The following is a 72,089-nucleotide window of genomic DNA, read 5'->3' as shown; positions in this document are numbered from 1 at the left end:
AATCTCAGAACATGGTGGGTTTGAATGAAAGAAAGAAAACCATGCAGAGCCATGACATTCTGATCACTCTGATCTATAATTGTCTTCAGCCCTTTTTCACCAGACCCATCAGCAGAGGTTCCTGTACCATTCTGAAGTCAATATCTGTCGGCTAAACAACTCTTAACAATTAAGACCGGATGTCGTCACATCTGTGTTCTTCCAGTTGGTTATAAGCAATTCTTTTGAGACCTCCCTTGTCACTTTGTTGCTGTACTAATTTTTTATCGTGGGAGTGTAAGTGATTTCCAGCATTGTGGCACCATATGGAATACTAAAGATCATCTTGTAGGAAACATTCTCGTGAATTGGTAAGAGTTTCAAACATAAACAATTGTGCCCTAGAGTCTAAGGATGTTGTTTTCAAAACCACTCAGCATTACCCTAACTGCTCCCATTGAAGTCAATGCTAAAATTCCAATTAACTTCAGTGGGAGTAGAGTTAGGCCAATGACGAGTGCTTTGGGAAAACCCCACCCTTGAGTTCCAAGTGGGAAAAGCAAACTTTTATGGCTGTTATGACTGGAATGCTGCATGCAATCTGTGGTGGTTTAGAAGTATTTTGAAAGACCATGACAGAAGTTGGTTTATGTTAACTGGAAGTCTGCTTCAGGCATTGAAAAGGCAGTGAGGAAGAAGGCACAGAGTTGGGAGTGAATGAAGAGAATGGTCGGGAGGAAGGCTTGAATGGAACACAGAGATAGGAAGGTGTTATAGGAGAAGCTGAGGACAGAGATGTAAGGGCAGAAGCATGGAGAATGGATTTCTAAAGCAAACACTGATTCTGGGTTTTACACTTTGAAGTTTTAAAAGTCAGAGCACCAATAAAATTCAGTTTTAAAAGCAAACCTTTACGTGAGTTAAATGAGTTGTGAACTTTGCTCTTAAAAAACAGTCAAATTAACTCTTCTGAATGGGTGGGGGATAGGTCACAGACAGAACAAGTCTGGTACAGATGGAAAGTATCTATCTTGACTTCTTATCTAGTGCACCAATTTTCTATACATGAATTCTACATTCATCCCTGCTCACCAGGGCAAGTCTGGAGTTCTTCCTGTGAGCACAGATGCATTCTGCATTAGTATGTCACATCTCAACTTCAGCTGTCAGCCATGCAGTAACTTATAACAATAGTAATTTTATTAGTGAATGTCTTTGGTCCAGCAGAAATTCATGCATGACAAAAACCCAAGCTGTTTCCAAAAGCAGTAGAGCTTTCAGGTTAAAAAAAATAAGACAATTTTTTTTTAAATATCCTCTCCCTTTAGGAAAGAATAAAATACATTTAGCAATTTTGAAACTTCCTGAACATGAAGCTGTAAGAAATTATAAAAATTATATTGTGCCAGATACATAAAATAATGTTTCCGACCACAATGAGGATTTAAATATAGTAACAATGAAAGGCCAGCAGTAGCAGAATGGTCATTATGAAGTGTTGCTGTGACATTTTTTGCTTGGTTAGTTTAATACTAAACAATATGCCAGCACTGTTACAGAAACGTGGTTTTCCTTTTTCTTTTTACCCCTGGATTAACATGTCTTTGCTAAATTTGCATGAAAGTATCTGATATTCCCCCCTGTTTTTACAGCTGTTGTTTGGGATAGACCATTTTTTAAGAGTGCATATCACAAATGGAGTGACCTCACTGAGTGTGGAAAATCTCCTGTGGATGGAAATGATAGCTCTTAGGGACCTTTCAGGGTTGGACTTTCACATTATCTTCAGTCTAAAATAATAAAACTAGCTCTAATTTGGGAAGTGACTATTTGATTTTTCGTTTCAGAGTAACAGCCGTGTTAGTCTGTATTCGCAAAAAGAAAAGGAGTACTTGTGGCACCTTAGAGACTAACCAATTTATTTGAGCATAAGCTTTCGTGAGCTACAGCTCAAAGTGAGCTGTAGCTCACGAAAGTTTATGCTCAAATAAATTGGTTAGTCTCTAAGGTGCCACAGGTACTCCTTTTCTTATTTGATTATTTTATTTTCCATGGAAAAGAGCGTTTAAACAGCAAAGCTTGGATCTGGATCTGAAATTTAAGAAACTTCAGTGCTGTTTGTATACAGATGTTTGATTGTGGCTTTCTCCACCTTTTTTTAAGAGAGAAAATAAAATGCATTGATTCTTATTTGAATAGATTGATGTTTGTTTTTTGTTCTTTTCTCTCTAGATGTCAGTAAAAAGATGTCAGAGGAGGAAATGAAGAACATAATGAGGCTTGGTTATATCACTTTTCATACTCTCAAAGCAGCTTTTAAAACTTTTTCTTTTGTGCTTTGTAAAAGTGATTTCTTAGAACAAGGCATCCCTAAGCTTTAAGAAACAGTTAATGTCAACAGATAACATTGTTGAACAAGCTGTGTGTTAATCATATGCAGCTTAAAATTTTATAGCTAATACAATATTGCTCTGTAAAGCCTTTTCAGGAAGATACTTTAAACACATGTGTAAATGTAAGCAGTGAGTAGTCCAATGGGTCTGTTCATGTGGTTAAATGCTTTGCTGGGGGAGAGCCCAAGGGCTCAAGCCTACAAGGTGCTGAGCACTCTGACCCTGATCCAGCAAAGGCACATACTCGCATGCTTAACTTGAAATACGTGAGTAGTCCCACTGACACCTTTGCATTTGTGATATCCATAAAATTCATGTGTAAAATTAAGCACATGCTTAAGTACTTCGCTGGATCGAGGCCAGAGGTTTGAGAATCCACTCCTAAAAGATGCCGTGTTTCTATAGGATTTTAAATGATTTTCACTCTTTTTATAAAGATTATAAAATACTTATACTTATTCTGATTAAGTGGTGACGATTTCAATTTTAAGAAGATTCGGTTACATATCTACATACATTGTTGAGGAGCGTCTCCTATGTTGTAGGTTCCAAACTCTGCTGGGAAGCAGAATTTTCATTACAGATAGGAAAGCATTAAAAATTGGGCAAAAAAATTCCCTTGCTGCTAAATTCTGAATTGCGAATAATTTAAGAATCTTTTATATGAGTAAGCTCCACCCTCACCTCTTGGAATTATAGTAGTTTGATGTACATCATTCTACAGTGTTTAGGCTTGAATCAGTGTTTTTGTTATAAAGGCAGGAGTTAAAAAATATGATCATAAGAAGGCTGAGAGCTAATATTTTTGGAAAAAAATAAGATACTGAAAATGTGCATTTTATGATACTAGAACTAAACAGATGGTTTTACCTTTTTACAGATTAGTCCATTTGGTTGCATTATATGGGAGCAGTGGAAAGCCAACAAATAATGAGAGAATCTTAATTTCTGTGCATGCATGATACATTTTAGGTGACTAAATTTCAACCAAACTATCCTTGTGAGAATATTTAGAACGTAGATTGTATGCGCAAGAATAGCAGCGGGATTATATGAGAGGACATAACTGCCATACGTGGTCCAAAACCCACTACTTAGTAACATGCACTGTAATTGTTTCTATCAGGCACATGGCATATGTTTGCAAAAATGATTGCTTGTACCAATCTGCTGTTAACATTAAATTTTGCAAAATAAATGTTGTAAACTAGTAATTAACAACAGTTTTAAAATGACTGGCCATATATTTCTATGAATCTTAACTATGGGCCCAATGGACCAAAGCGCTTAGGCAGATGACCTGTATGTTTACATAAAGCCTAAATATGTGTGTGAGAGTGACAAGGTGGGTGAGATAATATCTTTTATTGGACAAACTTGTGTTGGTGAGAGAGACCAGCTTTTGAGCTTGGAACCTTGTGTCTAGCTGTGACATGCTTAGTACCTTAGTCGGACTTGAAGAAGAGCTCTTTGTAAGCTTAAAAGCTTGTCTCTGTCACCAACAGAAGTTGGTCCAATAAAAGTTACCACCTCACCCACCTTGTCTCTCTAATATCTTGGGACCAACACGACTGCAACAACATTGCAAATAAATGTAGTGTTGAGGGGGAAAATATTTTGGCCCAATTCTGCAGTCATGTGTCAGGGAAGTCAATGAGAGTTCTGAGTAGAGTTGATTGGGATATTTCTGAGAAACTACATTTCAACAACAACCACCAAAAGGGGGGGGAGAAGAGGGGAGGGGAGACTATTCAATTTTCGTTTCAGTTTCTGACCAGCTCTAGTTTTGAATAGGAAAGAAGGATTGGAAAGGAAAGGATTGCAGGACTAAGCCCTTAAATGTTTAAGACTCTTCTATGAAATAAGTTATTTTATGAACACTCCTTTTAGAATTCTTATACTGATATTGTCTCTTTTATTGGCTTTGCACTGGACTAGTTAGCACTGATCACTTGTCATGGCTAGTTAATGTGTATTTTAATATAGATTTCAAGATATTCTTGTGTGGAGGATTCTGCGATTTGATGAGAGTCTAAACTTCATTTTCTGTTTTTGCTAACTTGTATTCAAAATATGAGATGTATACTTCATTAAAGGGTATGGTTCAGTTTGTGTGTTGGATTGTATTTTTAATTTAAGTAGGACAAAGAAATATCCTTACCCATGGAAACTTATGGAATAGCCTTTGTTGGTCATTGCAGTAGTTTCACATGGAAAATAAAATACAGTCAACTAATATATTAGTCTGTGCCAGGTTAATGAAGTGGTCAATTCTTGAACTGAGTGGAGTAAAAAATAAGTTTACTAACATATACAGGAAAAAAAGTAATCATGGTGTAAGGGGGTACAAATCTAAAGGTTCACGAAGGCAAATTCAGTAATACACTTAGAACCAGGCTTAAGTACTTTTCTGTACTGATGCCTGCGTAGTGTGTGTGTCTGTCTATTTATGAATTTGGTCAGGGCTTTGGAATGCTAGAATAAGTGCCTCTGAGGTGAATGGATGGGAAGAGGTCATATGATATCCATGTAATTTATCAGATAGATATCACCACCATATACATAGTAAAATGTATGTATGTGTACATATACAACTGTACTGAAGTGAAAAAAGAAAAGGAGTACTTGTGGCACCTTAGAGACTAACAAATTTATTTGAGCATAAACTTTCGTGAGAATGCATCCGATGAAGTGAGCTGTAGCTCACGAAAGCTTATGCTCAAATAAATTGGTTAGTTTCTAAGGTGCCACAAGTACTCCTTTTTTTATTGCGAATACAGACTAACACGGCTGCTACTCTGAAACCTGTACTGAAGTGGTAGCCGGTTTCTTTTCTCTGACTTTAACAAGGAACTGTTAATCAGACATAGGGGATGAGCTGTATGTTTGCCAAAACATTATTTTGGTGTCTCCATGAATATGTGTAAAATGCTGACAAGAAGTTATCAGAACTATCAGGAGACTTAATTTACTCCATTTTCAGACACCAGAGAACAAGGTGCTAAGCAAAGGTGTGATTGTTCACTGGTGGCCAAATCTATGTATTAGAGTTAACAAGAACCAAACAAGAAAGTAAACAAGGTTCAGATCTCTTCACCTATGCATCTTTCAGCTGTGCATGTTTTTCTTTACGATATGTGCTTTTATTCCCACAAAGGATGGAGCAAAAAATCAGTGTGATCACTAACATTAAAGGAAAACAACACCCACATTGTGCTTAGCCCATCAGGAACAAAACAAAAAAAATATTGTTTACGTTGTTCTGCATTTTCAAAGCACTATAACGAAGGCTTATAATACAACCTCATTTATCCAAAGCTCAATTTTCTGAAACTCTCTGTTATCCAAAGCGAGGTCATGTCTCCCAATGTCTGTTATGTTGAAAATTGCCTTGATTATCCACAACCTCAGTTATTTGAACTTACTCAGTGTCTCCTAGGACATTTGGAAAATAGAGATTGTATTGTAGTTAAAATAATACTCCTATGAGGGTAGGCAACTACTATCCCTATTTTACACATGTAGGAAATGGATAGAGAAGGAAAGGGCCACATTTTCAAAATTGCCCTCTAATTTTGGGTTACTCGGTTTTCAGGTGCTCAGTGTTACATACCTTGTGGTCTGCTTTGCAAAGGTGTTGATCATCTGCAGCCCCTAGTGACTTAAGCTAGAGTTGTAGATGCTCAGCACTTAACACCACCAAGAACAAGATATCTCAGGCTGGCCACTCAAATATTGAGTTACCCAAAATCGGAGGCTGATTTGAAAAATTTGGCCCAAGCTTGCCCCGGCATGCATGATGAGTCAGGGTCAGGAATAGAACTCGCACACATTCTTCTCGCCATAAACTTATAAGTTATTAGTTGTAATTGGCATTTTGGTGCTTAGTACTGGAAGCAAACGTCTTGCTGAAAAGTGATGGGTTTTTTTGGTGTGTGTGGACCCAATATGAGACTGTAAATATATTTCCATCCTGATTCATTAATATCTTAATGACCCCAAAAATAACCAATGTTTTAGTTTTAAATATTTTTCTTTTTATTGTTAAACCAACTGGTAGCAACTGATCAAGTTGCTGAGTTTCGGTAACTGAAACTTGCATCTTTGAAGGTGTAGGCATATTCTGTCTGATTTATTTATAAAGAGACAAACAATATATAGGTCATTATAATAAGTCCAAAATTACCCAGTTTGATTTATTACTAAGCAATAAGACAATCAGTACATTGTTGAGTCATTAGTCTATATAGCACTAACTCACAATGTCAGAAATGAAATTAAAAATATTTCTTAAAAATTAATTAATTCAGCCTGAACTTTATCAAACTTCATCTGCATAGGACATGCAAACCCTACTGGAGATGCTGGAGACATCATCTCTTGCCCTTTTAAAAATGATAATGAAATATATACTCCCCTTTCTACTGCTATAAATAGTATGGGTGGAGTGGGGAGGGGTAGAACCTGGCACACAATAGATGAGGCTGACCCAATATCCCAGACCTGAACAACCCTTAAGATAGGGAAGTTCAGATCTAGAGCCAGAGTCAAAGTTTGCAGGTTGGGCTTGTATCTAGAATACGATTACTGAAGGATTAATATCTCAGTTTGTTTCCACAACCAAAAATTGCCGCAGTTCTTTACAAATGAAGTTACTACTGTATAATTTTTATTTTAGCAAACAGCAAGTATAACTTCTGTTATCTCCCAGGTCATAATGTGTTCGGCCAGTTACAGCATATGGTATGTATAAGGGGCAAAGGGCCTGACTGTACTGCCACGCTAGCCAAACACGTCCATGGGATCAGAATTTGCTGGATGCTACCACAACCTCTGGAATCTTGCAAGAACTCCAGTAGATACAGTAGTTCTCTCTGCCTGCTTCCCTCTCCATTTCATCCATCCAACGCAGGCACAACACAGGGCAGAATCTTAGGGCACAGCTAGAGAGCTTACAGCGGCACAGCTGCACTGCTGTAAGCTCTGTAATGTAGCCGCTCTAAGCCAACGGGAGAGAGCTCTCCCATCGGTTTAACTACTCCCGCCCCCACAAGTGACAGAAGCCATGTTGGCAGGAGAAGCTCTCCCACCGACATAACCCTGTCCACACTGGCGCTTAGGTCGGTATAACTTATGTCACTCGGGGGTGATTTATTCACCCCCCTGAGCAACATAAATTATCCCGACATAACCTGTAGTGTAGCATAACCTTAGCCTACCTGGTTTATGCTGTTCCAACACAGGCATCAATAAATGCCAAGCTACAATTCCATACTTAGTCACTAGGTGGCAATGACTGAGAGTTGTAGGGAAATTAAAACAGGGAAGGAGTGAGTGCAGTAGAAAAGTCTGTAATGGATTCATTACAATAAAGAACTGCTGACGTAGCCCGTTGCCATCTGTCTCTCTTTTGCTAGCCAAGTGGTTGGAAAGCACAGCTTAGACCAAGAGGCAAACTGTAGGATGATTGTCTAGTGTGGTTTTCCTTTCAAAGGCAAGTTGTGATTGTTTTTTAAGACTCTCTTTTAAATTTCCCTTTCAGTGCCACTGTTCAGTGACCAGGAGAACTTGCCAAAAGTTGTGATTCAGGGACAGGAGCATTTATGCAGCAAGGAAGAAGACAAGCAAGAGGAGAGATGAAATAGAAGGAGTGAGAGGATGAGAAGAGAGGTGTCCTAAGCAGGATTGGGGGTGGTAGCATAAAAAGTGATCCAAGATCCAATTCTCCCCATAGAATTCTTCCTGGTCCAACACGCTTCCAGCCCTCAATTTTTCCATGTATTTTACTATATCAGGAAACAATCAAACCACAGTGGGCAGTTTCTCCAATCTCATGTCTAGAATATGGGAAAAGCATTCGGTAGTAGGTTAGCACTGCTTTTTAAAAAACCATAACTCATTACAATAGTTGTACTATCCTGTGCTTGAACTTAATATGTTATTGGAACAGATGGTTGGGTTCTAGTTTAAACCAATAAGCCAATCAAAATAAATGAGTTTGCCAGTGATTCTTTACTATAATTGGGGCCACTACACTTCCCAGGCCTTTCTTGTCCCTTTTCTGTAGCTTTTTGACTGATTCCATGGCACTGTTTATTTTTACAGATGCCCAAGTCGTGCTTGGCCCTTGAAAAAACAGATAGGAGGCATGATCCCCGTCCCCAGAGAACTTGCAGTCTAATTTTAAACATGACATAAGGCATGAGGGTAGTAAACGAACAAAATAGGGAAAGGGATGACACAGTGGGGCTTAAAACATGGGCAATCTGGGATGTGCTGATGCACGCATTCTGCTAAATGTGTGTGTGTAGTTGAGATTTTCAAGGCTGAATTGGCCACGTAACTGTCACTGGCGTTAATGGGAGCTGTATGGCTGAATCCCCTAGTGAGCTTTGGAAATACCTGATTCTATGTGGGTTGTGAATTAACTCACGTTTTGTAGGTTCATGGATTCATAGACGATAAGGCCAGAAAGGACCGTTGTGATCATCTAGTCCGTCCTCCTGAATAGGGCTGAATCAGTTCCTGTTTGAACGCAAACATATATATTAGAAAAATATCCCATCTTGATTTAAAGATTTCCAGTGGTGGGAAATCCACCACAACCCTTGGTAAATTGGTCCAATGGTTAATTTCTCTGTCTCAAAAATTCGCACCTTATTTCTAGCCTGAATTTGTCTCACTTCAGCTTCCTGGCATTGGATCTTGTTATATCTTTGCTAGACTGAAGAGCCATCTATTATAAAATTTCTTTTCCTCAGGTAGGTGGTTATAGACCATGATCAAGTCACTCCTTAACCGCCTCTTTGTTAAGCTAAACAGATTGAGCTGCTTGAGTCCTTCACTGTAAGGCAGGTTTTTCCAATCTTTTATTCACTCCTTGTGGCTCTTCTGTGACTCCTCTCCAGTTTATCAACATCCTTCTTGAACAATGGACACCAGAACTGGACACAGTATTCAAGTAGTGGTTGCACCAGTGCCAAATACAGAGGTAAAATACCTCCCTACTACTACTCAGTATTCCCCTTATTATACATCCAAGGATCACAGTAGCCCTTTTGGCCACAGTATCATAGTGGGTGCTCATGTTCATCTGATTATTCACCCTGACCCCCCCAGTCCTTTTCAGAGTTTCTCCTTCCCAGGGCAGACTCCTCCATCCTGTAAGTACGGTGTCATCTCTGGTCAGGGTTTGGGGGTGCAATCCAAATTGGTGAGGGATTGTGCCACTGCCTGTCCTGGGTGCCTCACAATGTTTTGCTGTTGTAGCTCTCAACATGGGCGTCTCACAACCAGCCTACCAGCATGCAGGTCATGCCTGGAGAATCTGTGTAAAGCTGCAGCCCTAGCCAGCAGCTCTGTCCCCAGCAGCCTGCCTGCCAGAGACCAGTCATGCTTTGGCTTTCACTAGCCTTGGTTACAACCAGCAAGTTGACCACAACACACGCCCAGTCCCAAATTTCCTCCAAACCATATGCCCTGAAGTGTCCACCCCTCTCCTGGACAACTCAAGACATACTAAGGTTTGTTACTCCTGTAAAGAGACAAAACTGCATCACAGCTTAATTGGGCGTAAATACACCCTTCCCTTTAAACACACCACAGAGTTGGTTTATGGTAAAACTGAAATAAATTTATTAACCAAACATACATAGGATTAAATGAGTTCAAGTATAAGGAGTGAAGATAGAAAGTTACAAGTAAAACAAAACAAAATGCACTTCTAAAAGTCTAAAACAATCTTGCAAGATGCAGGCTTTGTTCAAGATGGTTTCTCTTACCAGTAATTCTTCTCCACAGTTATGGCTGACTTTCTCTTAGGACCTTCCACAAAAGTACAAGGTCCTGGCTTCCCTTTTCATCGTAGGTAAAGGATCTTTTCCTAAGCAGGTTTCTCACCAATATTCAACCCCGCTTGGTTGAAGGACCATCTTTCTCATTTTGCAACAGCTCTGGTCTCCTGTGTCTGTCTAGTGATGGATGCCAAAGATGGCTTCTGTCCTTGCTTGTATCTCCCAAATTACAGTGACTTTGCTTCAGGAGGCAGGAAGCCCTCCGGGTGTGCTCAGCTTGCTGTGTCCACCAGGAAGCTGGCCTCATGCGGTTCGTCCCTTCCTGTGGGCTCCCCATACCCCTGTATGTAAATGGAGCTTCCGTTGGTTTGATTCTACCATGTTAATTCACATAAGAGACAGGTAAAAAGCTTCCCACACCCCTCCTGTCTGGGTAGGAACTGGCCCTTCCTTTGGCCATATGCTTTAAAATGTAATATCAATGAGTATTGTGACAGTGTCGGGCCAGATGGCTACAGGAGAGTAATAGAAGGCAGATATATTAGCCCCAGGTTAAGTAGGTCCCTTTCCCATGGGTAAGATAACAGGGAAGGTTCCAGAAAAATCAGGAACCTTCTGGAGACAATTAAGACAGACAGGCTGATTAGAACACCTGCAGCCAATCAAGAAGCTGTTAGAATCAATTAAGGCAGGCTAATCAGGGCACCTGGGTTTAAAAAGGAGTTCACTTCAGTTTGTGGTGCGCATGTGAGGAGGTGGGAGCAAGAGGCACTAGGAGCTGAGAGTGAGAACGCAGACTGTTAGAGGACTGAGAAGTACAAGCATTATCAGACACCAGGAGGAAGGTCCTATGGTGAGAATAAAGAAGGTGTTGGGAAAAGGCCATGGGGAAGTAGCCCAGGGAGTTGTAGCTGTTGCACAGCTGTTCCAGGAGGCACTCTAGACAGCTGCATTCCACAGGGCCCTGGGCTGGAACCTGGAGTAGAGGGCGGGCCCGGGTTCCCCCCAAACCTCCCAACTCCTGGTCAGACACAAGAGGAGTCGACCTGCACTGTGGGTTCAGAAAAACCGCCAAGCTGAGGGCTGCCGTGAAGCACCAAAGCGAGCAAATCCGCCAATAAGCACAAGACTCACCAAGGTAGAGGAGGAACTTTGTCACCAAGGTAGAGGAGGAACTTTGGTGTCAAGAGTGGGATTTGGTGTACACAGCGTGACGGAAGAAAGAGGGTGTTTGGGGAAAAAAAGGGGGGGGAGAGGGTCTATTTTTATTTTTTTTTCACCACAATGGAGGAGGTAGTGTGGGCACTGATACAAGCCACGGCTGCCCAACAGGAGGCTACCTGTGTCCAGGCAGCCGCCCAACAGGAGGCAGTGCGGCTGCAGCTAGAGACTAATCGCCTGCTGATGGACCAGGCTGCTCAAGACCGGGCTATGTTGCGGGAACTGGTAAACCAGGTAAAGGCCCTTACAGAGCTGAACTGCGGCCATGATGGGACGCAGATCATGCGGGCCAGCAATTGGCTGCAGAAAATGACGTGGGAGGATGATGTAGAGGCATACCTCCTGGCCTTTGAGAGGACAGCCCTGAAGGAGGCTTGGCCGTGAGGACAGTGGTCTGGCATCCTCGCTCCATTCCTGTGTGGGGAGGCCCAGAAGGCCTACTATGATTTGCCTGAAGAGGCTGCGGTAGACTACCTCCAGCTGAAAGCAGAGATCCTGGCCAGATCTGGGGTAATGACCGCAGTGCGGGCCCAGAGATATCATGAGTGGAGGGACCAGGAAAACAAAACCCCACGGTCCCAATTATATGACCTCATCCATCTCGCACGAAAGTGGTTACGAACTGAGTCCCAGAGTCCAGAGGAAATACTAGAGGTTCTGGTCATCGACCAGTACATGAGAGGACTATCGCCAGACCTTCGTGCCTGGGTAAGCCAGAATGAACCCTCCACCTACAACGAGGTTGTCGCACTGGTAGAAAGGCGAAGGACGGCAAGGGAGATGTCCCGACCAGTTAAGGAAGAAGCACCCTGGGTTAAACTAGCATCACCAAGCCCTAGAGCTCGGGTGACTGGGCCGCCAGGAGAGCCCAGGTGGAAAAAGAGAGGGGCTGAAGGCCCACCAGAAGCCACAAAGAGTCGGAGCACTGAGGGGGAAGAGGATCGTGATGTTAGACTCCCCAAACCAAAGGACCAGGGAACGCCTAGGGCTCCATACAGATGTTATGCCTGCGGGGAGTGGGGACACATAGCTGCACAGTGTCCCAATGCCGAGAAGCCTATGCAGTGTAACCTGGGGAACTGGGCAGACCCATGCTCCCTAATCCACCTTGTGGGGGTCTCACTAACCCCACATATGTACACTAGACCAGTGAAGCTAAATGGGGTAGAGACCACAGCACTGGTTGATTCGGGGAGTGCTGTCATGCTTGTCTCAGGGAAGCTCATGAAGCATAGTCAGCTGCTGTAGGCTAAGTGTACGGGGATAACATGCATCCATGGAACAGCTGGTTATTACCCCACCATCCCAGTAAAAATCGAGATTCAGGGGAACACTACTGAGGTAGCAGCAGGGGTGGTCCCTAAACTCCCATACCCAGTGCTCATAGGGAGGGACTTCCCAGGGTTTGGAGACTTACTCCCGGTAGGAGAATTGGAAAAAGGGGGAAGCCCTGAAGTTAGTGAGGCATCCATAGTAGACTATCAACCCCCAATCTTCTCTGAAATATCCCCAGATTTGTTCTCCACTCCCAGACAGGGTAGAAAGATGAAAAGGGAAAGAAGGGGCACTAAGGCCTTGGGAACCTGAATACTGGCCCAAAGCTAGAGGGTTGCTCTTGTAGGTAGGCGGACCTGAGCAACTGAAAAGGAGGCCACCCAGGAGGGAGAAGCACCTGAGTCTGACCCACACCCTAACGCCTCTGAACCAGTAGAGGCAACAGAGACTGGCCCCCTAGATCTCAGGCAGATTAGCCCTGGGAGAGGAAATTTTGGACGGGACCAGGCTGAAGACCCAAGGTACGACAACATTAGGAAAGAGATGACTGAAATAGATGAGGTCCCCGTGGAAGGGAAAACCCAGGGACCAGGACCCTACCTCATAATGAAGAAGAATCTCTTATACCGGGTTGCACCAGCACAGGGGCAGAAGGTACAGCAGATCCTAGTATCTCAAAAACACCAGAATGCTGTAATAAGTCTGGCCCATAGTCATCTTTTTGGGGGTAGAGAAGACCCTGGCATGGGTCCTGCGACGATTCTTCTGGCCCAGAGTACATGAAGAAGTGCGGCAGTACTGTGCCTCCTGCCCGGAGTGTCAATTGCACAGTCCCCGTCCCCACTTGAGGGCACCGTTAGTACCCCTTCCCATAATAAAGGTCCCCTTCGAGCGAATAGCCATGGACCTAGTGGGACCACTGGAGAAGACAGCCCGGGGCCACCAATATATACTTGTTGTTCTGAATTATGCTACTCGCTACCCAGAAGCCGTCCCCCTGCGGAACACAGCCTCTAAAACGGTAGCTAAAGAGTTGGTGGGGATCTTTGCCCGAGTGGGGCTACCAAAGGAGATATTAACAGACCAAGGTACCCCATTTATGTCGAAGCTAATGTGGGACCTCTGTACGCTGCTCCATATACTTAGACTGAAGTTCTCAGGGTATCATCCGCAGACCGATGGGCTGGTAGAAAGGTTTAACCGAACCCTCAAGGCAACGATAAGGAAAGTGGTAAGTCGGGACGGGAAGGATTGGGACACCGTACTACCCTACCTTATGTTTGCAATCCGGGAGGTACCTCAGGCCTCAACTGGGTTTTCCCCCTTTGAATTATTATACAGACGTCACCCCCGTGGCATACTAGATATCGCAAAAGAAATCTGGGAAGAGGAACCCAATGAGGGGAGAAATATAATTGACCATGTGTTGCAGATGCGAGAATGGATAGCCCGGGTCACCCCATTGTACGGGAACATTTGGAAAAGGCGCAAGAGGCCCAGCAAACCCATTACAATCGCCAGGCAAAAGTCCGACAGTTCCAACCAGGGGATCGGGTGATGGTGTTGGTACCCACGGCAGAAAACAAGCTTTTGGCCCAATGGCAGTAGCCCTATGAGGTGGTTGAATCCGTGGGGGAAGTAACCTACGAGATGCGGCAACCAGGACGCCAGAAACCAGAACAAATTTATCACATTAATCTCTTAAAGCCTTGGCACCAACGAGAGGCATGTGTAGTGGCCCAAGAGACCCCAATGCAGGAAATAACATGCAGGAGCAGATCAGGATATCCACTGATCTGACACCAAACCAGAAGAAGTAGGTAACTGAGATGATCAACCGATACCAGGACGTGTTTTCAATCAAACCAGGCCAGACCACCGAAGCATATCACCACATTATCACAGAACCTGGGGCAAAGGTAACTTTAAGGCCCTATCGGGTCCCAGCAGCAAAAAGGGAGGAGATTAAGGCAGAGGTAAAAAGGATGTTGGAGCTGGGAGTCATCGAAGAGTCCCACAGTCAGTGGTCAAGCCCAATTGTGTTGGTGCCCAAACCCGATGGCACCACTAGGTTTTGTAATGACTTTCACCGGCTGAATGAGATATCCAAATTCGATGCATGCCCCATACCCCGTATCGATGAGTTAGTTGACCGCCTGGGCAATGTCTGATTTTTGACCACCCTTGATTTAACAAAGGGATACTGGCAGATTCCCCTTGCCAAAGATGCGAAAGAAAAGACGGCATTTCCTACACCAGAGGGTCCGTTTCAATATACTGTTCTTTCTTTTGGACTGCATGGGGCACCTGCCACCTTCCAGCCTCTTATGGACAAGCTCCTACGGCCCCATACCAGTTATGCAGTGGCATATCTGGATGATGTGATTATTCACACCCCCAACTGGGAAACCCACTTAGAAAAGGTGGAAGCGGTTCTGGACATGCTAAGATGGGCTGGCTTCACAGCCAACCCGGCCAAGTGTGCTATAGGGCTAGCCGAGGCTAAATACCTTGGCTACATTGTAGGAAGGGGCATGGTCAAGCCCCAACTAAACAAACTAGAGGCTATCCAAAATTGGCCCAGCCGAATCGGAAAAAGCAAGTCCGGGCATTCCTGGGTGTGGTGGTGTACTACCCATGATTTATTCCCCATTTTGCCACCAGAGTGAGTGCCGTGACAGACCTGATAAAAGCCCGGGGTCCAGACATGGTGAAGTGGACAGATGCCGCAGAGAAAGCATTCATGGATCTACGGACAGCCCTATGCAGTAACCCCATGCTTATAGCCCCAGACTTCAACAAAAAATTTATTTTACAAACAGATGCATTTGAAGTAGGATTGGGAGCTGTCCTATCGCAGATGGTCGGAGATGAAGAACACCCAATCCTCTACCTCAGCAGGAAACTCCTCCCGAGAGAGCAGAAGTATGCTGTGGTTGAAAGAGAGTGCCTAGCTGTGAAATGGGCCATGGAAACACTACGTTATTACCTTCTGGGACAACGGTTTACCCTTGTGACCGACCATGCACCCCTCCAGTGGATGCAGCGAAATAAAGAGAAGAACGCAAGGGTGACCAGATGGTTCCTGTCCCTACAACCTTTCCAATTCACCATTCAACACCGGGCTGGAAGCCACCATGGCAATGCAGATGGCTTGTCACGAGTACACTGCCTGACGTCCCAAGTTGCCCAACCCTGTAGTGTTGAGCGGGGTGGGAGGGGGGATATGTGACAGGGTCGGGCCAGATGGCTACAGGAGGGTAACAGAAGGCAGTTATCTTAGCCCCAGGTTAAGTAGGTCCCTTTCCCATGGGTAAGATAACAGGGAAGGTTCCAGAAAAATCAGGAACTTTCTGGAAACAATTAAGACAGACAGGCTGATTAGAACACCTGCAGCCAATCAAGAAGCTGTTAGAATCAATTAAGGCAGGCTAATCAGGGCATCTGGGTTTAAAAAGGAGCTCACTTCAGTTTGTGGTGCGCGTGCGAGGAGGTGGGAGCAAGAGGCACTAGGAGCTGAGAGTGAGAACGCGGACTGTTAGAGGACTGAGAAGTATAAGCATTATCAGACACCAGGAGGAAGGTCCTGTGGTGAGGATAAAGAAGGTGTTGGGAGGAGGCCATGGGGAAGTAGCCCAGGGAGTTGTAGCTGTCACACAGCTGTTCCAGGAGGCATTCTAGACAGCTGCATTCCACAGGGCCCTGGGCTGGAACCTGGAGTAGAGGGCAGGCCCTGGTTCCCCACAAATCCTCCCAACTCCTGGTCAGACACAAGAGGAGTCGACCTGGACTGTGGGTTCAGTCGACCTGGACTGTCCCCCAAGCTGAGGGCTGCCGTGAAGCTCCAAGGCGAGCAAATCCGCCAATAAGCACAAGACTCACCAAGGTAAAGGAGGAACTTTGTCACAGTATTCATAATTCTTCCTCTGGTGTTCATACATTTCACAGTGATAGTAATCACTAGTGTGTCACTAGCTTTCAGGAAAGACCTCATTCCGTACACTTTGTATACAATATTACTGTATTATAAATCAGCTGATGCAGTTGCTTATCACTTGAGCTTCAGCCCCGTTTTTAGAGACCAGTAAACCTTTGAAATGGGTTCTTCTGTAACATAAAACCCAGACTAAGTTTCTCTTTCGTGCTGGGTATAGACACCATGCTGTCTTCAGGGCTGTCCCTAGGGGGTGCAAGGCCCGGGACATAGGCACAGAGTTTCTAATCCACTGCGCGGTGCTGCCCAGGCCCCGCCTTTTCCCCGTCCAGTTCTGCTCCCTCCCCTGAGCATGCTGCACCCTCGCTCCTCTCCCCTCCCCCCCCCCGCCAACGGTTCCTGATGCCACAAAACATCTGATCCGTGGCACACGGTAAACACTGAGAGGGAGGGGGAGGCGCTGATCGGTGGGACCTGCCATCGGGCAGGAGGTGCTGTGGGGAGGGGAGGGGGAGATTCTGGTAGGGCCTCCCGATTTGCCTCCTCACGCCGCTCGCCCGCCTGCCTCCCACCTCCCCTCCCCTCCCCTCCCTGCTAATGGGGTCCCACAAAGCGCAGGGCCTGGGACAGTAGCCCCAATTCACCGTACCCAAGGGACGGCTCTTGCTGTCTTCTCCTCCACTTGTTAGTGTGAAATTTGCCTCCACTCCCTTGTTAGCTTGATATCTGTTTACTGCTTATATGTAAATAGAGGAAAACACACATTCCTTTGTTTAGGATAGACCTGTTTTACAATTCCCCTGACACACCCAGTTTACACACACTTTAGTTTTAATTCCAGCATATGTTCATAACCTTAATACCCATTATGTACATACATCACTCAAGAATATTAATGATCAGTGAGTTACTTATTTTCAAATGATTCCTCACAAGGCATATTTTGTGCAAAGATTATTACAGTAGTGTATAGGCACATATGGACTGCTTTCTTTGTTACTATATGTATAACTTTCAAGCTGGCCGTATTGTTTGCTTGCACCCAGTTTACCAAGCAATCCAGATCGTTCTGTATCAGTGACCTGTCCTCCTTGTTATTTACCACTCCTCCTAATCTTTGGGTCATATGCAAACTTTATTAGTGATGATTTTATATTTTCTTCCAGATTACTGATAAAAATGTAAAATAGTGTAAGGCCAAGAACCCTTCTAGAAATACCACCACCCCCGAGGGTGATTGCTTGTTTGCAATTACATTTTGATACCTGTCAGCCAGTTTTTAATCCACTCAAAGGGTGCCATGTTGATTTTGTATCAATCTAGTTTCTTAATTGAAATGTTGTGCAGTACTAAGACAGATGTCTTAATACAGAAGTCTATTTTGGCAATACAATTACTTTTATCAACCAAATTTGTAATCTAATTTTAAAAAATCAAGTTAGTTTGACAGGATGTGTCAAACCCATGTTTCCTGTGACATGCTAAGAGCAAACGTAAAAAGGAAGAGCATGGTGGTTTAGTGAAAATGGGTCTTCCATGCATATGGGATAGCAAGGAAGAAGGCATGGAGGTGACAGTAGGAGAAGGAATAAAAGGGGGGGTCAGGGCTAGCATTACTGGGATGGTGAGAGGAGAGAGGGAGTACTGAAGGAGAGAAGGTCAGTGATGTGGGCATCCCAGATATCGTGAAGCCAGAAACAATTATACAGCCATAAAATTATGGATTGCCACAGGCCCTGAATATAATAATAAAGTTCTTTATGCTACTGAAATGCTTTAGAATGAATTAGAACGACAGAAAGTGTTTCTTTTACAAATAAACAGTTCATAATAGCAGAATTCTATCTACAGGAGCCAAGGTACTGAGCACCCAAACTCCACTTGGGCCTGATTCCTATAAGGTTTCAGAGTCAGGTCTTACTCAGCCCTTATACAGGCAAAACTCAGAGAGGGTGAGGCTGGTTAGGCCAGTGGACCTGGCTTGGAGAGAGCTGTGTTCAATTCCTGGCTCTGTTACAGCCTTCCAGTGAGACCTTGGGCTAGTCACTTACTCTCTGTGCCCCAGCTGTAAAACAGCAATAGCAATCTTTCCTTTTTCCAACCCTTTGTCTGTCTTGTCTATTAAAATTGTAAAGGATTTGGGGCAGGACCTTGTTGTGTTTCTACAATTCCTAGCACAATGGGGCCCCAATCTCTGCTTGGGTCTCTCGCTATTACTGTAATACAAAGAATGAGAGGTTTTGCCTGAGTGAGGACTGCAAGATTTGCCCATATAAAATGCCCATTAAATGAGTACATCTCCCATGGATAGTGCTATGGGATGTGAGTGTCTCTAAATCTATTAAATAGATCCATTTTATAGAATATTTACTATTTTCCATTTAAACTGATCATTGTGCACATAAGCCTGCTTTAATACACACGCATTTACTGGTTCGTGTTGGTTCAAATATTTATTTTAGAAGCAGACCTTTTAAAATGTATTCTATTCTTTGGGCCCAATCCTGTTCTCAATTCTATTGATTTCAACAGGGGAGTGATAAGAACCCCTTATGTCTGCATTCGCTGACTGCCAGGATCGTACTGCTGTTGGTCTGTTACAACCTGGGAGCAGTAGGAGCCTACTAAGCAAGGGCACATGGGAGCTGCACAAAAGATTGCTGAATAAAACCCTGTAACAAACAAAAAAAAAACCAAGTGGGAAGACTGTACAGCATGAATTTCAGCCAACGTATACTGTGTGCATTGCATTACAATTAAAAAACACACATACAGCTGAGTTGAAAGCCCACTAATTATTTTATATACTGACCAGAATTGTGCGTGGCCCTTTATAGACAAATAACATTAATGCTCCCTGCCCCAAGAAACTTACAAAGCCGAAGGATGTATGATAAAAGTAAAAGGCATTATTTAATAAGTCTGATATGCAGCATTGCTTACAGTGCCTGTTTTTGCACTGGAACCTGTTTAAACAAATTCCTAACAGAAAAAATATTAAACATACTTGATCGTGTTCATTTAAATTGGAGTGGGGCGAAGATGTCGTGGAAAGCATTTGTCTGTATTTTAATAGGTTCTTTTAAGCCTCCTTTACAAGGATGAGTTAAGTGATCTCGTTGTCATGTCATTATCACATTTTGAAGTTAAACAGCTACATGATCTACGAACTCTCATCACACACTTAATTACTCCTGCGTTTTTCCCCTGTTCTTGAAATACATTATATTTCTTTGGCAGTCCGCCGGGAGCAATGACTGCTTTTGTGACAGCGACATTGCCAGTGGTGTAAAAATCTATGCATCTGTCAGGTTTCCCCATGTGAAACATAATTGCTTAATTTCCATTTGAAAGTACATCCCTGACATTAGAACAACGTAGACGCACCAAGGATAACAATGATTTCCTGACACCTACAATGGGGCATAATGTGGTAATAAATATGTGTGCAAAATGAATGCTCTGTGCACAGAGGGAGCAGGTCTGAATTTACAGCTGCAGATGAAGTGTTCCTCAGGAAAAAAAATAATAAAAAGAACGAAACCAACAGATTAGCATCAGCGTGAGTCTATGTCAGCCAGATGGCTTGCTGTGGAAAAAGAGCTTCCCTGCTTTATTCCAGTAACCCTGCCTAACAGGCTGAATGTCTGAGATGAGAGGGGAAAAAATGAGCTCATTCCGCTGTTTTTTTGTTTCGTTTTGTTTTCTTGCCTATGTACAGCTTAAGCTGAAGCGAAGGAGGCAGCTTGAAACGAATACAGAAGTCATACCTGAACAATGATGTGTTAGACTATATTTATAATTCAGTGGCAGGGGCCAGGAGAGCTCAAAGTCAGGCATTCGAGCATTCAGACAGGATAACATAAAAGCAGTGACAGTAAAGGTGGAGAAAACCCTTGTGATATTCCTGAAAGTGCTAAGCCAACATTGCGCTGCAGGATTTAATGCTGTAGACCAAAGCTTGGGGAGACTGCAGTGTTTAGAAATCTACATTCATAGAGGGGAAGATATTGAGGAAATTTGTGTCAAAAAATATCATTTTCAAAACTGGCTGCCAAAAGTTAGGCTTCTAAATTCATAGCGGCAAAGAAGGTTGGTCTTGTAATTAGAGCCCTGCCTGAGATTCAGGTAGCTTGAGTTCAAAGGCTGACCTCCACAGACATCCTGTATGCATTTGGGCAAGCCACCGAACACCTATCTGCCTCAAATCCTCACCTAGAAATAATAATAATTTCTTTCTCCCACCTTTCTCAAGCTTGTCTGTTTAGACCATATGCTCTTCAGAGCAGGGACGGACTTCTACTGTATGTTTGTATAGCACCTTCAACAATCGGCCTTGGGCTCAGTTGGCGCCATAACGTGCTATTGTCATACAAATAACTTTTTGACAAGTTAATAAAACTTGCCTGATTTCAAAGGTGTTGGGTGCCTGCTCCCATTGATTGCGGAGAGATTTGAGGCTGCTCAGCAGGTCTGAAAATCAGACAGTTTATAATGAGGTGAGTAAATGTAGGCACCCATTTTTTAAAATCATGGTCATAGTGTCCATTTCTCTAAAGAGAGGTGAGAACAGAGTACTGTATTTACAGGAACACCTTGCTAGTCAAGTATTGTTTCAATAAATTTCTGAGAAGGCAGTTACTTAAGCAGACAGCTGCGTTGGCCAATGTGCTTTGCATAACAGGGATGAAGGCCTAGAATTTCTGGATTCCAGTGGAAACGAAGCACACCTTGGGTGCTGTGGTGAGAGCTCCCCTGAAGAAAGGCAGTAGAAGTAATCGGAGTGACTGCTACACACTGTCTGGCTGTTAGATACAATGAGTAGGAGAGAGTCTTTTTGCTCTCAGTTAGAGAGTGGGTCAAGACCTCTACCTAGGATGGAGCTTGGTGCAGTTGGGTTGTTGTTTATTCTGCACCCAATGAGGATTCCTTGGAACATGAAGGGACAGATGAGGACCCCTAGTTCCTTGGATGTTTACCTTAGATTTGGTTTTATGTAGACGCTAATGCTAAATGTGCTTAGAGTATCCACCCCTTCATTCTCTGCCTGTCTTTGGCAGTGAGTGAATGTCTATCATGTTAATGTCTACAAAAAATTACCGTTTTAATGACCTATTTGCTTCAATTAAGTCTGAGCTATTATCTTTCCAAAGGGGAGAGGGGGAGCAGATCAGCAGGACATGTGAGAGGAGCATTTAAGGGGCCAGCTGAAATGCAATGTGTGTGGATTTGGAAAGGCTGTGTGATGAATCTGTGACATTGCAGTATTTCAGTCATCACATTTCTGACTCTGGTTCATGCATCATTTGCTATGAAAGTTTTGAGATTTTAATCAGTGTTTGAAGAGTAAATTGATACAGTCTAATCATTTAGAATCTCTGGCAAACGACCAAAGTGTATTATGTTAAGTGTATGTTATGTATTATACAAGCTGCTTGCTGCAAATTAATTGAGTATTCCCATGCTAGATAATGTTTCTACATTCCTTGGAGCCCATCCCTTTGCGTGTGAGTGTTTTCCCAAGTGCAATGCAGATGTCAGAGAAAAGGTGAATATATAACATATGTAAAAGACTGGCTTTGTTACACACAATATGGTATCAAGCTTTGTAACCCTATTTACTAACTTGTGTGGTTGTTGATTTTTCTACGTAATGTGTAACAGGAAAACTGCTGGGCACAAAATGAAATGTATCTTCAAAAGCAGCACAGGAAAGGAAAGCCTGTGCCACAAGACTATTAAATAAACACCCAGATGTGTTCACATTCCCTCCTATGAATTATATGGCTTGGCAAGTGGATTACCCCATATAAATGACAGATTTAAGTGCTCAGTCAATATAGGTAGGAAATTTGCTATTGTATTGTGTCTTAAAGAGCCAGTTGTTTCCCTATGTAATGTTCATCTTCCCTCTTCTTCCTGAAGTGCACTTGAGGCAACTCTCTGATCAGATGTGTAGAAACATGTTCATTCTCAAGCCCAAGCATAGAGGGAGAAGGTCATTCATTTCCCATGAAGCGCGAACAATTCATGTAATTTGTGTCATTTCCCCCTTTGATTAAAAATATGAGAGGCCTTGACGGACTTGGGGGCGAGGCGGGGGGGTGTCAGTTCATCCCTCTTGACCCCAGATAAGGTGAAGCCCCAGGATGACTCTGGGTAGAAATGGGATTTGAAAGGCCCTTGTTCCCTCACAAAAGGGCCATGACTAGATTCAGTGGATTTAGTATGCTCACTGGCTTAGAGGATTTGATATAATAAGAAAAGGGATTCTTTAGCTTTCATCCCAGCTCTTTTATATCTGGCAGAAGTAATATGTTGCAAGACAACTTCTAATCATTCAACACCTTTCATAAGGATGTTGAGTATAAACAATAGAAAAGCAAATACTCTTGAGCTTCCTGCCAATGTGATTCTTCAAACCCCCTCCTCTAGGGCAGTGGTTCCCAACTTTTCATGGTCAAGCCTTCCTTTACCCTGTTTATGCCCCCCCCTCCCGGAGCCATGCTGGGAGTGGGGCCAGGGCTCAGGTTGGGGGACATGGACAGAGGTGAGGATCTGAGGCTGGGGCCACAGCTGGGGTGGGCTGGGAATGGGAAGAGACCTGTGGCTAGGGGCCGAGGCTGGGGTCAGGGCCAGGAGCGGAAGCCATGGGTGAGCCGCAGTGGGGGACCAAGGATGGGGATGGGGTTGGGGCTGGGTCCAGGGCCACGGCTGGGGGTGGGGCTGGAGCAGAGTTGGGGGAGGAGCAAGGCTGGGTGGCACTCACTCCCCGTTCCCCGTGGAGGCTGGCCCGGGCCCTTTTGGGGACCTCTGCTCTAGGGTTAAGAAGGAAGTTCAGTCTGTGTGCCCATCAAATGTTTGGACTCTCTGGTGGTGGTACTGGGACCTGGAATGGGACTGCCAACTCCTTTCACAGGGGCCATAGTATGGCTTTTAGACCTTAACTGTCACTCACTTCCGATATGGGAGGCACCCACCGGAATCACTTACCTAGTGGTGAATGCTTGTGTTTCATGAACATCTCCCAGAGCCAGAAGTGGGGGAAGGGAGCTTAGAGACAAGGGGGACTTTCATTTTAGATTGACATGCCAGAATAGGGAATTTTGGGAGATGGGAGACCCAGCTCTCCCACTCACTTATTCACTCTGTGGCCTTAGGTGAATCATTTCACCTTTCTACCCCTGTTTCCTCTTATGTTAATTAGAGATAATTATCTGCATTGGGAGATCTCACAATGAAAGATGCTGCATTATGTCACTGGGCGACCTACTCACCACAGGCTGTTCATGGGAACAGCAGCAAAAGCACAAGCAGCCAATGCTCAGCCAAAGGGGTTAGCTATGTTAGCCCACAGTAGCCGTCTCAGGCTCTTACCCTCCATTTGAGCCAGCCACTAGAGGGAAATATGAGCACACACTTAACTAATGAGTTCTACATCAGCAAATGTCTGAGCCGCTCAGGAATCTGAAGACTGCCACTTTGTCATGAACTTACCATGTTGTTATCCAGTGGGGATAGAACCCATGATCCTCAGTCCCAGATATTTGAGCTAAAGGAATAAACGCCCATAGAAGTAGGTAGCAACTTTTTAGTCACTATACGTGCCAGCCACTAGAGGGAGACATGACCACAGATACTTAGCCAGCACCTTACATGCACCAATTATTACTGGGTCTCAGAATCACTGAGCTTCACTTTTAACATAATTGCTATGCTGGAACCCAAGAAGTGTGGGTCAGTATTACCTCTGTGCCTTCAGCATAATGCGAAGGCTTTGATTTGTGTACGTATTCAGGTAGGTTATAAATTTTGTCAAATGATGGGGTAGTTGTTAATATTACAAAATACTATTTGACTAAATTTGCTACTCAGTCTTATTGACAAGCGAAGCAACCAGAGCGCTGTCTTCATCTAAGGTGCAGTTGCTGTGTCCTCGGTAATATCACATTTTTAAATTAAGAGCCAACTGGGGAGGACACAGACAGTATTAGATTACTTTTTAATAAGGAACAAAAGCTCAACTGTTTCCCTTGAAAGCAAAAGCACTGAATTCACCGTTCTTACTACAGTATTGGATTGCTAAACATCAGGAATGAAACTTTATTATCTTTCATTACAGTGCTTGATAACAAATGTTCTGAATTTTATTGTTCCTTGTTTTCCTTTTATTACAACAAAACACAGAACCTAGAATGGGCATTGCCGTCGCTAAAGTGCTGTGTCCTCATCTGATCTGAAAGCTGCTGTTCCGCATCCCCCTTTGTATGCTCTCCATTACACAGCCTGGCTTCAGCCTCTGACAGATAACAAGTGAGAACAAAAAGAGGTGTGAAAAAAAAAATAAGTGAAATCGCCAAGGAGTCCCCTGCTGTGAACAGAGCCAGCTTTTTAGCCATCCCAGGAGGAAACACTGACAAAATTGCTGATACCCTTTCTTAGACTCTGGCTTTGTCCTGTGAGAGCAGATATTCTCACAGGCAAAGCTGATGCATTCAGTTCTGCTTTATCTGACAGAGCGGCTATTTTGTTTCTGAACTTCTATTGTCACTTGATACTTATCGAGTTCTGTACTTCTGTGTAAGAAAAGCACCAACAAGAGCTAAAACCTCTAAGTCAAAGTGTGCTAAAACCTGCTCAACTAACTGGTGGAGAGATGGGGAAAATAAAAGAGAAATGGAACATACCCGGAGTCAGGGAATAAGTGTGAGGTGGCTAGCAGGAGAGCACAGGATAAAAGGGAGCTGAAGGAGGGTAAAATCCCTAAGGCATGCATTGTACCACTCCACACCCATCCTTCCAGCAGTTTAAAAGCAGTGAGTCTGGCCTGGGAAGTTATGTTCTAGGAGCATGGTGGCTGCTAGTCAATCCGTCTGTCATAGGGTTTTGTACTGCAGACTGCCACCATAACCTGGGAGCACCTTCCACGTAACTCTGATAATAACAGTGGAGTCCTTAGTGGAGGCTTTCCTGGCTCAGAAAGAGGATTGGAGGGTTGAAGTGAGGAGAAAACAAAGGTTTCAGAGTAACAGCCGTGTTAGTCTGTATTCGCAAAAAGAAAAGGAGTACTTGTGGCACCTTAGAGACTAACCAATTTATTTGAGCATGAGCTTTCGTGAGCTACAGCTCACTTCATCGGATGCATTCGATGAAGTGAGCTGTAGCTCACGAAAGCTCATGCTCAAATAAATTGGTTAGTCTCTAAGGTGCCACAAGTACTCCTTTTCTTTTTGGAGAAAACAAAGAGATTCACAAAGCTCCATCTGGGAGGAAGAATTCTCTTGCTCCTCAAAGTGAGGATGCTGAAATGCAAATGGCTATGAAGGTAGTGGCTGCAAGGTACATTTGTATGGCATCACTAAAAGCTGTACTGCTGATTAGAGACACCCCCCTATAATGTGACAGTGGAAGGCTCTGTCTGCACAAAGTGCAGTAACGTGACTGCTTTAACAGCTGTACTTCAGCATCATCAGGATATGAATAAAGCTGTGGATAAAACTAGTTATAACAGTGTTTGGCCAGGCATAGTGGATGAGGCCAAATCAGGTTATTGAAGCTGCTTTAACATAGGTTGAGATTGGAATAGAACATGCTTTAACACAATGTAATACTGCTCAAACCCTGTGATGATCTGGGTTAGCTACAAGAATTGTGTTTAAACCTTGCATAAGCTGTAAATCCTGATTCTTTGCCTTGTGTAGGCCTGTCAATGACTCAACTACATTTATGCCTAGATTTTCAAAGGCCTTGTTTACAACAGTGATTTGCCCAGGGTACAACACTAGTGGACAGCCACTGCACAAGTACTAACCCCTAGTGTAGACAAGCAAAGCCACTGTAAGCTACAGTCTGCACCGGTGCAGTTTACTCCAGTTGCAAGCAGGGGAAAGCTGAACCAGTGCAAGTCACTAGGGGTTTTCAGTCACGTAGCCGCCTCAATACAAAAGGCTGAAATCCCCAGTGTGGACATGGTCTATGTCACTAATCACCATGGTGAGCAGATGAGACATGACAGCAGACTGTTTTGGATCATCTTCCCCTCTCCTTATGTGAAATAAAGTAGCAGGAGTATTTTGAAACAAATCCTTGATGTACTCACCATATGCAAGGCTGCTGCTGGTGAGCAGCTGCTGGCTGTCAGCGTATTTCATAACAGCAATAGTCTTGCTGGCTAGATTTCCCAGAGCATCTGCCTCTACAAGAAGGGGGAGGAAAGAGACCACACGTGTGATAATGTGCATGGTCTATATTAGGCATTTATAGGAAGAGGAGCTTTGAAACAAAGGCCTGAAAGTGCGAAGAGGAGAAGGGAAGACTTTCTGGGCTACATTTTTGAAAACTGGAAATTCACCTGCACTCACAAAAAAAGGTATGTATAGTGGTCTGGCTGCATTGGTGTGTGCAGGTACCACAGTGGCATGTGCAAATTAGGCACTCAAGTGGGTATGTTCCTTAACTGCTCTCCATGTTCTGTGCTTTGACCCTGTCACCCCAGAATGCATAGCGTGCGTAGTCTCTGCTGTTTACCATGTGCTGACTAATGGTGGCACACATCTAGGAGGACGCCATAAATCTGTGGTAGTTTTCAAGATCCCAAAGTTCAAAACAATTAGCTCTTGCCAGAACCAATCTGTCTTTTCACCTAGTTACATGTGAAGTGGGATCACATTTATTCCCTTTTTGGTCATTGACATTCACCATCCGTCAATATTTCATAAGCTAAATAAGACAGTGGCCTAAAGCTGCGTCAGGTGACATGTGAGCAAATGAAGGTGCAAAGAGTTTTGCTTCTGGACCAAAGTAGGGTGCCTACTTTCATAGTATCTTCATTGTGTTTTAGAGTAACAGCCGTGTTAGTCTGTATTCGCAAAAAGAAAAGGAGTACTTGTGGCACCTTAGAGACTAACCAATTTATTTGAGCATAAGCTTTCGTGAGCTACAGCTCACTTCATCGGATGCATAGTGTGGAAAGTACAGAAGATCTTTTTATACACACAAAGCATGAAAAAATGGGTGTTTACCACTACAAAAGGTTTTCTCTCCCCCCACCCCACTCTCCTGCTGGTAATAGCTTATCTAAAGTGATCACTCTCCTTACAATGTGTATGATAATCAAGTTGGGCCATTTCCAGCACAAATCCAGGTTTTCTCCACTCCCCTCCCCAAACCCACTCTCCTGTTGGTAATAGCTTATCTAAAGTGATCACTCTCCTTACAATGTGTATGATAATCAAGGTGGGCCATTTCCAGCACAAATCCAGGGTTTAACAAGAACGTCGGGGGGGGGGGGGGGAAATAGGAAAGAACAAGGGGAAATAGGTTACCTTGCATAATGACTTAGCCACTCTCAGTCTCTATTCAAGCCTAAGTTAATTGTATCCAATTTGCAAATGAATTCCAATTCAACAGTCTCTCGCTGGAGTCTGGTTTTGAAGTTTTTTTGTTCTAATATCGCAACTTTCATGTCTGTAATCGCGTGACCAGAGAGATTGAAGTGTTCTCTGACTGGTTTATGAATGTCATAATTCTTGACATCTGATTTGTGTCCATTTATTCTTTTACGTAGAGACTGTCCAGTTTGACCGATGTACATGGCAGAGGGGCATTGCTGGCACATGATGGCATATATCACATTGGTGGATGTGCAGGGGAACGAGCCTCTGATAGTGTGGCTGATGTTATTAGGCCCTGTGATGGTGTCCCCTGAATAGATATGTGGGCACAGTTGGCAACGGGCTTTGTTGCAAGGATAGGTTCCTGGGTTAGTGGCTCTGTTGTGTGGTATGTAGTTGCTGGTGAGTATTTGCTTCAGGTTGGGGGGCTGTCTGTAGGCAAGGACTGGCCTGTCTCCCAAGATTTGTGAGAGTGTTGGGTCATCCTTCAGGATAGGTTGTAGATCCTTAATAATGCGTTGGAGGGGTTTCAGTTGGGGGCTGAAGGTGACGGCTAGTGGCGTTCTGTTATTTTCTTTGTTAGGCCTGTCCTGTAGTAGGTGACTTCTGGGAACTCTTCTGGCTCTATCAGTCTGTTTCTTCACTACCGCAGGTGGGTATTGTACTTGTAAGAATGTTGATAGAGATCTTGTAGGTGTTTGTCTCTGTCTGAGGGGTTGGAGCAAATGCAGTTGTATCGCAGAGCTTGGCTGTAGACAATGGATCGTGTGGTGTGGTCAGGGAGAAAGCTGGAGGCATGTAGGTAGGAATAGCGGTCATTAGGTTTCCGGTATAGGGTGGTGTTTATGTGACCATCGTTTATTAGCACTGTAGTGTCCAGGAAGTGGATCTCTTGTGTGGACTGGACCAGGCTGAGGTTGATGGTGGGATGGAAATTGTTGAAATCATGGTGGAATTCCTCAAGGGCTTCTTTTCCATGGGTCCAGATGATGAAGATGTCATCAATATAGTGCAAGTAGAGTAGGGGCGTTAGGGGACGAGAGCTGAGGAAGCGTTGTTCTAAGTCAGCCATAAAAATGTTGGCATACTGTGGAGCCATGCGGGTACCCATAGCAGTGCTGCTGATTTGAAGGTATACATTGTCCCCAAATGTAAAATAGTTATGGGTAAGGACAAAGTGACAAAGTTCAGCCACCAGGTTAGCCGTGATGTTATCGGGGATAGTGTTCTTGACGGCTTGTAGTCCATCTTTGTGTGGAATGTTGGTGTAGAGGGCTTCTACATCCATAGTGGCCAGGATGGTGTTATCAGGAAGGTCACCGATGGATTGTAGTTTCCTCAGGAAGTCAGTGGTGTCTTGAAGATAGCTGGGAGTGCTGGTAGCGTAGGGCCTGCGGAGGGAGTCTACATAGCCAGACAATCCTGCTGTCAGGGTGCCAATGCCTGAGATGATGGGGCGCCCAGGATTTCCAGGTTTATGGATCTTGGGTAGTAGATAGAATATCCCAGGTCGGGGTTCCAGGGGTGTGTCTGTGCGGATTTGTTCTTGTGCTTTTTCAGGGAGTTTTTTGAGCAAATGCTGTAGCTTCTTTTGGTAACTCTCAGTGGGATCAGAGGGTAATGGCTTGTAGAAAGTGGTGTTGGAGAGCTGCCGAGCAGCCTCTTGTTCATATTCCGACCTATTCATGATGACAACAGCACCTCCTTTGTCAGCCTTTTTGATTATGATGTCAGAGTTGTTTCTGAGGCTGTGGATGGCATTGTGTTCTGCACGGCTGAGGTTGTGGGGCAAGTGATGCTGCTTTTCCACAATTTCAGCCCGGGCACGTCGGCGGAAGCACTCTATGTAGAAGTCCAGTCTGCTGTCTCGGCCTTCAGGAGGAGTCCACCTAGAATCCTTCTTTTTGTAGTGTTGGTAGGGATGTCTCTGTGGATTAGTATGTTGTTCAGAGGTGTGTTGGAAATATTCCTTGAGTCGGAGACGTCGAAAATAGGATTCTAGGTCACCACAGAACTGTATCATGTTCATGGGGGTGGAGGGGCAGAAGGAGAGGCCCCGAGATAGGACAGCTGCTTCTGCTGGGCTAAGAGTATAGTTAGATAGTTAACAATATTGCTGGGTGGGTTGAGGGAACCATTGCTGTGGCCCCTTGTGGCATGTAGTAGTTTAGAAAGTTTAGTGTCCTTTTTCTTTTGTAGAGAAGCAAAGAGTGCTCAGGCATTGGCACCCTGACAGCAGAAACCTGACTGACCGCTATTCCTACCTACATGCCTCCAGCTTTCACCCTGACCACACCACACGATCCATTGTCTACAGCCAAGCTCTGCGATACAACTGCATTTGCTCCAACTCCTCAGACAGAGACAAACACCTACAAGATCTCTATCAAGCATTCTTACAAGTACAATACCCACCTGCGGAAGTGAAGAAACAGATTGATAGAGCCAGAATTGATAGATTGATAGAGCCAGATTGACAGAGACAAACACCTACAAGATCTCTATCAAGCATTCTTACAAGTACAATACCCACCTGCGGAAGTGAAGAAACAGATTGATAGAGCCAGAAGAGCCAGAAGTCACCTACTACAGGACAGGCCTAACAAAGAAAATAACAGAACGCCACTAGCCGTCACCTTCAGCCCCCAACTAAAACCCCTCCAACGCATTATTAAGGATCTACAACCTATCCTGAAGGATGACCCAACACTCTCACAAATCTTGGGAGACAGGCCAGTCCTTGCCTACAGACAGCCCCCCAACCTGAAGCAAATACTCACCAGCAACCACATACCACACAACAGAACCACTAACCCAGGAACCTATCCTTGCAACAAAGCCCGTTGCCAACTGTGCCCACATATCTATTCAGGGGACACCATCACAGGGCCTAATAACATCAGCCACACTGTCAGAGGCTCGTTCTCCTGCACATCCACCAATGTGATATATGCCATCATGTGCCAGCAATGCCCCTCTGCCATGTACATCGGTCAAACTGGACAGTCTCTACGTAAAAGAATAAATGGACACAAATCAGATGTCAAGAATTATGACATTCATAAACCAGTCGGAGAACACTTCAATCTCTCTGGTCACGCGATTACAGACATGAAAGTTGCGATATTAGAACAAAAAAACTTCAAAACCAGACTCCAGCGAGAGACTGTTGAATTGGAATTCATTTGCAAATTGGATACAATTAACTTAGGCTTGAATAGAGACTGGGAGTGGCTAAGTCATTATGCAAGGTAACCTATTTCCCCTTGTTCTTTCCTATTTCCCCCCCCCCCCGACGTTCTTGTTAAACCCTGGATTTGTGCTGGAAATGGCCCACCTTGATTATCATACACATTGTAAGGAGAAAAGGAGTACTTGTGGCACCTTAGAGACTAACCAATTTATTTGAGCATAAGCTTTCGTGAGCTACAGCTCGTTTCCACAGTATGCATCCGATGAAGTGAGCTGTAGCTCATGAAAGCTTATGCTCAAATAAATTGGTTAGTCTCTAAGGTGCCACAAGTACTCCTTTTCTTTTTGCGAATACAGACTAACACGGCTGTTACTCTGAAACCTGTCATTGTAAGGAGAGTGATCACTTTAGATAAGCTATTACCAACAGAAGAGTGGGTTTGGGGTTGGGGGGGGAGAAAACCTGGATTTGTGCCCAAACTTGATGGCCCAACTTGATTATCATACACATTGTAAGGAGAGTGATCACTTTAGATAAGCTATTACCAGCAGGAGAGTGGGGTGGGGGGAGAGAAAACCTTTTGTAGTGGTAAACACCCATTTTTTCATGCTTTGTGTGTATAAAAAGATCTTCTACACTTTCCACAGTATGCAGCCGATGAAGTGAGCTGTAGCTCACGAAAGCTTATGCTCAAATAAATTGGTTAGTCTCTAAGGTGCCACAAGTACTCCTTTTCATTGTGTTTTGTTTTTCATGGTTTCCGCAGCACAGAAACAACTATTCAGCTGACGGGCTTTGTAAAGACAAACAGACAAGCTTATTTTGCAGCTAACTCCACTCCCTGTGATGGCTGAGCTGTGTTAGTCATGGATTCTCTTTGGCTCCCACTTGCAGGAGCCAGGGCAGCAGACAGTAGAATGGGAACAGTGCATGGCTCTGTTGAGAAAAGTCCTCTGCTCAAACAAACACTGCAGTGTGAGCCATGGGACGGCTCCCATTCTACGTCCCAGGCTGGAGTGTTTGCTCAGGAAAAGAGACTTTTCCTAAGAGGCAGTGGTGCCATTTTGGTGATAATTGGGGAGAGGAGATGGCAATTTGAATCTACTGCTTAAGTCATGTTTCAAAACATTAATGGGTCCTTTTTAATTGTCTGTTTGCTCCCTCCCGCTTCCCCAGTCCTCTGCTGTAGCTTCTGTCTCTGTAATCCCTGTTCCCCACTTTGCCTTGTCTCTATGCTGCCCATTTCCCCTTCCCACCCTCCCCTTTCTTTGGTCTCTTATTCCTCTGCAACTATTAACTCTCCCCTCTGCCCCTCACACCACACCCTTCTATATTCACTTAAAAAACCCCAAATGATTAAAAAGAACTTGTAACATTTGCCAGCCATCACCTTAATCCCTCTGCTTATAGGTTACACCTTTATCCCCAAGTCCGTTGTCTGTAGTGTGACCAGATTTCCCGATTTTATAGGGGCAGTCCCAATATTTGGGGCTTTTTCTTATAAAGGTTCCTATTACCCCCCGCCTCCTGTCCCGATTTTTCACACTTGCTGTCTGTCACCCTAGTTGTCTGTCTTGTCTATTTAGGTTGCAGACTCTTCAGGGCAGGGACTGTGTTCCCATTTCTAACTACTCAGTCTTCTAGAGCTAAGGCCTAGATCTAGGTCCATCTCTAACCTCTAGGTATTTGCCATCTGTAACTCCTCTATTTCTATTATTATTCTTTGCTGCTTGTTTCATGATGAAATTAACTCTTGGTTCCCATCACTATTATAGCATCTAAACGTTATTTTTAAGTCACCCTATTACAGGGGTAGGCAAACTTTTTGGCCCGAGGGCCACATCGGGTATGGAAATTGTATCTCAAGAAATTGGGGGTCAGGGTGCAGGAGGGGGTGAGGGCTCTGGCTGGGGGTGTGGGCTCTGGGGTGGGGCCATAAATGAGGAGTTCAGGGTGTGTGAGGGGGCTCTGGGCTGGGGCATGGGGTTAGAGTGAGGGGGAGAGGGAGGAGAGCTCCGGCTGGGGGTGCAGTTCCTGGGGTGGGGCTGGGGGTGAAGGGTTAGGGGTGCAGGAGGTTGCTTCAGGCTGGGACAGAGGGGTTCAGAGGGGAGGAGGGGGATCAGGGCTGGGGAAGGGGGTTGGGGCATGGGAGGGGCTCAGGGGTGCAGCCTCTGGGTGGCACTTACCTCAAGCAGCTCCCAGAAGCAGCGGCATGTTCCCCCTCTGGCTCCTACATGGAGGTGTGGCCAGGCGACTCTGCACACTGCCCCATCCTCAGGCACCGCTCCTGAAGGTCCTATTGGCTGCAGTTCCCGGCCAATGGGAGTTGTGGAGGCAGCGCTTGGGGCAAGGGCAGCATGCAGAGCCACCTGGCTGCCCCTACATGTAGGAGCCAGATGGGGGACATGCTGCTGCTTCCGGGAGCCATGCAGAGTGCGGCAAGCCCCCGACCCCGCTCCTTAGCCAGAGTAGGGCAAGCCCTAGATCCCGCTGCCCAGTGGGAGCTCTAGGGCTGGATTAAAACATCCGGAGGGCCAGATGTGGCCCCCGGACCGTAGTTTGCCCACCCCTGCCCTATTATCTCACTTCCAAGTGGCAAGAATCTTAAATCTGAAGTCCTCATTAGCAGCCACACACACACGAAAAAAAAAAAAGATACTTGGCCATAATGATGTAAATTACTGAATTTTTTGAGGTTCTTTCCTTTGGGCTTCTAATGAAGAAAATTTGGATTATTTGTTTCATAGTTGAATTGAGCAGGTTATAATATAATTTTCAAGAATATAAAGACAACGTCCATTACATTTGGTTACAAATAATTGTATTTTAGTCATATATATATTGTCAGTTTAAAGTTATTCCCTAGAAAATGTAGTTTGTGCTGACCTTAAGCCTGATTGTCAGAGATACTAAGCACCAAAACTGTCATTTACATCAGTGGAACTGCAAGTACCCAGCACCTCTGAAAATCAGGCCCTATGGGACTAAATAACTGTTTGAGATGCTGTATTAAATGTTAGTTTGAGGACATAGATTTCTAACCTAAGGCAAGGATATAAGTATGTGATGTATGTCTACTGTAGGAGGCAAAGGTGTTCTCTATGAAGTATGAGCTTTATGTTGATCAGAGAGAAATGTCATTGTGCATCCTATATCTGGATTAAGACATTTCTCTTAGCTTACCCATCTGATCCGTGTGACTGGAGTGCTGCTTTTCTGCTCTCCCCATGATTTCATTCTCAGTTGCATATAGATTCTGCCTCAGGATATAGGTGGTCATTTTTCCTTTGCCTTTCACCTCAATTTCTCCCCTTTCAACTATTTCAAAGCCTTGATTTTGTAGATATCTGCACAATGGAAGACATGGGACAACCATTAGGACAAAGAAGTCCAGGCAGGGATTTGGAGTGAGAAGGATGAAGGAAAAATTTTGCAGAACAATATTTGTAGGGTTGGATGCATTTTTAGTGCTGTTTTTTAAACAAAACAACACTATCAAAGCACAAGTTCATTGTTCTAATTAGGGTTGGCCTAGAGGCTAAGCTTCTGACCTGCAATCACTTTTGCACGTGCTTAGCTTGACACAGACGATTAGTCTCATTGATGTCACAATGAGCAGATATTTATCATGTGAACAGCCTCTCTTATATCTTGTGCTTTCCTCTGGCCTTTACATAGGAGCATCAAGCTTAGACCCCTGTCCTGCAAATACATACGCACATGCTTAACTTTATACACATGAATATTCACAATCAGAGCCTAACTTAGACGCTCTTCTGTAAAGGCTGTTTACGCTGGGAAAGTAGAGAACAGAAGAGACACTGTTTAAATGTTACACGATTGTTCAAACTTACTCAAGACATTTCTCCGAACAGGAAGGTACTCAAGCCCCAGTCCTGCAATGGGTAGTGCCTGAGCAGCCAGCTGCATCCCACAAAACGCCACTGACTTCAATGGGTAGAACCCCACCTGACTTCCACCCAGGGGCAGCAGCCTGCCCATCCACTGCACATGTCACAGGATTGGGACCTAACCAGTCTGTCTTCAGTTGCATCTTTGGCCATGGTGGGCAAAGTTCCCCATTAACATAACGTGCAGTTAAACACAGAAAAGTGACCCTGTGAAAATAATGTGAGGGTCAATATTTGTGGCTCGAAATCAACTGTGCTCACTTCACAAGTAAATCTTTTCCCTCCATGCAAATCCTGCACACTCAGCCTCTGCTCTTCTGGCTCATGCATCATCACCAGTAATAAAAATTTGGAAGCTGAAATGTAACAAATCTGTTGATGATGCATGAGTCAGATAGGAATCCAGCTCCCACTACCAAAACTGGTTAGCTCTCCAGTACAAAAAGGAATAGAATATACTTGGTTAGTACAGTTAGCAAGTGAGCTCCTGAGGATGTACTGTATATGGAGCAGTTCTGTTTAGTTAAGAGAGTGTCATTTGTATAAAGTTACATTTCAGATTATAACTGTTCTTTACAGTAATTATTGACAGGGTGGGACGTTTTGAGTCTTTCAAATGGAGAATGTTCATCACGAGAGTTTCCAAAGTTCCATATTTAATTAGAAGCCACACATGAATTTGTATCAGGAATGCAGAATGCAGAGTTAAACATCCCCTAGTTGTTTAGCTTATTTGATAGCATCTCTCCTGTGTTACATTAAAACAAGCAAATATCTTCATCCCACAAATTGCTTGTTGTTGGTTTCTGGCAGGAAAATCTTCTTGGATTGAATGCATAAAAATCCTGATGGGTATTTGGGTAATGCAAGTGGATTGGGACTTCAGGTATTTATTTGATTGTGAACCTCTTTGGTTTTCATGCATAGAAGAGAGTAGACTGGATTATGATTATGGTCCATAACATCACATTTATGTTGACTGTCAACCCAATCCTTCAACTCTTACTCAGACAAAGCTGTCATTAAATACCACAAGAATTTTGCTGGGGGTAGCAACAAAAGGTAAGACTCTTTATTTATTATTTTGGGGCAGGAAGTGTTGCCATGTTAAAAAGCTATTCATGTAAATTACTTGTTGCTCTGAGAGGCAGTGTGGCTGAAAAGAAGCTCCTAGTTGGGGACCGCACCTTCTTCACGCTCTCATTGCAGAGCTGTGACTATATGCCACAATCAAACCTTGTATGTGCAAAGTGCTTGTAAACAGGCACTTTGTGTGGGTGTTGCTTGAGCAACGGGCACCGCTGCGTCACAGTTTAGGCACTCAGATTTAAAGTGTATCCCTCAGTGTTGTTCTGAGATTATTAGTAAGTGTGAAAATGAAACTTTATCATGTGTGTTTCCAGATTGAAAAGTACTGTGAGCTAAGTGGAGTGGTGCTCTATGCCTACATTGGCTCTCGTCCAAGAGAGAAACTGTTTGTGTTATTAATGCTATAAGCAGAAGAGAAGGAGGAAAAGAATTCTGGGTTGTTTGGGGTCTCATTATTATTTAACCTTTTGACACTACCTGAACGCTGTTGGGCTGAGATGGATTTTGTTAGGAAGTCCATGACTTTCCATCCGAGAAGCTGTGTTGACAGTGTCTCCAAACAAGCAATACCTGGGCATCTTCTCACCAACCACTCCAGCCAGAACTGGTCCTGTGTGGATCCCAACTCTGATCTGTCAGTTTAAACCCAACATGATATTTTGAAAATCATATTGGCTCTTCATTGCGATCATCAGTAAGATGTCAGCAGCCCATCCCCATCCACCGCCCCATTGGATAGTAATGGACAGTAGCCCATTGCCTAATGGAAGTTGCATCAGTGTCTCAGAACAAACCTTACCTCTACGCATACGACATACGTCATTCAATCTACCCACACTTAGCTTTGTCCTCTGTAGACTGGCTGTTATCTCACTGCTTTGCTGTAAATTATTGTCAAAGAAAATACTAATAAAAACTGGTTATAGACAACGCCCTGCATTCTTCTTTCCACAATACTATTCCCTCCTCTAGATTAGGAATTGGTCCTTTTTGGTAATAGTTCACACTGCATTTTTATAGTTGTGCAGTAATGATTTGTAAAATGGCTTATACTTTCTCAACTAACAGGAAAAAAGCCACAGCCCTGCCCTGTGTTAAGCAGCTCAGACACAGGAGAGGCAAGGTTGGAATAAATCAGAGTCAACTACTTTTGTTCTTGTTCGGGAGCCATTAACTGACTTGCTAATTATGTACAGACACAAATGTCAATAAAGATACAGCAGATCCCAATGGACTTGCTCAATGAACATGTGCCTAAGTGCTTTGCTAGATTCCAGATTAGAGCTCGGCACCATGCAGGATTGAGGCCTAAAGGCCCAAATTCAGCAAAGCACATAAATGTATTATTATTTGTATTACCGTAGCACCTCAGAATGTAACGGACCAGGCCTTCATTGAGCCAGGCACTGTACAAACACAGCATGGGACCTAAACTCTTGCTTAAAGCTACTCATACACTTAGGCTGTGATTCAGCAAAGCACTTAAGTGCAGTACTTTGTATCAAACTGAGTTTACCTGTTTCATACCTGAATAGGCTCTCCAGTGATTGGGTTCATCACCTCTCTGGCAGCAGTTCTCATACCCAATGCAAAATTGGCCACTCTTATCGCATGACTGGCAATAGGCACTGGGACTCCTCCAACTACCATGTATGCATCGCCTATTGTTTCAACCTGACAGACAAGGGAAAGAATGCAGTAGTCAGAAAGGGCCTGATTCAAAGCCCATAGAAGTCAATGGAAAGGCTCCTGTTGAGTTCACTGGAAAGCAAAATGCCCAGTTCTGTAAGGTGCTGAGTGCCTTGCTCTCCCATTGAAGTAACTGGGGGTTGGATTCGTTCATCATGTCACAGGACTGGGGATGAATCTAGGGCCTAGCTGTGTATGAAATCTTTTTTCATTAGTTTTATATTCTTTATAAACTCTCCAGTGACAAACTCTCAGTTCCTGAATCTTCGTGGTGGGGAGAGTAGGGAGGTGGGATGCTCACCCAAATTTTCATTTCAAAAGTTTGACAATAAGTCAAATTGCGTGTTGTGGTGATAGCCATTCTTCTACATTTTAGCCTCTCTTTAGAATTGTGGGAAACAAAAGTGGGAAACAAAAGCAAACAAAAGCAAATGTGGGAAACAAAAGTACAGTAAAGAAACAGCACTGAACACAAGTAACAGAAACACTTACTTTATACACATTGTGAACACTGGTTAATCGATCAAACTTTGAATACATTGAATTCAGCATGTTCACAATTTGGATAGGCTCACAGGCTGAGCAGATATTTGTGAATGTCACTATATCACTGAAGAGAATCGTGCAGGAATTAAATTCCCCTGAGGGAGAAAGCAGATATGAGATGCATATTTCTTTATAAAAGCATCCACTGTTATTGACTACGTCAATAATAAAAGTTGACAATAGATTTCTGTAATCTGCCAACCAAAATCCTATTGACTAGTTTGAGCCAAAGCACACAGAACTCAATGGAAAGACTCCCACTGACTACAATGGGCATCAGATCAGGCCTAAAATTAAGAACCTAAAATGCCCAAATTGCATGGAATTTCCATGGGATGTGGGCACCTGACTTCAGAAGGCTCCACTGAAATCCCAGCCTGAATATTTTAATATTTAAAGCTATACTGTCATAGCTGGCCACATTTCAGCTGTATCTTCTATCTGTTTGCAACATTCTTCTAATCCATTAGCTGTGTTTTAAAAAAATATGGTTCCTATAATGTACTCTTATAAAGCTATGCAAATACCCCAGTGACTATGAACAGCCCTCTCCCATTAAGACTGCTGGACTGGACCCAGAATGTCTTTTACGCCTTGTTTTGAAAAATATCCATTTTTCAGTGAAGAGTTTAAGTAACTCTAAATTCAAGTTCACAGTTTTGTGCAGTCAAGTTCTGAAGTTCAGCTTTAGAGGCACAGACTAAATTGGTGCATGTAAATTAGGCAGATGCCAGAAGTTAAGGGCAGTGTTAGATGGCTATTTGATTTGCATGGGCAAATGTTTTTTGCTCATACAGCGGCAAATGTTTGACCACCTGCTTAAATTTAAGCACCTGCTTAAGTGTTTTGCTACACGGGGCTTATGAAATCAACCTTTCTTGTTTTAGTAGTTACCAGGTTAAAAATCAAAAGAACATATAATCCACAAGTGCACATCTTACCCTCACGTGAAACCAGCCCTGCTCTTGATTGGTGATAGAGTATTCACCCTCTCAGAACTGCACAATTTTGCCTTTGGGGTTAGAGAATGGTAGTGGTGATATCACCTGCATCTTCTTATTCAGTGACTGGGGAAGGGAATGCCCATGGAATACTCAATTATAAAGGCAACTGAAAAGTTTTTAAGGCCAGCCACACTAGTTGAACCTGAAGAGTGTAAGGGATAATGGAAGTCCAGTACCTGCTTCCACCTTTTTGCCCTCCTTGAGCAGATTGGCTACATGTTTCGGCAGCATGGAATACAGCAAGGTTTCTGTTTTCTTCTTTTCAGCCTCTAAGTTCTTTGAGAGGATCCTGAGCTCTTCCTTCTTTCGCTCCAGCTGGTTGGACAGCTCTATCTCTGCCAGACGCTGCTGGTTCAGGAGAATGAGGTCCCTTGTTGTGTCATGTTGTGCAATGTCAGAAATGTGCATCTTTTGTTCCTCCAGCTCCTCTAAACTGCGGAGCTTTGGTGAACACAGGTACATCATGCACTGTATGGACTCCATCCAGATCATTTGTCCTTTGAATAGAAAGGCATGAAGCAGTTCCAACACATTTTGATTTACTTCCCTACATATTCCCTGCCTGAAAACTTTCCCAGCCTATACATGAGTCTACGATAAAATTAACAAACAATTCAGCTATGGTTAATTTTTCAGACACGTGCAGTATTACTTTCCCCAACACACTGAGACACTTTGGGGGAAATCCTGAAATACTTGGGCATTTTTATAAACTAACATAGAGTCCGCATGCACAAGCCAGGGTTAGTATGTGACTGTGGAATATACAATGGTTGGGCGTGAAGCAAAAAGAAACAAAAGGATATTCCTAAAAAATTGCTCTCATTGTGACCTCTAGCTGAGTGGCTCATGAGCTGTGGAACACTGGTGGCCAGCACAGCACTTGCTGGTGATCCATGGAGAGCAGGCTGGTCAAATGATATTGGCTCTTCTTCCCTTTTTTGCCAGGAGTTTTTACAAGCATCCAGGGTCTTCATAGAAATATGAGCCTGGATGCCAGTAAAAACTGCTGGAATCAAAAAGAAGCCACCCTAGCTGTAAATAAGCATTAGGGGCAGGATTTTAAAAAAAACACTTAATCTCTACAGTAAAACTTCAATGGGAGCAGAGTTAGGCTAGTGCTCAGTGCTTACAAAAATCCCAGCCTTGCATATTGCCTTAGAAAGGTCATAGAATCATAGAATATCAGGGTTGGAAGGGACCTCAGGAGGTCATCTAGTCCAACCCCCTGCTCAAAGCAGGACCAATCACCAACTTAATCATCCCAGCCAGGGCTTTGTCAAGCCTGACCTTAAAAACTTCTAAGGAAGGAGATTCCACCACCTCCCTAGGTAACCCATTCCAGTGCTTCACCACCCTCCTAGTGAAAAAGTTTTTCCTAATATCCAACCTAAACCTCTCCCACTGCAACTTGAGACCATTACTCCTTGTTCTGTCATCTGCTACCACTGAGAACAGTCTAGCTCCATCCTCTTTAGAACCCCCTTTCAGGTAGTTGAAAGCAGCTATGAAATCCCCCCTCATTCTTCTCTTCCGCAGATTAAACAATCCCAGTTCCCTCAGCCTCTCCTCATAAGTCATGTGTTCCAGTCCCCTAATAATTTTTGTTGCCCTCCGCTGGACATTTTCCAATTTTTCCACATCCTTCTTGTAGTGTGGGGCCCAAAACTGGACTCAGTACTCCAGATGAGGCCTCACCAATGTCGAATAGAGAGGAATGATCACGTCCATCGATCTGCTGGCAATGCCCCTACTTATACATCCCAAAATGCCATTGGCCTTCTTGGCAACAAGGGCACACTGTTGACTCATATCCAGCTTCTCGTCCACTGTAACCCCTAGGTCCTTTTCTGCAGAACTGCTGCCTAGCCATTCGGTCCCTAGTCTGTAGCGGTGCATGGGATTCTTCCGTCCTAAGTGCAGGACTCTGCACTTGTCCTTGTTGAACCTCATCAGATTTCTTTTGGCCCAATCCTCTAATTTATCTAGGGCCCTCTGTATCCTATCCCTACCCTCCAGCTTATCTACCTCTCCTCCCAGTTTAGTGTCATCTGCAAACTTGCTGAGGGTGCAATCCACGCCATCCTCCAGATCATTTCTGAAGATATTGAACAAAACCGGCCCCAGGACCGACCCTTGGGGCACTCCACTTGACACCGGCTGCCAACTAGACATGGAGCCATTGATCACTACCCGTTGAGCCCGACAATCTAGCCAACTTTCTATCCACCTTATAGTCAGTTCATCCAGCCCATACTTCTTTAACTTGCTGGCAAGAATACTGTGGGAGAACATGTCAAAAGCTTTGCTAAAGTCAAGGAACAACACGTCCACTGCTTTCCCCTCATCCACAGAGCCAGTTATCTCGTCATAGAAGGCAATTAGATTAGTCAGGCATGACTTGCCCTTGGTGAATCCATGCTGACTGTTCCTGATCACTTTCCTCTCCTCTAAGTGCTTCAGAATTGATTCCTTGAGGACCTGCTCCATGATTTTTCCAGGGACTGAGGTGAGGCTGACTGGCCTGTAGTTCCCAGGATCCTCCTTCTTCCCTTTCTTAAAGATGGGCACTACATTAGCCTTTTTCCAGTCGTCCGGGACTTCCCCCGATCGCCATGAGTTTTCAAAGATAATGGCCAATGGCTCTGCAATCACATCCGCCAACTCCTTTAGCACTCTCGGATGCAGCGCATCCGGCCCCATGGACTTGTGCTCGTCCAGCTTTTCTAAATAGTCCCAAATTGACTGGGAGCTTGATTGGGACAGGAAGTGGCCTACAAGAGAAACTCTCCCTAAGGTTTGCTCCACATTATGACCGATTTGATAAACCATGCTCTAGCCATTAGTTGAGGGACACGTAGCCCAGTTTTCCAAAAGTAAAAGTATAGTTAAGAAAATTCAACCTCCAGGCTTTTCAGCTACTCCTCTCTGCCTGGGTATCCCCCACACACTCTGGGCAGCAGTAAAAAGCAGCTGTAAGTTAGTACCTCGGAGCTTCAGCATGGGTTGGTTTCTCCGTGAGTCAGGCAACATTTCTCTGTGTGCTCTGAGGACAAATTGACTGTTGATAAATTTCCTTATGCTGAAAATGGTGAAGGTAACTTGTGGATGGACGACAGTAAAGTATTTATCCACTCTGCCCCCTGGTCGCCGTAGTCCTGGCACAAACTTTTGAACGTTCACACCTGCCTGCTTGATCCTTAGCTAAGGACAGGAAGGAAAATCATAAACCTGGGTTAAAGCTAAAAACTCTTTCAAAAACAAAGGAATGTGGAGGGGAGAAGGTATTTTAAAACCTGCTTAATTTTGGATTGAGTAAATATGTGTCCAGCCCCTCACTAGTCTGAGACCAGGGGCTACCGCTTTGATATCTCAAGAAAGACTGCTCAGGGTAGCATCCGAAGTCACACATTCAGAGTCCAAGCTTCTAGCCTGAGTCTGTCTGAGCCCACTCCCCACCCCTGCCCAATAGAAACTAACTTAGGGAGTTCAAGGAGGGGATAGAGACCTAGGGCTAGGAGGACTCAAGGTGAGGTGACAGGAGCTCAAGAAATGTGCAGTCCTAGCATTTCCACAGCTGCTGAGGGTGGGGCAAAGTCTATGGATCTGGGCACACAGATAAGGTCAGATCTTTTCACAGGTGTCTTTGGGAGCAGATCTGAACTCATCCGTATGCCCAGATCCATAGATTTCAATGGGGTAAAATGATGTAACTTCAGCAGTATTTAGCCCAGTTTAAGTAGTACTTCTTGCACAGCTACGTGGGAGGCAGGCAGCAATGGTGCAGGAGAGCCCAACACAGAGATTCGTGGTGGTTGACAATGGGTGCCCCTAGGGTACCAGACACACCGTCCTGACGTACCATTGGCCAGTGGGAACGCTGACTAAGACGGCAGGTGTTTGTCAATTCTAATTTTAATTATACACATGCAAATATCAAGACAAAATGTGATGTTCCTTCATTTCCAACATAAGGCAAGAGAGAGAACAATTAAGGTCAGATTCTCCGCTGCTGTAAATCAGTCTAATGCCAGCTTCCATGACGTCCATGGCAGCTGAGGATCCAGGCCTTAGATTGTTTTCTCTGCCATAACATCTTTAGCTACAAGCTTCCGACCAGGGAGGCTGTCTTACTTCTTCATCAAACACAATGTGGAAAGGAAAAGCATTGCAGAATGTTCTCTCTTCCACCCAAAGCCTCTCTGGATAAACTGGGTCAAAAGTATGTGACAGGTTCCCTGCAAAAAAACAAACACAAGGAATAAGGGGGAGACTTTCAAAGGCACAAATGGAATCTGGGCACCAAACTTCCATGGAATGTTAACAGGAGTTGGGAGCATACATGCCCTTTCTGCCTTTGGAAAACTCCCCTTCAGTCAGTGCTTAATTTGCTAATTTTTTACATTCATAACTGATGCAGCAAGCCGAGAGGTGCTCAGCCCTGGCATAAATTAAGCACTGCCCTCAGTCCATCATACTCTGCTGTACAGTTGGTCAAAAACGTATCTTTATTTTCTGTGAAAAGCCTTGATGAACATATTTTTTATGTTTCATCAACTTTTATTGTGGATTTTTTTTTTTGGTCAAAAAAACAAAAATATGTATGTTGTCAGACTTTCAACAATCCTGAAAGATTTCAACAAACATGGAAATTTTTTCACAGTTTTTTTGATCAAAAAGACACTTTTCATCAAACAATGTTATCCAAGATCTTTTGACCAGCTCTAATCTATTTTAATATGGAGAGAAGCACAGTCTAATGATGAGGTTTTTAATATCGCCTGAAATAGGCTGAACTTCGTTACTTAATCCCTGTGACAATAAGCAGAAACTTTACCTTGTCCCTTGCAAATGCAGAGATCCTGGCAACAGTCTTACATAGGTGCTCCAGGCACAAACCAAAAAAGGCATCTGCATGAAGAGGAAGTCAGAGACTGCCTGAGAGAAAGCAGGTCCTTGCATCTAGACAAAAAGGCCCAGAGCCTCAAAGGTATTTAGGCTCTCAGTGTCCATTGGTATCAGTGGAAATTAGGAACCAAAATACCTTTGAGAATGTGGACCAAACTGTCTGTTGTGCTTTGTTTTCCTTGACTAAAACATAAGCCCTCGCTCGCTGGAACAGGAGAATTGAGTGTCTAAGTGTGTTGCTTGAGCTTCTTCGCTGCCTCACAGTCACTTATAAATGAACACTGGCCAAATGGATTTTAATTTCCCAAATTAAAGAAAAAAAGTCGCTATCAAACGGAAAAGTCACCTCAGAGGCCAAGTTTCTGCCCACAGCAGTGTTTTATGGGCAATATATTAAGCCCCTGAACTATAGCGTCTGTGAAGAAAATGCTGACAAAGCGCTTGGCCACAGTACCATAACTACCCTTACCGTTGCTATACAAAGCTGCACTGTGTAATGCTGAAGGCTACTTCAGTCATTTTTGGTACGACATTTTTTCATAACAAAACCTTTTGGATAGCACAGAGAAACATTGTCAACAATGCGTTTGGCCAGCTAGCAGCAGCAGTAATTGGAAGGGGTGCTTAGAATCCTGCAGATGACGAAGTGTGACTAATGGCCTGTTTTTCTAGTTGTCAGTGAAAGAGCTCAGACTGGAACCACACAGCTTCTCCCAGACATTTATAACCGCCACACAGCTGGGAATGGAGCGGGAGTAGGGGGGGCGGGAGAACAGGTTAGCACATTAGCCTTTCACCTCTTCAAATCCTGACTTAAAGGCGAACAAGATGGGCAGTTTCATCCTAGTTACCAGCAGTGCACATTTTAAAAATTGCTGCACAATTAGCTGGCTTGACTTATGAGAGTAGCTAGACTGGAGTATCAATGTGTTACAGGCCAGGAGAACGGTGTGCTGACTGAGCGGTATACGGAGAGTGTGCACAGCCCTTACCCCTACTGTGCCTGGCTAAAGCGGCATTACTGCCTCACTGCCATGATCATTAAACTCATTCACAATGCTTTCAGTGCGTATGAATTTGGACATGCTGTAAGGTGCCATATTCACAGTCCTCGAGAATGAGGGCCTCTGTTTATCCACGGAACAGGTACAGCGTGGGCAGCAGTAAAATAATCTACCCAACAGTACCTCAGAGCTGACCTGGGTGGGACCCTGCCAAAGTAGGAAGATAATTAATTCTTCCTGTTTATTCCAGTCCTTGACTTCTCTTCAGAGCCTGCCTACAAGGCTGTGCTGGTGTGGCCACTTCACACCGGGACAGTAGACTGGGATCAAGTCTCTTCACATTGGCCGCAAAAACACCCCTATAAGTGAAAGCCTTTCCATGCTTCTATCAGTCTCCTGTGTGCAGAGGTGCTCAAAAAATTTTTGGGGGTGCTGAGAACCAGTGAACCAAACTGTAAAGCCTGCCTATAATGGAAACCACTTCAAGCCAGGGGGTGTGGTAGCACCCCCAGTAGCCCTAGGTCCAGCCCCTATGACTGAGTGGCCAGTCCCATTGCACTATAGTATTTTTAAAATAATTTAAACAGGAAAAAAACATCATAAAAGTCCCACAATGAGTATAGAGACCCAGGCATCAAGTTACATCAATGGAAATGAAGAAAAGCGTCTGGGGCAAATAAAGTAATTGCAAATTATGGTCTGATCATATTTAAACAAGAAAACCTCTCACCAAGTCCAAACTCTGCTATCCGTACATAAATCAGTGATATCCTCTGGACTGGATATCACTGCCTCCAGTATTTATATCCAACAGGCTGCCATCCTCCTGGGAATGTGTCCGTTTGTCTGCACAGCTGAGCCCCATATCTCATTATGATCACTGTAACGGAGGTTAGTACACTCACCTTTCCCAAATTTCACAACACTTTTCACAATATCCCAGTGGGATTTCTTTTCTGGGCAGCACGAGAGAGCAGAATAGTTCTCCTTCGTTGTCTGAAAAGCTACTTCTAGTGCCTTCTGGAGCGCAGCAGTCAAAGAGAGGAGAATGTTTGTGTGTGAACGATTCATACAGACAGTCCATTTTAACACACTATATTAAGACAACATTAAGGCTGAATTGTTAAGAACTTAAAAGACAGGAAATGCTAAAGCTAAGGTTGCACATATAACCTTCACTTTGCTTCATTGTGCACAGGCCGTCTTTAATTACATGATCACATGCTCTTTCTCAAATACAATATATCACATCGTTTTAAATTATTATTTATTTAATTGAGTATTCAGTCTCAGACGTGAACTCTAACCTGTGACTTATCCGGAGCTTTACAGGCCTGATGCCCCACTGCCTTGCACCTGGTGTAGACCTTACTCCTCCGTGAAATACATCCACTTTGCCCTCATTTTACATAGGAGCAAGATAGGCTCAGACTCACCATCCTCAATCCAGCTCTAAACTGAAAGGGAGAATGTGTGGATTGTTTGCCTTAAAAATATCTCTTGTAAATTAAGAGAAACCGGACAGGCACAGAAAACTGGAAGTAAACCTCCCTCATTTCCATACATGATTTACTGCACCTCTTTATCTTTGTGGGAGTCTCCGCTTTCTGGATTTGTTGTCTTTTTGGTTTTTCTCTTTGGCCTTTTAGCCTTCTGCTGAACAAGAAATATCACATGCTCCTTTTCCCCAGTGCGCTCCTTTTCTTCACTCTGAGTAAGAATTTCCATTGTCACTTCACTGTTGAAGAAGTCCCTGGCAACGGACTCTATGATACCTGAATCAGAAGATTTATATGTTTCAGAGTAACAGCCGTGTTAGTCTGTATTCGTAAAAAGATTTAAGATTTATATGGTGACCTATTCGTGTTAGCAAAACTTCTTCGGCTCCGTATCTCTTTTCTTCTTTGCCTAAGCTGTACCTCTCAGCAATCTCCACAATTGTATTATTTATACTCTAATATATTGGTATGAAAGATGCCATACAACGTAACATTATAACCTGATTCTACATTGACTTTCACTGCTGCAAACCCACTGACATCAGTAATTCTGAAGACCATATTCTTGATTCTGTTATATCAGCATAAATCCTAAGGAACTTCAGTGAAGGCAGAATGCCTCCAAATTTACACCAGTGTAACTGAGATCAGTCTCTGACTCTGAATTTGGCCTGGAGTTAAAATTGTTCATAAAGTGCACCTTGTAGGTAAAGGTAACTTTTATTATTCTGTTTCTAGAAGGAAAAAGCAAAATGGGTGTCCTACCCCAATGTAAACCAATGAGCATAATGTTCAGCTGACATGTTAGATCTATTCAGATTTCTGTCTGTCTGTCTGTCTGTGGTATTTATAGAGTCCCCGTCCTAGTAGTCGCTGGGCACCAGTTGTGTGACCCTGCAACAATTTGGATTTTATCAAGTTAACAAAGCCACACACACAAACTAATAATCATATGTGCCCATTTTGATTCCCACATGTGGCAACAATGTTGCCCTTTAAAAACCCAGTATCTCATTACTACTGTCTCTTCAAAAGTGGGTGGGACATGGGACTTACACACTTCATAAGATCCTGTACTTCAGGTCTGGCCTAAACACAGACATTGCAGTGGTTTAACTAAAGAGGTGTTTTTCAATTTACCAATGCAAGCTGAACCAGTTATAAACCAGATTTAAATCAAATTAAGTGTGTCCATACAGGGGTTTGCACTGGTTTAACTAAATCAGTTTAAAAACATACCTTTAGTTAAACCAGTGCAACTTTGCACATAGATCAAACCTAAAGTCCTGCACACACTCTATGGCCCCCATCAATTTCCTTCCACGAGAAGAAGGGAGCCCCACAGCTGCTCTGAAAGAATCTCCTGACAGGAAGCTCAGGGATTGCTCCAACTCATAAAATTGTCATCCCTCAAGCATTTGTGCTTTTCTTCTCTGTGGGGAGAAACAGCTTAAGGCTCTTGTCCATTTTCTACCCAAGCACCTAATCAAAATTCAGAGGCATGGGGATGTGCCAGCTGGGGGCAGAAACTGATGATGGAGTCTGGTATTTTCTTTGATGCAAACTTGCTTATTTACAAGCAATGGGAAAGGTCCTGCTCTTCCAAATGCAGGGTGAACCAGAAACAAAAGAATAGTTTCTTAACTTACAGCTCCAAGCCTCTCTAGCCAACACCAGATCTAAAACACTCATCTCTAGCTTTTTCCCAGGTCATACACACAACCGGCTATTGCTTTTGTGCTTTTTGCCTCATAGTCTGTCACTTTGTTCTGTGTCTGTACCCCAGCTTGTCTATTTCACATACTCATCTGATTGGAACTATTATCCAGCGGAACATTCCACCCAGTGCTTAATTTGTGCCAGGGCCATGGCACCTCTAGGCTTGACAGTTCATAGCCCTGGCACCTCTGGGCTTGCTGCATCAGTTTTGAATGTAAAAAAATTGCTTGAGCCCTCGCACCTAATTGCTTGAGCCCCAGCACCTCTTTCATTACAAATTAAGCGCTGCTTCCACCCAGCTGGGGCTAGTTTCTGGGCAGACTCTATTAGGTCTTGTTTTAGGTGTCCCCAACCCACCTGCCTTTATTGTCTCTTTCCACCGTCTCAAGTGAAGGGTGCATTCAGACATCAGTTTTAACGCAACCTGGAACAAGGTTTAACCCAGCTCATAACAGTACATAAGAACCCTAGAGGGTCCAAATACTGTCTTTGAAGGGCACCAAATAAGCCAAGAAGGGTGGTCTCAGCAATAAAGCCTAGGACTGGAGTCAGGCAGACTGGATCGGGCTCCATGCCACGTTAGTGCCTCATGGGAGTTGTAGTTTGGATGCCTCATGGTTCTTTTCTCCTCTATTGGGTGGACATCTCCCATGATGCACTGAGGTGACAGCAAGAGGAGAGACCATGGTGTACCATGGGAGATTTAGTCCAGCCAGGGAGCCTGGCCCATTGAAGAAACTAGGGGTATGAGAAACCACGTCAGCATTTCTATGGGAGAAAACCTATTTTCTGACCATCTCCACTCTCACAGTAGAGATGATTCCAGACCAAAATCCTCAATCTGAGCACCTGGAGACTAGGGAAATTTGGAGATGGATTCACAGCTGAAGTTTGTATCTCTGGCCCACCTCAGTCCCACATTAGTCTCCTCCCTCCCATATTAAGCAGCCAAATATGGATCCACCAACTTGCACTGGAGATGATCTGCTAAAGCAGAAGGAAAGGAAGCTGCTTCATCTGAATTCAGAAGCTGAGGCTGAGCACTGAAATGTTTTCTTCTTATTATTTATAGAGCACTGTCATTAGATATGCTGGCCCTTTAGGGGAGCCTACAGACTAAGTAAAGCCCTGGTTCTGGTTCAGCCCATAATTAAGATAATTCATTCATCTGTAGGCCAGGAACCATGTGACAATTTCCACACACACACACCCTTTGTTTTGGACTTTTGTAATCTTCTTGTAGAAGCCCTTGTAGTTTGGCCAGCAGGCTAAACCACATTAACTACCCAGTTGCTGAGGGGAAACTGAGGCACGGCTGTATCTGATGCTGGACGAGGTAAGTAAGCAATTGCACACAACAGCATAAGGCACTTTACAAACAAGAAGACAGGTCCCTGCCCCAAACACCTTACAATCTAGACAGTCAATGTACTGCTAAAGCAACATGGAAAACAAAGTGACTGGTGGCATTCAATACATGTCCTGTTGGTCCCACCATTTTTGTCTAACTCCCTTTTAAACTAAATATTCCAGCATCCTTTTGTTAATGCTTCATTGTACGGGAGTACTAAGAGTCATGGGCCTTTTGGAAGAAGTGTGTCTTAAGGAAGGGTTTCAAGGAGGAGAAGAGGAGCGTGCAGATGGAGAAAAGCATGAAGGGGCTAACTTTTCCAAAGGGAAAAGAGAGAGGAGCAGAGAGATGCAGGAACTAAGCTGAACATGGCCTTGAAGGTGAGGACTCAAAGTGCTGAAGTCCCAGGGAGCCCTGGGTGACAGATATCTGAGAGCACACTATGGCCTAGTATGAAATAATATTGGTTTTACCTGGGACAATATGACACAGGCCTCTCCTGTCAGAATAGTAGTGAAGTAACATTGCCCCGTCGGTCCTCTTTTCCACGCGAAATGATGGTGCGTTCATTTCCTAAGTGAGGAGACAAGAGAACCCAGTACACCTGCATAGTCATCTGTCCTAGAGATGTCACTGAGCTATGCTGATTTACACCAGTTGAGGGTCTGGCCCACTATTTCATCAATTACTTCAAAGACATAAAGACTTATCAGCAAACTGAAAACTGGCATGAAAAAAAAATCTAACCTGTTGGACTAGGGCATTGTCTCTTGTTTGCTTGAGGGATTTTTGGTTTTGCACCAAGTATTTGTTCATGGGATGCTGGGGTAGGTTCGGCATGTTCCATCATTGCCAAGCCGTTTTAGTGAACACAAGAACCAGAGGTGGCCACAGGATGTTTTGAACTCTCTCAATTGTACCTGCAAATCTGCTGTTAGGCATTTAGGGGCAAATCCTTCCAACACATAGAAGCACACTCCTTTGGCAGAGGAACCACTGCAATGCTGTTGCAAAGGGGAGAGGTAAGCCTTGGGAAAGCAACACAGAGAGGGGTGTACAGCTCCCTTGGGGCTTCCAGGGTGGCTACCTCCAGGGGGACTTGGGATGGACCAGAGTGGACACGAGAAGGGCAAAGCTGGAGGATCTGGCAGTGCCATGCGGAGATGGGTTTGTAAAACCCTTTAGGGTGGAATAGCTTGAGACTTTCAATTCCACTGCCAGCACGTGGGCTGATGGGGACGATTCCCCATCTTCTTACAGTAGCAGGATGGTAGGGAGAGGATTTCTTCCCTAAAGCACAGAACTAGAAAAATTGCCAGGGAGCGGAGCAATTTACATCCACAGCAAGAAGACAGTACCTGGTAAGACAATGCAAGGTAACTATGAAGGGCATCTAGATTCTCGATAAATTCAGTTAGATTCCCTCCCAAAGTCCGTAGCATTCGATCATAGCCAGACATCTTACAGAAAGTAAAGAAATATTCTCCAAAAAGTTTCAGCACTACGTCTTCTGACACATCTGTGTAAAAGATATTTGGATTTACAGCTGTGCAATGCTATCTATACCCTGTGACCTGACCCAAGCTTTAAGGTCTGAAACGGACACAGGCAAATGGCCAAGGCCTCCACGTGACCTATTACAAAAGTTGTTATGATCTGGTGGGTAGAGCTGGATGAAAATGTTTCTGGCAACAAGTTTATATGCTGACAAATGCCATTTTGGCCAACCCAAAGATATTTGCAAATTTGTGTCGAGTTTGCCAGATTGTTTCGACGGAACCAAAAATTGAAAAAATGTTTCCGACTGGAGTCACAAAACAGATGGAGGAAGAAGTGGTTGGCTTCTCCTTAGAAGCTATGGCCTAGCGCTTAGGGCTCTCTTCTGGATGTGGCTTCAATTCCTTCCCCTGCCTGATATGAAGAAGAGATTTGAACTTGTATCTCCCACATTGTAAGAGAGTACCCTAGGTGGTGGGGTACACTGTTATGGGTCTCCCTGTCGTTCCTGTTCCACTTTTTGTAAATAATCAACAGAGCAGGGACTGCAGCTTGGTTGTCCCAAATCCTAGGTGACTATCCTAACCACCAAGCTAAAGAGTCATTCTCTTTCCCTGGCCCAATGACTATTCATAAGTAACTATGACTTGCCACTGTGAATGACAATAAATAGCCATTGGGCCAGGGAAAGAGAAGGACTCTATAGCTTGATGGTTAGGGAGCTACTCCTGCAATGCAGGATACCCGACTACAAATCCCTTCTCCACATTAGGAAGAGGGGGAATTGAAGCCAGGTTTCCCCACATCCCGGGAAAGTGCCTTTACTCCTGGGCTAAAGCTTGTAAGGAGACCACTGCCTCCTCTTCCGCTAGCTAGTTTGTGGATCTAATCTGCCTTTGCATTTGTTAAAATACCTGCAACTGAAACAAAAAATGTTGAATTGGGCTTTTGACATTTTTTCCAACATTTCAATTCATCAGAAATTTTCAAAATTCTCATATTTGGTTCAAGCTACTCTGAGACGTCAGTGAACCAAAAGATCCATTATGCACCCAGATCTACTGGTGGGGACAGTTTTCAGAGCTATGTCTATTTTTGACTTTAAATACACCAGACCTTAATGAAGCTAGCAAAGAGGCATTATGGCCACACCCACAGCAGAAAATGTTGGCTGCAGTGTATGTTGGTGGAATCCATTACCTTCAGTGGGGTTAACCCTGGTTTATACTAGGGTAAATGAGTTTGAAATCAGGCCCTAGAATCTAGTTTGTTTAATTTATGCTGCTTGCGCTCCACTTTATCAGGCCACTGTTTCCTTAATATCCCTGTGTTTGTTGCCATGTTGATTAAGCCGTACTGTCAAGGCTGGTACTAAACAGAGCTGTGGATTCCCTAATCCCCAAGAGTAAAACAGCTCTTTTGTGGACAAGGAAAACAGATAAGAGGTATCAGGATGGAGTAATTTAAGACCATGTTGACTCCTGGGGTTAATACCATGCTACAAATCCTACATCCCAATACAGCTGTCTGCAACAGCCATGCTTTAGACCAGGGATCGCAGTGAATTTTTCTACATTTAAAAAAAAGAGAGAGAGAGAGAGAGATGACTCTCTTTTGGGACTGTAGTGTTCAGTAACCTGCCAGCTAGGCCCACCCTGTTCTATAGCACCTCTTATCCAAATGCCAAGAGAATAGTGTACCATCTGATCAGTGTCTCATGACAACAAAGCTTGCAAAACTTAGATGTGTGAAAGCCTCACATCTCACCTCAAATTCACTTGGCGAGAACCTCGGAGTCACAGCTCTCGTGAAGGTTTGGGCAGATGGGGGTAAAGCTTTGTGTTTAGACCTGAGAAGCCAGTGGCCCTCTTTCCTCCAGTCATCCTCTCTCCCCTCCATCCCCAACAACGGCCTCCCTCTGGAGAAGCCACAGGGACGTCTCCAAGGCCCTCTAATGTAAGCAGGAGGGTTGTACTGGGGTATCCTCTGTGGGAGGCTGGAGATAACAAGAGGCCAGCTCTGGGCATTCCTGGAGTTCACTGATCTCCAGCCTTCAAGTGCATTTATGGGGTCACTTCCTGCTTCCACAAACAAATAGCAAGGTTCAGTTTGGGAAGCCCTTTGTAAACAAATTGCTGCAGATCTGTCTCAGCCCCAGCGCAATGGAAAAGCTCCACAGGACTGGCTGCTCCCTGGCTGGCCCCTAACGCAGCTGCTCTTGGGAGCACCCAGCGCTCGGAGACAATCAGCTCCAAAGTGCTGGCAAATGCAGCAATGTGCAGCAGGCAGGCTCAGCGCAAAGGCTACCAGACTTGCAGGGCTCCTACCACCCCCAGCCAGGCACTCCAAAGGGAGGGGCCTGGGCCATGGACCAGAGCTAGCTGGGCAAGGAGGGAGCACCCGCTGCCTCATCCTTCTCAACCACACACCTTGCGCACTCCTCATGCTACGCAGCCCCCAGGAGATGTTGCATGAGCCCTACCAGAGCTTCCCCTTGTATAGTGCAGCTCCACAGTGCATCCAGTGGGGGGGCGCATTGTGTTACTGCCATGATCTGGCCTCTTGGCCAGCCAGGGACAGTGTCAGTGGGAAGAGCACTGAGTAAATGGTCAGTGGTCAATAAGTCAGCAATCAGGTAATGAGCAGTCCTTACCCAGGATTTTGCAGGCTTCTTGGATCAGCTTCAGAGTAATAACGTCATCATACACAGTGTAAGTCATGAAGGTGTCTTGGACCTCTGCCTGTGTTCTGAAAAAAACCGGAAAATTAAGATTTATGATAACACAGAAGGGAAACCACTCAGACTGGTCACTGCCTGAAACCAATCCATCCATCAACAGAACTGAATACAGTGAAACTAGGCCAGAGTTACCGAGAAAGCAGGTTCCAGCATATTCCAAATCTCCATATGGTTATGTGAGCAAGTCCCCAAGAAGAAACTGCAACAGCAAAGCAGAAAGTCACTGAATGCTCCCAATTGTTCCTTGGCACGTGAGCCTAGAATTTCCTGGAGCAGGGTCTGAAGGAGCACAGAGGGGAACCTGAATGCAAGGCAAGAGTTCCTCTGTGCTGGCCATAAGAAGTCTGGTTATTAAAACTTGAAAGCGGGTGGAAGAAGATAGTCACATGATCAGTGAGGAAGGAAACTGTATTAATGCTTAATATTTTAGAGAAGGGGCTTCAAGCCAGTTCATCCTAGGCCCTCTCCTCACCAGTGCAGAGCTAGATGCTTGTTCTTCGGGGCAGGGGAGGGGGGACAAGAGGAGAGGGCAATCCCTGGCCGCTCTGGTTAAGAAAACAATGCCGAAACCAACAAACAATTACTATATTCAAAATATGTTATTAGCTACCATGATTAGGGACTGTTTGTATCACAGTAGCAGCTAGTGGCCATGAGTAAGATCAGGGCCCCATTGTTCCAGGCACTGTACAAACACATAGTAAGAGAGAGTGCCTGGCCTGAAAACCTTGCAGCCTGCATAGACAAAGAGTGAGAAGATAATAATCCTGTTTATTTTATAGGTGGGGAACTCAGGCACAGATTAAGGACAAGATTTTCAGGAATTCTACACTCTGGGTGCCGAATTTAAAGACACTTCAAAGGGGCCTGATTTTCAGGTGTCTCAGGTTGCACACTGAAAATCGCTAGTGCCTTTTGGAAGCTCTTGGCCTAAGTGATTTGACTATAGTCACATAAGAAGCCTCTGGTAGAGGATGAGATTTGAACCTATGTCTACTCAATCCTAGCCCACACAACAAGCCTTTCTCTCTTAGGGAAAGCTCCCTGTGTAAACAGGACCTAACATCACTCCCCTCCATAAATCAGCCAGTAGCAGTAGGCACTGGGAGTACCTTTCCCAGCCCTGAAGAAGAGCTCTGTGCAGTTTGAAAGCTTGTCTGTCTCACCAACAGAAATTGGTCAGTAAAAGATATTCCCACACCCGACTTGTCTTTCTAGTCATGATATCAGTCAGATTTGGTGACATGCACAGTGCATTCAATGTTCTTCCCAACCCAGCCACCAAGGGTTGGTTTAATTTGCGTTTCTGACTTTTACTGTTGGTTTAGTGAGCACCATACATGTGCTCAGCTCTATGCAAACAATAGAGAAAGAGACAGTCCCTGTCCTAATGGTCTTTCAAGCTTCTCCAGTGCTTTATTTGGGATCATGGATTAGTGTTCGCGCTAGTTCCGCCTCTTTCTGCTCATTCTCCAGAGTGTTAAGCATGTCTCCGGTCCTCTATTCTGTGGACTGCTATACAGTAATCCACTGCACTGGGAGATCTCTAGAGCATTGTATCACTTCACAGGATGCATTAGCATTATTGTATATGAGTCCTGTGTGGCGAGCATTTAAAGCAAAACCATTTTAGTAGCTAATAGTGGAAAATTGGAGAACAGTCTGACTAACTTGGGTATTTCTGGCAGGCCTGCAGGCAGAATGCAAGTAAATTCTGAACGATAAAACTATTATCAGCCCAACAGAAGAGGAGTTGCCAGATTTAGACAATGATGTATGTGAGACCCAACATAAGCATGTGTGTGTGCTGAAGAGAGCCAAAAAAACTCTGCAAATGTCACAGTACACTCTGCTTCGCTAGAGCAGGCATCAGAGGCCAAGAAGTTGATTCTTGGATCTTTGTGCAAATTGTGATAGTTCAAACTTGCATCAAGAGCCCTGTCTATTATTTCAGATCAACTTCTGCTCCCAGTTACACCAGTGTAAATAATTCCAGATTTACACCTATGTAACCAAGTTAATTTGGCTGTGTGTCTCATCTTAATATTAGGTTAAGCAGCACTTCAGGTCAATGTGAATGTTTTTCAAGGGAATGGAAGTGCATGCCATGCAAACCACCTAACAAACAACCACCTGATCTATCATTTCAGAAACTACAAGTGTGAGAACTCACTATTAATGTTTCCATTAGTATAGGCATTTCTATGGTGCTCATTGCTGTGGTATTTTATAATTTAGCACTCCTCATGAACACGACCACTTCCAAAGACAAGGTAATGAGCTCTCTTAATAATATGCTGTAAAGCTTATGAGTGTTTCTCCCTTATTATACATTTATTCTTTGTGATCTCATAGCACGACCATTCCTCCTAGCTATGAAATAGGGCTGTATGGAGGTAACCTGCATGAGATTTCCATTATGGAGGCTTTCCCATTCATTCCATTGGGGAAGACGTGATCACTACTCCCTAGTCACAAATATCCCAGCATCTGCTTAGACCCTGGGAGATCTGCTAGAGGCCCAGCACAGCAGGACCATTTGCATGGACACCCTGTGTCTCTGCACTGGCTCCAAGAAGTCCTGGCTCCTCGCTCCCTACCCCATGGCCACACAACTCTAGTGGTCTGATGCTCCAACAGTTGCCCCTGTCCACCACTGCCTCTGGTGCTCCTCCACCACACAAAAGAGGAAAGGCCGTGGAAAGTCAATAAAACAGCATGAAAAGTGGCTCACTTTAAGCTATAAAAAAGGGGGGTATGATAGAGGTCTATAAAATCATGACTGGGGTGGAGAAAGTAAATTAGGAAGTGTTATTTACTCCTTCTCATAACACAAGAACTAGGGGTCACCAAATGAAATGAATAGGCAGCAGGTTTAAAACAAAAAAAGGAAGTACTTCTTCACCCAACACACAGTCAGTCTGCGGAATTCTTTGCCAGAGGATCTTGTGAAGGCCAAGCCTATAAGAAGGTTCAAAAAAGAACTAGATAAATTCATGGAGGAGAGGTCCATCAATGGCTATTAGCCAGGATGGACAGGAATGGTGTGCCTAGCCTCTGTTTGCCAAAAGCTGGGAATGGGCGACAGGGGGATGGATCACTTGATGATTACCTGGTCTATTCATTCCCTCTGGGCACCTGGCACTGGCCACTGTCGGTAGACAGGATACTGGGCTAGATGGACCTTTGGTCTGACCCAGTATGGCCATTCTTATGTTCTTATTTATTGTTGCCTAATCCAACAGAAAAAAACAAGTCTTGCGCTTCCATTGAAATTACGTGGGGCTAGTTTTACAATATGTGATAAATGACATTATGATATACTAGAAATGAACTACCGGAGGGAGAAGGTGAAGGTGGCAGAAGGTAAGGGCATTCTGAGTCTCAGGGACAAATCGCTCTCCGGTGTAACTCCACTGGCGTTAGTAAATAACATTTTGGATGAATTTGCCTCTCATGGGCTCTGTTCTGATTTATGCTGAACACCACTCCCTCAGCTGCAGCGGGGATGTAACTCAGCCCAGAATTTGGCATGCTCGGCTCATAATTAATTGTAGCAGTGAAACATAGAGCTGTGTGGGCCTGAATTGTATTTATAATGGTCAACAGGACACAATCAAATTTTAATCCTCTTTGGCTCCCATGATGGAAGCCCCAAGTCATCAGTACTGCTCTTTTTAAAGGATCAAATACTTACTTGAGTGTTTCCCATGTCTCTTCACCAAATTTCTCTATAATTAGAGATTTCAGGCAGGTGTTGATAAATCCGTACTATGGGAGAGAAGACATTAGCATTATGCCTAATGGAACATGGGAAAAGAGCCCTTAATGGGCTGGTTAAGTAAAATGAAATGACAACCCCTTTGGGGAAACAATTATGTCTTTCCCCCATTTCTTGTTAAGTTTGTTTATTTAATAGCACTGCTCATTCCTGCCTTCATGCAAAACTCCCCGAGACTTGTTCTCTACACAGCAGTAGTTCTGGTTTCCATAGAGAAAACATATTAACTAAACTTTAAAGCCAACGTGCAATTAAGAATGGTTACAGAACGTTGTTTTCAGTTACTCTGAATTCTTTTGGATCATGCAGCACTGATATGGTTAAAGGATAGATGAAAGCAGGAAATTAACAGCACTTATGTCAGCCTGAAGACTTGATTGAAAGACAAATATATTTTAGTTGTAAAATACAGTATAGTTAGTGTTTAAATCTGATCTGAGAAACTAGGTATTGATGTTGGATCATATTAAAGAAGTTCTGTATTAAAATCACAAATGAGTTTGATTCCCCATAGTTTAAATTCCAGGGTATTACTAATTAAGAGGTCTCTTGGTTTTTGGTACTGTTTCTCTCCCTCTGTATGTGAAACTTGCAAGCTGCTAATTGCGTTAGTACATTCTAAGACAGAGTCTGTTCTCAAAGCAATTCACAGAGAGAGACTCAAAGCAATACTCTAACAACAGACACAGCACCCAGAGACTCCCCGCCCTTTTGTTGTATTAACAACTGTGATTAAAATAGAGATAGAGGATGGATGTGGATGGATGCTTGGTGTGGATAAGAACTGAATGATCAGGGAGGTGCCAGCCTAAGAATCCAGTGTCCATCGGCTGAAGAAGGCGTCAAGTGGAAATAACCAGAGGACCCCGGAGGGCAGACTGGAATCCACCCAACAGCCTCAAGAATGGGAGAACCAAAGAACAAGATAACATCTAGCAGCACGGAGCCGTCAGGAATGTGCTATCTGCTGATTGATTCAGCAACAGCATGATGAAGCAATTCCCATAGACTGGCATAGGAAGAAATTCCTATAAAAATAGACTCTAAAAAAGTGAGAACTTTGGGGTCTGATTCTGCAAACCAACTTCCAGGAGCATCAGATGAGCATCTGACAAGGCCCTGCTCCCTCCTCATGTCCAGGCCACCTGGCCAGTGGCTTGGCATGAGCAACTCTAAGGCTGGTAACTATGATGACAACCTTGCAGAACCTCTGTGTGTGTGTGTGTGTGTGTTTGTATGAATGAATGAGTGAATAAAGATGAGATTGAATGGAATGTTACAGCTATAACTAACTGCTTACTATAATAACAACCTTGCAGAACCTGTGTGTGTGTGTGTGTGTGTGTTTGTATGAATGAATGAGTGAATAAAGATGAGATTGAATGGAATGTTACAGCTATAACTAACTGCTTACTATGATAACAACCTTGCAGAACCTGTGTGTGTGTGTGTGTGTGTTTGTATGAATGAATGAGTGAATAAAGATGAGATTGAATGGAATGTTACAGCTGTAACTAACTGCTTACTATGATTCTTTCTGTATTCACAATAAATGTGGTATTTTGCCTTTTTCCCTTTAATAAGATCCTGCTGGTTTTTAATTTATTGGTATAACATTTAACATAAAAAGAAGAGTAATGCTGAAAGACACTTACCATGGTGCTGCTGTCTGCTCGCCGATTGTGCAGGGCAGGTGCTCTAGGTAGTGCTGGAGTGAGTGAGTTGTTTCATCACACCAGCAGTGAGAGCCTGCTTCTTTTAACAGATCAACTTGGACTGTCTAGAGCCCATCGCACACAAAACAGAAAGATCCACAGGGAAATCAGAAACTAATCATTTACCTGGCCATGGAGCCTCTCCAAACAGAGCTTCGCATTACAGCGCTGAAAGTCCAGCATGGAGGTAATCAGAGGAAAAGTGGTGCTTAGGCTGAGGTGGAAATGACTATTTTAATGTAAAATCCTGAAACTGTTCCACGGGCTCAGCCTCTCATACAATGCACTTGAACTACAGATTCAGGGAGTTTGTTGATCACTCGTTTAAGCCCTCTCCGGATAGTGATCAGTGCTATCTGTTTGTATTTGTCTTAGGTGCCTTAGAAATGCCTGTCACCCTAATATCCAAGTACCATGCAATAACCAAAGGTAGCAGTGAGTGTGTGCCTGCAAAGACAGTATGTTCAGTCTCCCCTTACTCTGGTCCACGCTGGGTCTACTTGTTCATTCGACTCTGTCTCGTCTCACCATATCAATGGAATAACTCCAGACTTACACTGGCGTAACAGAGATCAGACTCTGGCCCCTTAAATCATACTTGGATGTGAAATAACAAGTTTGAAATCTTACCACGAGGGAAGAGATGAGTGATGAGATCTTATCACAAGAAAATGTCCATCGAAAATGCCATGCTGCCATGTACAGGCACCCCCTGTCCGACTATACAGTTTATGAATGATGAACAGATGCAGCCAGAGGCACTTTTGAGAATGTCACAGCAGCAGCATTTCTAATATTGCCGTGTCATTCCAAGAAGTGTTGCTTATCCTGAGGTGTTCCTATTGTTTGGGCGCATCAGTAAGAAATAGCTGCCCTACAGGGATGGGGTGATCAGGAACCTTGTGCAAAGGGAGTAGAAATCTTACAACGCTGCAGGATAGGCTGTTGTTAGCATTATGTTGCTCACACAACTTGCATTTGCCATCTTGACAATTGAAGCTCTGGCCTGAATCAAACCTGTTGTCAGTGAGTGTAATCCCATGGATATAAATGCAATTGCATCTGTCTCCGCTAGCTCTAAATTTGGTCTTACAGTTCAGCTTTTGAAAGGTATTTAGATACCTAAAGATGCAGATAGACCTCTAACCTGCTTACTCACTTTTGGAAACTCCCACTGGCCACCTAAATATCTTTGAAAATCGGGCCCTAAATGTGTAATGTCAATGCACTGAATGGCTGAAACTGTTGGCTAAATTCTGCTCTTGCTGGATGTATTCCATTTGTTCCATTCCCTTGACACAATTAAATTACTCCAGATTTAGCCCACTGGAACTGAGGACAAAAACCAGCCCTGTATCTTTGAAACTGCATTAAAAGTGATGCATCAGTTAGGTATTTGGATTGATCTACCACATTTTTACTTTAATGTGATGGATCAGTCTAAATAACTAACCGGATGCTTAAGCTACAGCTGACTTGTAAATAAAACAGGGTATTTTATTTGCCATCAATCCCCTTCTCCTTTTTGTCATTCCCCATGGCACAAGAGTTGCAGACAATAGTCATTTTTTTGTTTTTTAACGAGGACATAATTCTTCATATATTAAATTAGAAGGAAGCCGAGACTGAAACCCTGGATTTGAACAGCCCCAAAACTTTTGGGAAGTTTGGCTCTTAAGCTGACTAGGCCTCTCCCATATCAAAATAACTGTCTCAATTAAAACTCTGGCTCTGGACTTCGGGGAACTGCAGAGCCAGGGATGAATCTTGTGGCTGAGTCTCATCTCGACATTAAACTCTGAGGATTTGAATCCTTCCTCGGTTCCCTATTTTTAATCCAACTCTCTTCCCTGAGAACACAAAATCACTTTTAAAAATGCCTTTACTATGTCCAGTTCACTTCCCCAGCAAAGTGAGCGGTGAGGTGCCTGGTCAGCAGCTCAGACAGGATTTGCTGATGTCTCCAGTTTTTCCTGTGGTGTCACAGGCATTCATTTCAAAGGGAAATCTCCTTGGAAGAATGAGGAAACTCACTTAAAGAACTAAAGTAAATTGGAAACTGCCAAATAAACGTTTATGAATTAAGGACATTAAAAATGAGTAGTGTATGTGTTTATGCATCTATACACACACACACACACTGAATGTCTGTTGACCAAGTAGGACAAAACACTTCAATTTCCCTTTTCTTTTGCTGATCATAGAAATATGACGACTGCGGAATTGCTAGGAATGAAGTGCCACCGTGTGGCCGAGGGACAGTTCAAGCTGCATTTCTAGAAACCTCCCGCAAGAGCTGCTATGAGATCATGTCTAGTGGGTCAGGGTGCTGTCAGCTAATAGCATGGGCTATTAAAGCTCATTCACGCGTTTCATTCTATCTGTCCTTGCTGTGCAGTGTCACTTTCAATGAGCGCAGGCTTTTAGTAAGGTCCGTCAATCTCACTTTAAAGAAAACAATATAATTTAAAACTTTGATTCCATAGACTCCGTTTGGTTTTAAGGCATCTCTAATGGGTCCTCTTGTCTATTGCCCTGTACCAGGGTCTTATAACTATTCCTGAGTTATCCCTAAAGGATGTTTCTCTATTCTAGTCTTGAAACGTGCCACATTTTTATGGTAAAAGTAACGATGAATTGTAGTTACTGTATTAAAACTACTTATCAGTGGAAGAGTGTATGGTGGAGCTACCTGTTAATAGATTATGAATGAGTTTTCCCACCACAAAAGAAACCAGTGCTAATCTGGTAATAGACCTTATCTGCTGTGTCATGCCAATCTGAAAGAATCAAGCAACATGGGCAATATCTTTTGTGCTGCCCATTGTTCAAGAAGATACTGTTCATATTATACTCAGTAAAAAGCTGGATCAACCCCACTGACTTCAGCCCACATCTTGAGAGTTTGTAGACTGTGAAAAATACACAACTGTGAAGCAAGGAATTCACAACACAACAGAGCTTGTAAATTGGACAAATCAATTAGTGAGAGATTTTGCTTATGCTCAAATAAATTGGTTAGTCTCTAAGGTGCCACTAGTACTCCTTTTCTTTTTGAGTTCTCCCCTGTCTTTCTCTTGCATTCACACACACACACACACACACACACACACACACACACACACACACACACGGAAATTAAATGTAAAGAAACTAACCCTAATGCAATCTTAAGGGTTCAGGATCAAGTGCCACAAAGGAAATCCCTAAAATGAAAGTTTTTCTGGCAACTAACTCAGTGACATTGCGTACATGGAGTATTTTTCATTCCTCTTTCTCTTGTTATACATAAATGTTTGTCCCTTACATCTCCTTATTAACATAGCCTTAAAAAGAGGATGCACTGTGCAGCTGCATTAATGTCACTGGAACAACTTTCACTCCTGAACTTTGGGCATTTCTTGATGTCTGAGAGTTTGTCTTCTCATGTTGCCAGCTTCTTGCTTTTCACATGCTCTTACTCCTTCTTCCAACTCCCTCGTCTCTCCTACGGCTATATGGCAGGCTCTGAAGTAGTGGCTCTGGGAATGACCTGTGCCCTGGCTCTGTGGGCTGCATTCACTGAGCTTTAAATAGTGTCCTGATTTATTCAGAGGTGCAGAGTAGAGCTGGGTGAATAGCCAATTATTTTATTTTATCGTTTGGTTGGCTGGCAGTTCCAAAAACTCGGGGACAAAAATCAGTTTGTCCTGAACTGAAAATTCTGCCTCATTTTATTTTAGGGCACTCTTTAAAATAAAAGTCCAGAAAAAAAAGTCACAAGACAGCTGGAGGAGGTGGTGCCAACCTTATAACTGTCAGTGCACTCACCCAGGGCCAATTTCCCCCTCGGCCTGATGTGAAGCAAAGATTTTAACTGAGGTGTCCTTCATTGCAGGTGAGTGTCCTACCCACTGGGGTATGGGATATTTTGGTATGGGGGAGCTCTCCCAGCCTCTCCTGTTGAAGCTGTTCCATCATGTATCAAATAATGTAATAGTTGAAAAAATGATACAGTTAAATTCATGTACCTCTCCCCCTTTACAGGAGTGGGGTGGGGAGGGGGGAAGTTGTACTGGTATAAAATGTATTCCTATAAACATATAAAGTTGCTAACCCAGTAAACTAATAACATATTTCCTTGTGCACTGCCTAGGACTTCTCCTAGACATGCTTTTACAATGGCTGTGCTGACACCTTCTGTCTTAAGTGTAACTGTACAGCACTGAAATATTCAAATTGGAGTGGACATCTTGTCCAGCTGCCAACTTCCATTACACACCCACCATCTGAACTACTTCTGCATCTGCCAATGATTTATGCAGAATGATGATATAAACAAAGTGGCTTTACATCCCATAGGCTTGATTTCTTCAGAAGACTTCTTCCCTCTGAAGTTATTTGATTTTTAGTGTATTATTTCTTTCATTTCACAGCAGCAAAGGGGTGTGTATGTGTGAGAGCAATTAATACAAAGAATCCCTGTGATACTATGGCCCAACAGTGTCACGAGTGCTAGTCACTCGGAGTGAGCCTCGGGAATATTGGGACTTTGAAACAACAAAAGAAGAGACTCGCTCCTGAGAATCTGTCCCAGGTTTTACTGAGCCGAATGCATGCTGGGATAGGGCTTTGGGAGATCAGTGTTGTGTGAATACTCATATAGTGCAGATATGATCAATAAAGCTCCTCATTTATGTACCTTGCTATTGGGTCTCACTGGTTTGATTAAAGGAGCGCATCAGTAAACTCTTCCAGGGCTCTGGTACTCAGCAGTAGTATGAGGGAGCTCTTTTGCATGTGCACAATTCTTTCATGATATTAGCAATAGACACGAAAAGTCTGATCTTGCACCTACTAAGGTCACTGCTAACACACCCATTGAAGTCAATGGTGCAAGCTCAAACCCTAATGCTGTTGTGACGAAGTGGGACTGTTCTTAATGTTTCCTCTGAATAGTGTGGGGGTGCCTCAGTTTCCCCTATGCAGTTCTTAAGTATCTAGGTGGTGGGATAAGGGTGTATGATCACTGTAGAGCCCTAGAGGGCAGGTGTGTGCAGGAGTCTGGATACAGAGAATGGCCGACACCCTGTTTCCTGGCCACTGATGGCCTGGGCCCTTCCCCCCTGCAAGGTGAGAGCGAAAGGGTTGGAGAACAAAGGAATCAGATGACCTCCTGGCCCGGGAAAGGAACAAAGCCCAGAGGAGGAGGGGCTGGAGGGAGTTTTCAGTTTGGGGCTGGCTGGGACATGGAGTGAAGGGCAGACGTGGTTGTCTGGCTCACTGCCCCCCAAAATGGACCCAGCTGAGGGGTCCTGTTCTCTGCACCTACAAGCTCTGTTTTAGACCATGTTCCTGTCGTTTAATAAACCTCTGTTTTACTGGCTGGCTAAGAGTCACATCTGACTGCAAAGTTGGGGTGCAGGACCCTCTGGCTTCCCCAGGACCCCGCCTGAGCGGACTTGCTGTGGGAAGCGCACGGAGGGGTAGAGGATGCTGAATGCTCCGAGGTCAGACCCAGGAAGGTGGAAGCTGTGTGAGCTTTGTGTCCTGAAGACAGTCTGCTCCCAGAGAGGAGACTTCCCCAGAGTCCTGACTGGCTTCATGGGGAGCAGTTCCAGAGCATCGCCCAGGGACTCCGTGACAGCTGTATGTTGTGTGCATGACCAAGCTCATGCTAACAGCACTGGTACTGAAGGGCACTCGCCCCATAGAAAAGTTCTGGGAGTAGAAGTATTAAAGGCAGCACCTTGCAATCAGGTTAATGAAGTGATCCATTAAATATGGAAATGAGGCAGTCAGACCTTATCTTAAACTTTGAAAGGGGCTTTAATTAGGGAAGCTGCTTTTTTGTTTAGTTTAAATTTCCCTAAGTTTAATGAAGGGGGGATTTAAAGTAAAGGCTAAGAAAATGAGTCCAAAGAATTGTTAGGATGCCTTTTTGTTCTCTTAGTCATCAAACTAAAGCCCGTATATCACACAAGGGACTATGTGCTGCCCAGCAGTGGGAGCACCTCCACAGCACAGTGGCAACAAAATGACACGGTAGCCTTTCAAGGAGAGAGAAGATGGTATGAGTGGGAAGTGTTCAACTGGTCTGGTTTTGCCCACCCATGTGCATCTTTAAAATAAAAGCAAAATGACCAGTATATGAGTAAAATCTCTGAAATTGGCACTGAAGCCAATACAGAGGAGTTGAATATTGTTTAAAAGCCTTTTTATGATCCATGTTACCAATGTGTGTGTGTCTCATAATGTACTTTAATTACTGTTCTTCAGAAAGATTATGGGTTGGCTTTTCCATCACGATCTGCCTCCTAAACACACACTAGCAGCTTGAGGTGGTCAGAAACCCAGTGGAAATGGCCCCCAGGGAATAGCTTCCTGCAGGTTCCTGGGACGGCATAGAGCTGCCAAAGTGACTTTATGCTACCCTCCCAGACCCCCAGCATAAGGGCTATGTCTGGGAAGAGAGGGTGTGTGGCAGAAGTATCCTGTGCTCCAGCTCTTCTTGGTTGCTGAATGGTGCCTAGGAAACCATTGCAGCTGAGCTGATGTTAGAGCTGCCCTGAAGCAGTTTTATCCTTCTCTGCAGAGTGGGCAGGGCCAGAATATGGGAGGTGCCAACGTGGTGGGGCAGGTAAGTAGCAATGATCTCATAGAAGAACTGGCTGTAGAGGACCACCTTGGTTTGAGTGATCATGAGTTAATTTGGTTTAAACTAAATGGAAGGATAAACAAAAACAGATCTGCAACTAGGGTCCTTGATTTCAAAAATGTAAACTTTAAAGAAATTAAGGGAATGAGTTAGGGAAGTGGATCTGACTGAAAACCTCAAGGATCTGAATATGGAGGAGGTTTGGAATTACTTTAAGTCAAAGTTGCAGAAACTACCTACATCCCAAGCAAGGGGAAAAATTCATAGGAAAGTGTTGCAGACCAAACTGGATGAACGAGCATCTCAAATATGTTATTAAGAAAAAGCAGAAAGCCTAAAAGGAATGGTAGAAGGGATGGCTCAGCAAAGAAAGCTACTTCTTGGAGGTCAGGAAGTGTAGGGAAAAGATAAGAACTTCCAAAAGCTGACGAGAGTTGGACCTTGCAAAGGAAATTAAAACCAATATATAAATCTAAGGAAATAAGAAGTGGGACCACTAAACACTGAGGATGGGGTGGAGATCAAAGATAATCTAGGCATGGCCCAACACCTACATGAATGCTTTGGCTCAGTTTTTAATGAGGTTAATGAGGAGCTTGGGGGCAATGGCAGGGTGGCTAATAGGAACAAGGACGTGGAAGTAAAAATTACCACATCCCAGGCTGAAGCCAGATTCAAACTGCTTAATGGGACCAAATTGGGGATCCTGGATAATCTCCATCCAAGAATATTAAAGGCACATGACTTTGTAAGCCCACTAGCAAGGATTTTTTAATGACTCCGTAAACCTGGAGATTGTACCCTATGACTAGAGAATTCCAAATCTAGTATCTATATTTTTAAAAGGGAAAAAAAATAGTGATCTGGGAAACTACAAGCCTGTTAGTTTAACCTCAGTTGTATTAGAACCAATTTTGAAAGCGAAAGTCGTTAAAGACAGAGGTTAACAGTAATTGGGATTAAATACAACATGGTTTTACAAAAGGTAGATCGTGCCAGACCAACCTGATCTCTTTCTTTGAGAAGATAACTGATTTTCTAGACAAAGGAAATGCAGTAGGTCTAATCTGCCTGAATTTTAGTAAAGCAGTTGATACAGTTCCACATGGGAAATTATCAAATTGTAGAAAATGGGGATTAATATGAGAATTAAAAGGTGGATAAAGGAGACACTACAATGGGTCATGCTGAAAGGTGAACTGTCAATCTGGAGGGAGGTTACTAGATGAGTTCCTCAAGGATCAATCTTGGAACCAATCTTATTTAACATTTTTATTACAGTCCTTGGCACAAAAAGTGGGAGAGTGCTAATAAAATGTACAGATGACACAAAGTTGAGAGGTATTGCCAATATGGAGGATGACTGGAATATCATACAGGAAGATACGGATGACCTTTAAAACTGGAGTAAAAGAAATGGGATGAAATTTAATAGTGCAAAGTGCAAGGTCATATAAGTAGGGACTAACAACTAGAATTTTTGTTATAAACTGGGGAGGCATCAGTTGGAAGCGACAGAGGGTGAGAAAGACCTGGGTGTATTGGCTGATCACAGGATGATTATGAGCCACCAATGTGATGTGGCCATGGAAAAGGCTAATGCAATCCTAGAATGCATCAGGTGAGGTATTTTGAACAGGGATAGAGAAGTGTTATTGCCGTTATACAAGGCACTGGTGAGACCTCATCTGGAATAGTGTGTGCAATTCTGGTCTCCCATGTTTAAAAAAGATTAATTCAAACTGCAATAGGTGCAGAGAAGGGCTACTAGAATGATCAGAGGAATTGAGAATTTCTACCTTTTGAGAGGAGATATAAGGAGCTTGGCTTGTTTTGCCTAAGAAAATGAAAGATGAGGGGGAGTTATGATTTCGCTCTATAAATACATCAGAGGGATAAACACCAGGGAGGGAAAGGAGTTATTTAAGGGCCAATGTTGGCACAAAAACAAATGGATACAAATTAGCCATCAATTACGTTTATGCTTGAAATTAGACAAAGGTTTCTGACCATCAGAAGAGTGAAGTTCTGGAACAGCCTTCCAAAGGGAGCAGTGAGGGCAAAAAATCTAGCTGGTTTCCATACGTTCAAAACTGAGCTTGATAAGTTTATGGAGGGAATGGTATGATGAGACTGCCTACAATGGCATGTAGCCAATCTGTGACTGCTATTAGCAAATATCTCCAATGGCTGGAGATGGGACACTATATGGGGATGGCTCTGAGTTACAAGAGAGAATTCTTTTCCAGGTGTCTGGCTGGTAGGTTGCCCACTTGCTCAGGGTCTAACTGATTGCCATTGCGAGCGAGCGAGCGAGCGAGCTAGCTAGCTAGCTACAGGCCCTTGGACAGAGTAATGCTGGCAGAACCCCGGGGGAATGTGAAGGAGCTCTGGCCTGGCTGCTGGGACTCCACCAGGACAAGGCCCTGAGGTAAGGGTGAAGAATGTACTGGACCCATGGGGAAGTGGCCCAGGGAATTAGAGCAGCAGTGTGGCTTAGATAAAGGGACATGGCACAGCTGCTATCTATAGGGTCCCTGGGGTGGGACCACCCTGCACCCCCACCAGCCACTGGGAAAGTGGCCTGGACCTTGATACACCCTAGAAGGGCAACTGAACTGCATTGGCCAGCTTGAGAGCTGTGGCCAGAAAGGACCTGAGAGGGTGAAGACATTGCCTCCAGGGAGGGAGCCCTGGGGCATTGCTCTATACCAGAGCAGGGACAACTTGAGAGAGATGTTACTGAGAGAGGCCCCTGTTGGACTTATACCCCAGAAGGGGTTTGCTGTGCTTTTACTCACAGACAGATTGTGTGTGTGAGAGACTTGGCTGGAGGGCTGAGTCAGCAAAGACCCACCACAAAGACAGAGAGAGTGAGTGCAGGCACACGCACTTGGCCAACGGGTGCTCATGAGAGGTGAGTGTAGCCCATTGCAGACACAGTTAAAATAGTACATTTCATGTCCAATAAGCCATGCACCAAGGATCAGTACTGACTGAAGGCCAATAGAAAGAAAAGACGTTGGAGCAAAATAGACTTTCTCTAACTTGCTTTTCTTTCAGATTCTGAAGAAAGTCAACTTTAACCTGGATGAGGTTCAGACAAAAACGAGGGACTCATAATGGCAGTGCCTGGTCCAAACAGCCAGTGCAACATGGTGGGAATGCTTCAGCGTAGTCCATGAGGTTTTACTTTGCTATTCGTTAGAGAAATAGGCATACTGTATGTCATAAAAATTCCAAATGGCTTATGTAGCCTGACTAAGGTAAAAGCACCTTCTTAGAAGCACCTCTATAGTACAGGTTTTTTCCAGTGTTTACTGGAGGTCTTAATGAACACAGATGTCCAGGTAATGGGTGTAAACTAGTGCTGATGTGCTAGGATTTATGTTCATAATTTCCCCCCCTGGATTAGAGAGTAGTCCATGTCCTGTTTGTTCACAAATGCTACTGTTCAAAGATATTACACACCTATAGGAGTGCATATAAATGTTTTAAATTCCCATCATCTAGGTAAGGCTTGATCAGTATCTGGGATATTCAAATATATGGTTGAGGAATTTTTATTTTATTTTTTGTAACCTATGAAAAGAATTGCACAAATCTCCACCTGCAAGGAAGCTTCTCTGCTGTCTCCCACATCAAAACAGTTTCCATCAGAGAGCAGAGTACAGGAACTTCTTGACTTTTCTAGCACACAGTGAGAGAATTGTCTCAACACATCCCTGCTCATGCTGATGCTCTTATTGCTGTTATTTTTAAGGCCCTTTCAAGGCTGCCTTCTCCACAGCCTCTCGTTGGTGCCACTGCATGCTCTCGGGTCATGGGACTGATGATGGCACGCACTAAATTCTCTGCTGCAAAGATGAGGAAAGTCCATTTCGCTGCCCTGAAATTGGAACTCCTGGTGCAAATATTCACCAAAGATGAACAGAACTGCTTTGTAGCACTAGAGCCAGGAGAGAGATTACTGCACCAGGCAATGCTGAAATCATTGCTTCCAATAACACTGGAAAACACTTGCCAAGTTGGCGCTTCCCCAGCACCCAATGATAAAGCAGTATTGTTAGGCACCGTGAACTCAATGAGCTATGCTCCAATGTCACTGCAAACCTGGAATAGCCATGGCTCACAATACAAACAGCATAAAAAGCCTTCAGTTAACATGCACTGTTATGTACCTGCTGCAGTGTTGGGTGGGCCAGAGCTTACCAAGAGAAGTAACTGCTACACATTCTATCTTTTCATATAGCTATCTATCTTCCAGCTGGGGCTAGTCCTTCTTACATGATTTTGGTTTAAATTTTAAAGTGCTGAATGCCCCTTCCACAGCTTTGGGTAAATAAATTGGATATCTTTCCAATCTCTTTCTGGAGCCAGTTGTTCTTCTTTGGCTGTTTCTTTTAGACTGGCTTGCTGCCTCTATTTGCAAGGCATCTTGGGAGTGCCTCTGGGGGGCACGGAGGATCCAGTTTGAATGTAAACTGTGCTCACGAGTGCTGGTAGCAACTGAAAGACAGAAGATAGTTCTAGTTAATAGCTTCCCAATGAATGTTGACGTTCAGCTAGTAATTGACAAAGGAGGATGTTAATTAGGTCCTTTCTAGAAGTAATGCTGAGTAACATAGTGAAGTTTCCATAATGGCTTCTACTTTAGGAATGTCTGAATTTCACTTTCTGACTAAAATTTTCTGTTCTTTATCTCTAGCTTATAGGTAGGCTGGCAAGATCTTTCAACAAAAACTTTTCTTGGTGAAAAATGCAGATTTTAGTTGACTGATAAGGATAGCTCGGTGGTTTGAGCATCAACCTCCTAAACCCAGGGTTGTGAGTTCAATCCTTGAGGGGGCCATTTCAGGATCTGGGGCAAAAATTGGGGATTGGCCCTGCTTTGAGCAGGGGATTGGACTAGATGACCTTCTGAGGTCCCTTCCAACTCTGATATTCTATGATTCTGCGAATTTGTGTCCTTTTCAGCAAACGGTTGTAGTGGGGGAGGAGGGTGAAACCTCTCAAATTTCCCCAAAAGTAATGTTTCACTTCAACCTCTTCGAAACAAAATATTTAGTTTGATTCCAAATGAATTTTGGTTTCAAAATCGCCTTTAGCTTTATTTTAAACTGGGGAGAGGGGGAGGGAGAAGCTTGAAATCCAAACAAAGCATTTCATGTCAGAGCAAACACGATGTTTCATTCAACCAAAAACTACTTGTTTTCTGACTTTTCAGTTAATCAGATTTTTTTTTCAGAAAAATTCATTTTTGGATCAACCTGAAATAAGTGTATTGATTGAATTGTCAGTGATACCCCTCCCCCAATCCAATATTTGCACAGTGGTGCCTGTAGGTGAGTTTTTGGTTTGTAAGGTTGACCAATATCAGCCAACCATTTCTGAATGAGGAAAGAGATCAATCTATATAGAAAGATATATTTCAGTCATCTATAGATAAGGACTATTCTGCTGATATTTTTAACAGCTCTATAAACAAGACTACCTGTTGTAGAAGTTGGAGTGTGACATTTTTATGATCCACATATTTTCCCTTCATGCCTCCACCCCTCTTCCCTTAGTAATAGTATTTTAGATGTACTATATAGACTTCACCATCAAAGTCAACATCCACGTTTGGGAGATCTGTCACAGGAACTTTCTGCGATCTCTCTGCATCCAGATCTGCAATCACTGAGTCCAAGAAAGCTATTGCCTCTCTTACATCTGAATTGGGCTGTGGGACTCTTTTCTCCATTGATATCTGTTGAACAGATGTGTAAGAAATAAGTACATTGAGAATAATATAGAACTACTTCTTAATAAGAGA

At 43.8% G+C, this 72,089-nt stretch overlaps 2 protein-coding genes across 2 annotated transcripts in view; both read right to left on the bottom strand.

The window, feature by feature from the left end:
* Nucleotides 1-24,766: 24,766 nt before the first annotated feature.
* LOC141991943 (guanylate cyclase soluble subunit beta-2-like) lies at nucleotides 24,767-59,629 on the bottom strand. The gene is made up of 16 exons (XM_074960412.1): nucleotides 59,575-59,629; nucleotides 57,836-57,909; nucleotides 54,052-54,146; nucleotides 51,260-51,420; nucleotides 50,375-50,474; nucleotides 46,911-47,107; nucleotides 46,238-46,352; nucleotides 43,555-43,658; nucleotides 42,408-42,624; nucleotides 39,597-39,917; nucleotides 38,363-38,511; nucleotides 37,709-37,855; nucleotides 36,659-36,813; nucleotides 34,365-34,528; nucleotides 26,695-26,790; nucleotides 24,767-24,894 (listed from the first exon to the last, which is right to left on the bottom strand). The coding sequence occupies exons 1-16, from the start codon at nucleotides 59,575-59,577 to the stop codon at nucleotides 24,767-24,769; spliced, it is 2,226 nt and encodes a 741-aa protein (XP_074816513.1). The 5' UTR covers nucleotides 59,578-59,629.
* Nucleotides 59,630-70,544: 10,915 nt separating this feature from the next.
* C1H13orf42 (chromosome 1 C13orf42 homolog) overlaps nucleotides 70,545-72,089 on the bottom strand; it is a 6,390-nt gene continuing 4,845 nt past the window's right edge. Inside the window, exons 2-3 of the mRNA XM_074943655.1 lie at nucleotides 71,876-72,023; nucleotides 70,545-70,780 (exon numbers count right to left, since the gene is read on the bottom strand). Of these exons, the coding sequence (XP_074799756.1) occupies nucleotides 70,545-70,780; nucleotides 71,876-72,023 (384 nt within the window). The remainder of the gene's footprint in view (nucleotides 70,781-71,875; nucleotides 72,024-72,089) is intronic.

The sequence above is a fragment of the Natator depressus genome, chromosome 1 (genome assembly GCF_965152275.1).
Source record: "Natator depressus isolate rNatDep1 chromosome 1, rNatDep2.hap1, whole genome shotgun sequence".
Taxonomy (NCBI): domain Eukaryota; kingdom Metazoa; phylum Chordata; order Testudines; family Cheloniidae; genus Natator; species Natator depressus.
This window is presented reverse-complemented; position numbering and strand designations above follow the sequence as displayed.

Excerpts from the sequence above, each read along its gene's own strand:
- LOC141991943 (XM_074960412.1), bottom strand. Across the intron at positions 50,475-51,259 it reads ACCTTGCATTGTCTTACCAG|GAAATGAACGCACCATCATT; the intron begins GTACTGTCTTCT and ends CTCCTCACTTAG. Across the intron at positions 39,918-42,407 it reads ACCCATGCTGAAGCTCCGAG|GACAAATGATCTGGATGGAG; the intron begins GTACTAACTTAC and ends TTCTATTCAAAG.